Below are 72,089 nucleotides of genomic sequence, written 5' to 3' on the forward strand. Positions count from 1 at the left end.
AGTCGAGAAGATATCACAACACAACTCTAAACTCAAATGAAAGTCATACAAGCTTTATATTACAAGCCAGGGGCCTCAAAAGCTCGAATACAAATGAGTCAGCGAAAGCAACAATATTTGAGTACACACATAAGTTAAACAAGTTTGCCTTAAGAAGGCTAGCACAAAAGCAATGATGATCGAGAAGGCAAGGCCTCCTGCCTGGAAGCCTCCTAACTACTCCTGGTCATCAACGGTCTCCACGTAGTAGTATCCACCCTTCGGGTAGTAGTAGTAGTCGTCGGTGGTGGCATCTGGCTCCTGAGATCTGTCATCTGATCGCAACAATCAGGTATGAGGAAAACGGGGTAGCAAAGAAACCGTGAGTACTCAACCAAAGTACTCGCAAGACTTACATCAGAACTATGCTAAGTATGCATCGGTATCAAAGGAATGGGGCTATATCTTTGGACTAAACCACAAAATGCTAGAATAGAAGGGAAAGCCTAGTCTATCAAAGGCTAGCATCTTGCAGCATTTAGAAGAGTACAGAACAACATTTTATAATTAGCAAGCATGTTGTAGCATTAACGCCCAGAGATCCTTTCTTGACTCCCTGTGAGAAACCAATCCCGGAACTATCATCTCCAATCCACATCTCAGTATCCAGTTCTAGTTGTAAGGGTCGGGATACAACTCCAAGTCATCTTGTTACTGTGGATATGTCTATTTGAATAGATCAATCTTCCCTGCAGGGGTGCATAGACTTACCCAACACACTCGATCAACTCCAGCTAGACACACCATCAGGTCATGACTAGCCTCAGCCGATTAACACACCGCAATCCTACCTAGACTCAATAGAGAGGCCAACACGCCAGTCTACATCCTAAACGCAGGGGTCTTGGGACCATCGCCCTTTGCACTCTTGCATGTTGTGTACGTGGCCGGTGAGCAGACCTAGCCCCCTTATACAAGCGCAGGCTTAACCAATTCAACCTGGTGCACGTCGCTCAGTCATTGACATACGAAGAGCTTTCAGCTGATACGTACAACGCAGAGTGCCCATACTTATTCCTGTGTGATGGTTAGTGCAAAAAGGCCATAGGCCTACTCGGATCACATATCCAAACCGTTAGTGTCTTGGTAGCGCGCGGTAATGAATAGAGACTCACGATGATGTGACCCCGCCGCCCCATCTCGTGGACTTTCAGCAAGGGACTAGAATGCCCGACCGTGCCACATAATTATCTCGTGGGTACCCTCCAGGCCAACTGAAAGTGCTAGTTATTGACTAGAGGGGGGGTGAATAGGCGATTTTTAGGAAAGTCTTCAAAACATGGAAGTTTCGAAGAAAACAATAGAAACAGCCTAATTGATATGCAACGGAAGATAAACTACAACAAGCAAGCCATAATCAAGTATGCAATAGCATTAACGTTTGAAGATTAATAGCAGCTAGGTAGTAGGATCGGGATGGAAGATAGTATGAAGCCAATCAACAATAGTAGTCAAGCAATGAAGTCAATCAGATAAAACAATAAGCAATGACTTCACGAAGACAAACTCAAAGTAAAGGAGGGAAGAGATAGAACCAGTTGCTTGTGGAGGACACATGATTTGTTGGACCAGTTCCAGTTGCTGTGACAACTGTATGTCTGGTTAGGGAGGCTGAGATTTAACTCAGAAGACCGTGTCTTCACCTTATTCCCCTTGAGTTAAGGTCACTTAGTCCTCGCCCAATCACTCTGGTAAGTCTTCAAGGGAGACTTCCAAACCTTCACAGACTTCGTTCACTCGGCAATCCACAATGACTCTTGGATGCTCAGAACGCGATGCCTAACCGGCTGGAGGATACACAGTCCTCAAGTGTAATAAGTCTTCAGGTCACACAGACAGAAAGACTTCAGTGATGCCTAACACTCTTTGGCTCTGGGTGTTTGGGCTTTGTCCTCGCAAGGATTTCTCTCTCTCAAATGCTTCGAGGTGGGTTGCTCTCAAACGACAAAAGCCGTATACAAACTCTGAGCAGCCACCAATTTATGGTGTAGGGGGTGGGCTATTTATAGCCACCAGGCAACCCGACCTGATTTGTCCAAAATGACCCTGGGTCACTAAGGAACTGACACGTGTTCCAACGGTCAGATTTCAAACACACACGGCAACTTTACTTGGGCTACAAGAAAAGCTGACTCATCCAACTCTAGATAAGATTTTCTCTCATTGTCTTCGCTCGAAGACATAGGATTTGGGTTGAGCATCACTTTAGTCACTCTGACTTAGTTCACTTGGACCCCACTTAACAGTACGGTGGTTCCTATGACTCAACAAAGAAGAAAGGAAACGATGAAACCACACAGTCTTCGCGCTCCATTGTCTTCACATAATGTCTTCTCATGTCATAGTCTTTAATATGAATATCTTCTCATACCACCATTGTCTTCAATGTCTTCATACATTTTTAGGGGTCATCCCCAGTAGGTAAACCGAATCAATGAGGGACACTACCTGCGTTATCCTGCAATTCTCACAAACGAATTAGTCCCTCAACCAACTTTGTCGTCAATACTCCAAAACCAACTAGGGGTGGCACTAGATGCACTTACAATCTCCCCCTTTTTGGTGATTGATGACAAACTGGTTGAAGTTTTCAACGGGGATAAAGTATGTGAAATTGTAAGGATAGGAATTGTCTTCATAAGTAGCAAGGGCTCCCCCTGAAGATGTGCATATTAATAACTTGCTTTTGGATTGCAAATGCACATGGCAGGTTGTACTTATGGAGATCCACTTCAACTTATGAAGATAATTCATCATGCATGAAATGATATAACAAGTAGAATGACATGCATAATGAAAAATGGACGTCTGCAGGATGATCTAAGTGCGGAAGTTATCATCGCATCAGAGTAAAGCAAACACGTAGCAGAAGTAGCAAACGACCATCAAGTTTAGGTGTTACAACTCAAAGAACCAAATGTATCAAAATGCAAGAGTTGTAAGCACGCAGCAAAATATAATGCAACCGCCCATATGAACCCGCTTGAAGACTATCAGCTCATACGCTTCTCCCCCTTTTGTCAGTAATGACCAAAAAGGTTTGAAGACATAGAGCATCTACTTGTCTTCTTGATGAGTAGGTGAAGCAACAGGGTTGTTGTCGTTGGGTGGCGGTGTAGAGGAACTTGGTGCAGTGTCGATGCATGCAGTAGTTGGAGGTGGTGAAGTAGCGTCATCTTCATTATCGATCACTCTGGCATTAACTGTTGCCACGGAGGAGGAATATTCAGAGTCTTCAAGAGATGGAGTTCTTCGTAAGACAGCATTCCGTGGAGGAGTGGAGTCAAACTGAAATCTTTCATTGAAGCCATCGTCTTGAAGATCTGCTTCAGCACTAAGTAGGGTCAAACTCTTCCATGATCTCCGGCAAGTTTCATGAGCAACAAAGGCATTCTTGGTGGCAAGGTTGCGAATGTGATTGACATCCACCAAGAGGCTTTGCATCTGTTTCTTGAGCCAAAAAGTGATGTTTATCCTGTTTCTGATGAAGGGCCACAAGAAGTTCTCGGTCATTGAGAACGCGAGAACGCTTGCGAGGCCTTTGGGCAATGGTGCTTTCAGTGGCTTCAGTGGGCGCTCTGTGAGGCAGACGAGTGTTACCAGCAAATGGATAGATTCGTGTTGCTGCTTGAACACCTTCAATGGGTTGAGTGAAGCTTTGGTGCTCGGCATTCTGAAGCCAAAGAGGCTTCTTGGCAGGGTCAGGATATATAGCTTCAACTGACATATCAACCTCAGGTAGAAAAATCACATGATTGCGAGCAGAAGGTTGATAGTTGATAGTAGAGTGTCGCTTTATGAGGCGCATGACCCATGGAGCATAAAACTTCAGACCAAAGAGATCAGAACCAGAGGCAGCCGGTTGTCTGATGAAGAAATCTTGTGCATTGAAACTGATGCCATTGTAAATGTAGAAGACCAAAGTCTTCATAGCTCCTTCAAGCTTTGCCGCTGATGAATGTCCTTTGATAGGCCATAGAGTCTGCCTGATGATATGATATATGGTGCGTGGCAGATACTCAAGGTCTTCAACAAAGAACTCTGTTGGATATTCAGCATCACAGGGCAAAGGCTTCATCATGCTCAGCATCTGGCTCATATTGGGTTCAGGCCTATGAAAGATGCTTTCCAGGGCATTGCGATGATGTTGACAGCCAGGTTCATACAGTTCTCCAGGAGTGGCAAGCCCTGTAAGCTCGATGATGTCCATAGCTTTGGCTTCATGATGAACATTTCCAGTCATCCACTCGAGAACCCATGTCTTGATGTCTCTGTTGTAGCCGCGAATGTGCAGAGTGGCATAGAATTGAAGCAATAGCTCTTCATTCCAATGTTCTTTGTCTGTCACAACGTGGAGCAGACCAGCATCACGAAAGCAATCAAGTGCTTCTTCTAAGCATGGCAGTCCAGCAATGGCTTCAGTGTCAAGGCGCATATGAGGGAAAATGCGCCCTTGATCATATAACATGCATGAGTAATAGCTTCTCTGTTGATAGCTCCAGAACCGATCTGATGCAATTCTTGGCTTCGTGTAGGGGTTCTTCGAGCTGTCAAAGAATGTGTTGTGGCTCTTGAAGCCATTAGCATTGAAGGACCCGGGGGAGTTGGCAGTACCTGGAAACCTTGGCAACCTGGGCTTTGGCTTCTGCACTTGAGGCCTATGCTCAATATGATAGTCAAATTGCGGTCCTGAGGCAGAGGGTGGAGGCACCAAAACGGGCCATCGGACAGTAGTGCGCTGACCATGACTATATGCTTGCTCAATTGTGTGAGGCCTTGGAGGCGGAACAGGAGCAGAGGCAACATCGGAGGCAGGCTGCACGACAGGTGCTTCGGGAGCAGTTGTCATGTTGACTTCAGGTGCAGCATCCTCATTGGCTTCGGGTGCAGCATCCTCATGGACTTCAGGTGCAGCATCCTCATTGACTTCAGGTTCAGTAGCCACATTTGCTTCAGGCACAGTTAGTGTAGGCTCCACATTAGCATCATCCATGACTACATCACTGGCTGTATTGACGTTGGTGGTGGCAGCCTCAACATTTTCAGCCTCCACTTGAGGAGCTGGAGGGTCAGACACAGACACGTTCAGATTATGAACTACTTCTTCTTGAATGGGGGGAGTAGAGACACGTTCTTCTTGACGCTCTTCATCGGATGATGCAGCCGGATTGTCTTCAGCAGCATGTGCTTCAGACTCGGAGACATTCACAGTTGGAGCAGGTTCAGAAAGTACTTGCCGTGCAACAGGTGAACGTTGCACTTCTCCTTCTGGAACGCTCGACAGAGGGACTTCAGGCCTTTGTCCTCTGCGAAGCCTGCGAAGAGCTGGCTTCACTTTAGGAGATGGAGTTGGCTGAGCCTAAAAGTCTTCATCCTCTTCTTGCACGTTGGGGGTAGCTTGTTGTTGTTGTAGGGGAGTACTGGGGAAGTCTTGTTCTTGTGGGCGATCAGCCCATGAATCATCCTGTGCAATTGGCGTCAGAGGACGACCAATGCTGATGAGTTTGTTGTTCGTACGAACTGAGGAAGAACTTCATCATCTTCAACATTGTCATGATGACCAATGTCTTCAGCAGCGGTGGGTTCAGCTGCTGGAATATCTTCAGCTTCAGGAGCCTCTGTGGAAGCAGGCTCATGCACAGTCATGTGAAGTTCTTGGGATGCAGATGCAGGATGAATCACTAAGAGGGGTTCAACAAATAGGGGCTCTGTGGGAGCTCCCCGATTCTTCTTGGTCTTGCGCTTCTTCTTGGAGGGAGCAGCATCAGAGGCTTCGGTATTCTTCCTCTTTCTAGCTTCTGCCTCTGCAGCCCTCGTTTTCTTCTGTTTAGAAGCGGTTGTGGTGACCTTTGGCTTCGAGCCAGTCATGCTACTTGGGAAGATAATACGTGGAGCTTCTTGGCTTGAAGGCGCAGGCTGATCAGCAGGAAACTTCTTCTTTTTCTTTGCAGCCATTCTGGGATCAATGCCAGGACGGCCAAGTGACTTGCGCTTCTCAGCCTCATTGTAGGCAAGCACACACTTATCAGCCAAACTCTTCATGCGCTCACGAGAGCCTTGAGCTTCTTGGCGCTTCTTCTGAAAAGCTTCTTTAAGCTCATGCAGCATGACCTTAAAGTTTCTGACGTCTTGAACACTTAGCTTGGCCACATGCTTCTTGAATTGAGCCTTCTCATAATCAATCTTGTGCTTGAGCTCAACTATTCTCTGAGCGAGAGCCAGCTCAGAAGCAATGGCGCCATTGAAAGAGACGCTGAGGCCAATTGGAAGCTGTAAATCTTCAAAGCTGACATTTGGGGTGTCGAACCACTCATCAATGAAATTGTGGATGATGGCCACATCAAAGAGAGGCAAGTTGTTAAAGATTTCTGCTTCTTCCTTGCTTTTTATCAGCTGCTCAAGAGCATCATCCGCAAGATCTTCATCACTTGATAGATCAATGGGTTCTTCACGCAGAATAGCAGCAGGAGTCAGAGCTTGATCAGCACGCCTGACAAGTTGCTTTTTCTTCTCCGTCCTCTTGGAGATATGGGATTGATCTTCAGACTGCACACTGGCTTCAGGAGGTGCAGTGGCTAATGGCTTCACACGAGAAGCTTTTGGTGGTACGGGTTTAGAAGCCTTTAGCTTCTTTTGCTTCTGTGGTTTTGAAGGAGGAGCTGGGGCTTCATCAGAATCAGCCTCATTGTCAAAATGATCCACTTTGGCACCTTGTACCAAGATGTAGGAGATGAGGCCATCAAGGTTTGCAAAGGGGCCAATTCTATTTTCTTCAGCTTCACGAGTCCCATCCTCACGGGGAGCAGAGGGACCAGGATTGAAGTCCAACCCCCACGACTTCTTGTTTTCCTTTGCCGAAGCCACAGCAAACTGGACGTTGCGCTTGAAGAGATTGTCGTCGCGACACCAGAGTAATGATGATGGGTCGGCTTCTTCAGACTGTGGTCGACGGACCATGCAAGGATAGAATTCTTGCTCAATGGCTTTAGCTCTGTTCTTGGGTTGAAGGCCTCGATAGAGAATATCGCCCCAATGACTCTTGATAGCATTTTTCTCTGCATATTCCTTGGTGACGAACTTGTACTTGAACCATTCTTCAGCCCAATAGCGTCGAATCCATTGGATTCGTGTCTTGCGCTGATGATAAGTCTCTTCAGGGTCTGTCTTGTACAGTTCTCCTAGGTCATCAGGCAGATCTTTGGATGTTCCTCCTCTGCGCTGTCTGCCACCCTTCCTTGCTGATTTTTCTGCAGCCATGAACTTCAAGATGAATGGCTTCAATACGTTCATAGGCTTCAGAGATTTACGCTTGCTGGTCAAGCAGGAACTGGCTTCAGGAGAATTGATATGATGTTGTAAGTATTCTACAAATGAATGCAGACTAGGAGAACCAAGGGATTCTCCCACAGACATGTACCTGTGACAGCATTAGAGATGCGAGGGAAGGAGAAGAGGTCATATGCATTCTCAGAAGATTTTGAAGATAAATCAGTTTGAAGACATTGACGACATTCACTTATATGTGGTGAGTTGGTTCCAGATTTGTACCAATCCGTGAATAAGTACAAGTGAGGAATCAAACTAGATAGGAAATCTAAGTGAATAGACTAGGCATTATGAGATGCAGATAGAATAGATCTAACATTTAGTAGGCAGAAACCACTTTCGGTAAGTAGGATGAATCTATGAAGATCAAAAAGGTGGTAAAAATAGAGTTATAATTACCGCACGAAGAACTACTAGATGGGAAGAATGAGAGACCGAGCAGTTCAGCCCACCGTGCCCTAACTTGGCGACGAAGGACACCTACGGCGACGGCGGAGAGAAAGATGTTCGCGGCCGGCGTGAGGACGGCGTCGGAGAAGTCGCGGCAGCTAAGCGCTTCGTCGCCGGCGTCGTCGAGAGCTAGCGGTGGCGCTAGGGTTTTGATGGAGGTGGAGAGGTGGAAGAAGGATTTCTTTATCGCAGGGGACACATATTTATAAGTAGGTGTGCAGCACAGCGCAATTACGCAGGTGCCCCTGTCTGTTCACATCCGTGGGGTACGTGGCAAGCATGCAACATATTTAGAATTGTCCCACGTTCCCACGCCCGCCAGGTATGTCGGATGTTCGTTCCGGCTTCTCCAGATATCGACAATTAAGATGATTCATTTAAATAGAACTTGATGTTTGTCTCTGTGTCTTCTGCTGACAAGGATGCAGAGAAGACATTCGACAGTTTCAATAGAATGCATATGATTTGGACAGATAGAGTTTGAGATAGTAAGCAGTGAGAGATTAGGGTCCGATCACATTCACTTAGTTCAAAAGATTCAACAGTGAAGACATAGCTATAAGTGAATGTTGTAGAGGACAGAACGCTAGTATATATATATATATATATATATATATATATATATATATATATATATATATATATATATATATATATGCAATCAAATCACTATGGCGAAGAAAAATCACGAAGATAAATTGAAACTGAAGACAAACCAAATGCGAAATCTTTGCACAATAACACCATGAGTGAAACACTTCAAACAGAGAAATTTGGTGGTGGCGTTACCCACCGTATAGGAAGTATTAGACCCAGACACGGCGCACAATTATCCTGGCGCTCCAAAGTCAAATTCCATGTTAATGTATTCACACTCAGAGTGTAAATCTTCATTGATTGAAGATATACATTACTTTGTGTGTTGCACATCTAAGTCATCAACATGCATATGTGTTAGGATGTGTGCCTGATCACAGGACATTCGAGGATTCCAAGATATTTAGCTCACACCGTAACTTGCAAAACCTTTTCTCGTCCAAGGGCTTTGTGAAGATATCTGCCAGTTGCTCTTCAGTGTTGATGTGCATGATATCTATATCTTTCTTCATAACATGATCTCTGAGAAAGTGATGACGTATTTCAATGTGCTTTGTCTTCGAATGCTGGACTGGATTGTTGGCAATCTTGATGGCACTTTCGTTGTCGCAGAAGAGAGGGACTTGCTTCAGATCGATGCCATAGTCCTTGAGAGTTTGCTTCATCCACAGAAGCTGAGCACAACAAGATCCAGCAGCAATGTATTCAGATTCAGCAGTTGAGAGTGACACACAGTTCTGCTTCTTTGAAGACGAACAGACAAGTGATCGACCGAGAAAATGACGTGTGCCTGATGTAGACTTGCGATCCACTTTATCACCAGCATAATCAGCATCCGAGAATCCAACCAGATCAAACCTTGAGCCCTTTGGATACCATAATCCTAGTGTTGGGGTGTAAGCCAAATATCAAAGAATTCGCTTCACAGCTAAGTGATGCGACCCTTTGGTGCCGCTTGGAATCAAGCACACATGCAAACACTAAGCATAATATCTGGCCTAGATGCACATAAATAAAGCAAAGAACCAATCATGGAGCGGTATACCTTTTGATCGAACTCTTTACCATTGTCGTCGGGACCAAGATGGTGCTTGGCTGGCATTGGCGTCGTGTAGCCTTTGCAGTCTTCCATTCCAAACTTCTTCGGACAATCTTTGAGGTATTTTTCTTGAGATATGAAGATGCCATTTCGTTGCTGACGAATTTGAAGACCAAGGAAGAACTTCAGCTCTCCCATCATGGACATTTGATATTGCTCTTGCATCATGTACCCAAACTCATCACTGTACTTCTGGTTGGTGCAGCCGAAGATTATGTCATCCACATATATTTGGCACACAAACAGTTCACCATCATATGTCTTCGTGAAGAGTGTGGGATCGAGAGATCCAGGTTTGAAGCCTTTTCTCTTCAGGAAGTCTTTGATTGTATCATACCAGGCACGAGGAGCTTGTTTGAGGCCATATAGTGCTTTGTTCAGTTTGTACACCATATCAGGATGTTTTGGATCTTCAAAGCCAGGTGGTTGTGCAACATATACTTCTTCTTCAATCTTGCCATTTAGAAATGCACTCTTTACATCCATTTGATATAGCAAGATGTTGTGATGATTAGCATAGACTAGCAGTATGCGAATAGCTTCAAGCCTAGCAACCGGAGCAAATGTTTCATCGAAGTCAATTCCTTCAACTTGAGTATATCCTTGAGCCACAAGACGAGCTTTGTTTCTGACGACTTGACCATGCTCATCTTGCTTGTTTCGATATATCCACTTTGTTCCAATAATGTTATGCTTGCAAGGGTCAGGTCGCTTGACAAGTTCCCAAACATTATTTAGCTTGAACTGTTGAAGTTCTTCTTGCATGGCTTGAATCCATTCAGGTTCCATAAAAGCTTCAGCAACTTTCTTGGGTTCTGATATTGACACAAATGAAAAATGCCCACAAAAATTTGCTAGCTGTGTTGCTCTTGAGCGAGTGAGCGGACCAGGTGCATTGATGTTGTCAATAATCTTCTCTATTTGAACTTCATTTGCAACACGAGGATGAACAGGACAAAGATTCTGCTCTGGCTGATCATTGTCATCATTGGGAGGATTGTCTTCGGTCTGAGCATTGTCTTCAGGTTGATTTGGTGCAGAGATGATAAGTTCCTCTTCAGGTTGTGCTTCAGAGGGCATGATCTCACCAGTTCCCATCAACTTGATAGATTCACAGGAGGGAGCTTCATCCAGTGTACTTGGCAGAATTTCTCTTTGTGAACCATTGGTTTCATCAAATCGCACATCCACTGTTTCAACAATTTTGTAGTGGAACAGGTTGAAGACTCTGTAAGAGTGCGAATCCTTTCCATAGCCAAGCATGAAGCCTTCGTGAGCTTTGGGTTCAAATTTTGACTTGTGATGGGGATCCTTGATCCAACATCTAGCACCAAAGACTCTGAAGTAGCTAACATTTGGCTTCTTGCCAGTGAGGAGCTCATAGGATGTTTTGCCCAGAAGCTTATGGATGTAGACACGGTTGATGATGTGACAAGCTGTATCAATGGCTTCAGGCCAGAACTTTCTTGGTGTCTTGTACTCGTCAAGCATTGTTCGAGCCATCTCGATGAGGGTTCTGTTTTTGCGCTCTACAATACCATTTTGCTGAGGTGTGTATGGAGCAGAAAACTCATGAGTGATTCCCATTGTATCCAGATAAAGATCAAGCCCGATGTTCTTGAATTCAGTGCTGTTATCACTTCTGATGTGCTTGATCTTGACACCATAATTGTTCATTGCTCGATTGGCGAATCATTTGAAGACATCTTGTACTTCAGTCTTGTAGAGAATTATGTGCACCCATGTGTATCTTGAGTAGTCATCAACAATGCCGAAGCCATAGAGACACGCCGTTGTTGTGAGGGTGGAGTAGTGGGTAGGTCCAAATAAGTCCATGTGAAGCAGCTCGAAGGGTTGAGATGTTGTCATGATTGTCTTCGAGGGATGCTTGGCCCTTGTCATCTTTCCAGCTTCGCAGGCACCACATAGATGATCTTTCTTGAACTTGACACCTTCGATGCCTATGACATGCTTCTTTTTGACGAGAGTATGCAAGTTCCTCATGCCAGCGTGCCCCAGCCTTCGATGCCAGAGCCAGCATTCTGAAGCTTTAGCAAGAAGACATACGGCAAGTTTTGGACCTGCTGAAAAATCTACCATGTATAGATCACCTTTCCTATACCCTTCAAAGACTAGAGATTTGTCAGATTCCATTAGTACAAGGCAACGATATTTTCCAAATATCACAATCATGTTTAAGTCACAAAGCATTGAGACAGACATTAAGTTGAATCCAAGCGATTCAACAAGCATCACTTTATCCATGTGTTGATCCCTTGAGATTGCAACTCTACCTAGACCCAATACTCTGACTTTACCAGTGTCAGCAAATGTGATTTTACTCTTGTCGGATGGACGTAAGGTTGAGTCCATGAGAAGACTTTAATCACCAGTCATATGATTAGTGCATCCACTGTCAATAATCCATTCTGAAGATTTTGGTGACATGCCCTACAGTGCAGTTAGGAGGATAGGCTTCACAAGGTATGTTGTGAAGCATAAGCATTTTACACACACATGGATTATCACAGTTTAGATCAAGATTAGCACACAGTATGACAGATAAGAGATTCATATGTGGAATTCATAGTAAGTCATTTTATCATGCGTCCCTTTATGTTTTAGGTCCCCAGCAATTGTATCGGACGCCAATGATTGCTGGCTGGAGACCACATTCTGCAAAAGAGAGTTAGTTCTTCTTCACCACCCACATTTTCAGGGGTGGCTTAGAAGCAATGAGTCTAAGTGCAGCATCTGAGAATTTCGGCTTTGAAGCCCTAGCAAATAGCCTTGCAGGAGATGAATGATACTCATGTGAATAAGCAGAGAAGTTCTTAGTTCTATGAACATATCGATTTGAAGACACACGCTCATATTCATGAGTCTGAGTATGATTTCCCTGCAAAACATTGGCGTTAGGGTGACTCAAGTGAGTCCTGTGTTCGCAAGTAGCCGTTGGACCATATGATGCCTTTGGTCTGGGGTTTGTCTTCTTCACTGGTGGTGTCATGATGACATTCACTTGAAGATTTTCAAGGCAGCTTTTGGGTACCCAGATCTTCTTCATAGGAGGTCCATTCCTGCAGTTAGTACCAATATACCTGGCAAACACTTCACCATTCTGATTTTTGAACAGTTTATAGTTTGCATCAAAGGACTCATCAATAATAATAGGATTAGCACAGGTAAATCCAAATAAAGTGGATGGATCCACTGAAGGTTCCTTTGCAGCAACCCATGTGGTTTTGGGATACTGCTCAGGCTTCCAGTAGGAACCATCAGCATTCATTTTCCTCTTGAACCCAACACCCTCTTTCCTAGGGTTTCGATTCAGAATCTGCTTTTTAAGGACATCACAGAGAGTCTGATGTCCCTTCAAACTTTTGTACATCCCTATTTCAAGCAATGTCTTCAACCTAGCATTTTCATCAACAATACTAGTGGTATCCTCCGCAGAGGGGTTAGTAACCACATCAGTAGTTGAAGACAATGAAACAGCAGTAGCAGTGGAATATTCAGCAACAGATGTAGCGTTATCACGCTCAATGCATTTTAAACATGGTGGTTCAAATTCATCCTGAGTAACGCTGATGTGTTGAGCAAGGAATGAATCTTGCTCCTTCTGAAGATCTTCATAATCCACTCTTATCTTTTCAAGGTCTAGCTTTCTTTGAAGACATTCAGAAGAAAGCTTCACATGATCAGACAATAGAGCATTATGTTGATCTTGAAGGGCGTCAAACTTAGCATGAAGTCTCTGAAGACTATCAGCCAAAGCTTTTGACTGATCCATTTCTTCACCCAACATATCATCAGTCTTACTAAGCATGTCTTGAACCTTTTCCAAGATTCTTTGTTGTTTAGTGGCAAGGGAAGCAAGTTTGACATAGCTGGGGCCAAACTCATCACCTGATTCATCATCACTAGTTTCAGAAAGATAGCATTCAGTTACCTTAGCACCCCCTGCCATGAGGCATGGTGAAGATGAAGACGGTTCAGGTGGAAAGGTCATCTCTTTAAGGGACTCCTTGTAGTCATCAAGCCAAGGATCATGACGATTAAGATGACTATCATAGACCTCAGCAAGTCGGTCCCAGATTAGCTTCGCGTGATTGAGGTGCATGACGTTCCTGAACTGATTTCCGGACAGGCAGGAGCAGATGACATCCTTCGCAGTGAGGTTCAGTAGAGTGTACTTACGAATGTCATCAGCCTCCGCCATCTTGCATAGATCGGTGAGACCAATCTCGGTGACGGTCCACAGTTCGCTGTCCATAGCCATGAGTCGCTTCTTCATCATGGCTTTCCACCGGGGATACTCATGACCGTCAAAGGTGGGGCAAGATACATTCCTCAATCCTGCAGTCGACATAGCTAAACTCCAGGTGGTTAAACCGAATCACACAGAACAAGGGAGTACCTTGCTCTAATACCAATTGAAAGTGCTAGTTATCGACTAGAGGGGGGTGAATAGGCGATTTTTAGGAAAGTCTTCAAAACATGGAAGTTTCGAAGACAAACGATAGAAACAACCTAATTGATATGCAGCGGAAGATAAACTACAACAAGCAAGCCATAATCAAGTATGCAATAGCATTAACGTTTGAAGATTAATAGCAACTAGGTAGTAGGATCGGGATGGAAGATAGTATGAAGCCAATCAACAATAGTAGTCAAGCAATGAAGTCAATCGGATAAAAAAATAAGCAATGACTTCACGAAGACAAACTCAAAGTAAAGGAGGGAAGAGATAGAACCAGTTGTTTGTGGAGGACTCAGGATTTGTTGGACCAGTTCCAGTTGTTGTGACAACTGTACGTCTGGTTAGGGAGGCTGAGATTTAACTCAGAAGACCGTGTCTTCACCTTATTCCCCTTGAGCTAAGGTCACTTAGTCCTCGCCCAATCACTTTGGTAAGTCTTCAAGGGAGACTTCCAAACCTTCACAGACTTCGTTCACTCGGCAATCCACAATGACTCTTGGATGCTCAGAACGCGACGCCTAACCGGCTGGAGGATACACAGTCCTCAAGTGTAATAAGTCTTCAGGTCACACAGACAGAAAGACTTCAGTGATGCCTAACACTCTTTGGCTCTGGGTGTTTGGGCTTTGTCCTTGCAAGGATTTCTCTCTCTCAAATGCTTCGAGGTGGGTTGCTCTCAAACGACAAAAGCCGTATACAAACTCTGAGCAGCCACCAATTTATGGTGTAGGGGGTGGGCTATTTATAGCCACCAGGCAACCCGACCTGATTTGTCCAAAATGACCCTGGGTCACTAAGGAACTGACACGTGTTCCAACAGTCAGATTTCAAACACACACGGCAACTTTACTTGGGCTACAAGCAAAGCTGACTCATTCAACTCTGGATAAGATTTTCTCTCATTGTCTTCGCTCGAAGACATAGGATTTGGGTTGAGCATCACTTCAGTCACTCTGACTTAGTTCACTTGGACCCCACTTAACAGTACGGTGGTTCCTGTGACTCAACAAAGAAGAAAGGAAACGACGAAACCACACAGTCTTCGCGCTCCATTGTCTTCACGTAATGTCTTCTCATGTCATAGTCTTCAATATGAATATCTTCTCATACCACCATTGTCTTCAATGTCTTCATACATTTTTAGGGGTCATCTCCGGTAGGTAAACCGAATCAATGAGGGACACTACCTGCGTTATCCTGCAATTCTCACAAAAGCATTAGTCCCTCAACCAACTTTGTCGTCAATACTCCAAAACCAACTAGGGTTGGCACTAGATGCACTTACACCAATCCGACTACACATCAACTCGCGGGTACACTCACGTGATGGGAAACGTTGCATGGAAAACAAAAAAATTCTACGCACACGCAAGATCTACCCATGGAGATGCATAGCTACAAGAGGGGGAGAACATCTACATACCCTTGTAGATTGCTAAGTGGAAGAGTTTATCAACGTGGTTGATGTAGTCATACTCCTTCACGATCCGTCCTGATCAAGCACCGAACATACGGCACCTCCGCGTTCAGCACACGTTCAACTCAATGACGTCCTCGCATTCTTGATCCAGCCAGAGGGGTGACGTAGTAGAGGAGTTCCGGCAGCACGACGGCGTGGTGACGGTGGTGGTGAAACTATTTTCGCAAGGCTTTGCCAAACACAACGGTTTTAGAGCGGATGATGAACTAGAGGGAGGAGATTAGAACCATACTGGGCTTCTAATTATGAGGATTAGAGGTAGCTAGGGTAGCTCTAATTAGTCAACTCTGACCAACTAGAACTAGATCAACTAGAGGAGGTTCAAAAACTTGTGTTCTAGGGGCTAGCCCTGCTCCTCTATTTATATGTTGAGCCCTCGGGTCGTTACTTGGGGAGAGGGCCTCCCCAAAGTCGGTTTGGAATGCAAGGAAGAGTCCTTGGATTGGAGCACCAGACGCCATGGTCCTTGGTGTCTAGCCCAGACGCCATGGTCCTCGGCGTCTAGCCTAGGGCCAAATGCCAGGGTCCCTGGCATCTGGTCTCGGACCTCCGCAAAGCTTCCTTTTGCACCGACCTAAAGACCCGTGGGCCTTACCTCTTGGCCCAACCATCATCATATATACCTCCGGACCATTCCATAGCTCCTCATCATGTTCGTGATCTTATCCGGGACTCCGAACAACATTCGGTCACCAACATACATAACTCATATAATACTATATTGTCAACGAACGTTAACCGTGCGGACCCTATGGGTTCGAGAATGATGTACACATGACCGAGTCGCTTCTCCGGCCAATAACCCATAGCGGTACCTGGATGCCCATATTGGTTCCTACATATTCTATGAAGATCTTTATCGGTCGAACCTTTATAACAACATATGTAGTTCCCTTTGTCTGTCGGTATGTTAATTGCCCGAGATTCGATCATCCGTATCTCCATACCTAGTTCAATCTTGTTACCGGCAAGTCTCGTTACTTGTTCCGTAATACATCATCTTGTAACTAACTCCTTATTCACTTTGCGTGCAAGCTTCTTGTGATGTTTTATTATCGAGAGGGCCCAGATATAGCTTTCTATCATAGGGAGTGACAAATCCCAATCTCGATCCATGCCAACTCAACAGACACCTTTAGAGATACCTGCACCTTTATGATCACGCAATTATGAAGGGATGTTTGATACACACAAGGCATTCCTCCGAAATCCGGGAGTTGCATGATCTCATGGTCGAAGGAACATGTATTTGACATTAATTAAGAAAGTAGTAGCAATAAACTGAATGATCATATTCTATGCTAACAGATGGGTCTTGTCCATCACATCATTCTCCTAATGACGTGTTCTCTTTCTCAAACAACAACTCATGTCTATGGATAGGAAACCTTAACCATATTTGATCAACGAGCTAGTCAAGTAGAGGCTTACTAGGGACATGGTATTTGTTTATGTATTCACACATGTATTTAAGTTTCCGATCAATACAATTATAGCATGCATATTAAACCTTTATCATGATTAAGGCAAAATAATAATAACCACTTTATTATTGCCTCTAGGGCATATTTCCAACAGTCTCCCACTTGCACTACAGTCAATAATCCAGATTACATAGTAATGAATCTCACACCATGGAGTCTTGGTGTTGATCATGTTTTGCCCGTGGAAGAGGTTTAGTCAAAGGGTCTGCCATATTCAGATCCGTATGTACTTTGAAAATATCTCTGTCTCCAACCTTGACTTGTTCACGAATGGAGCTGAAGTGTCGCTTGATGTGTTTGGTTCTCTTGTGAAACCCTGGGCTTTTTGGCTATGGCAGTTGCTCCAGTCTTGTCACAAAAGATTATCATTGGACCCGATGCACTGGGTATTGCACCTAGATCAGATATGAACTCCTTCATCCAGACTCCTTCATGCGCTGCTTCCAAAGCAGCTATATATTCCGCTTCACATGTAGATCCTGCCACGATGCTCTGCTTAGAACTGCACCAACTGACAGCTCCACCATTCAATATAAATATGTATCTGGTTTGTGACTTAGTGTCATCCGGATATGTGTCGAAGCTAGCATCGACGTAACCCTTTACGACGAGCTCTTCATCACCTCCATAAATGAGAAACATACCCTTGCTCCTTTTCAGGTACTTCAAGATATTCTTGACCAGTGTCCAGTGATCCACTCCTGGATTACTTTGGTACCTCCCTTGCCAAACTTATGTCAAGGCACACATCAGGTACACAACATGGCGTACATTATAGAACCTATGGCTGAGGCATAGGGAATGACTTTCATTCTCTCTCTATCTTCTATCGTGGTCGTACTTTGAGTCTGACTCAATTTCACACCTTACAACACATGCAACAACCATTTCTTTGGCTGGTCCATTTTGAACTTCTTCAGAACTTTGTCAAGGTATGTGCTTTGTGAAAGTCCTATTAAGCGTCTTGATCTATCCCTACAGATCTTGATGCCCAATATGTAAGAAGCTTCACCAAGGTCTTTCATTGAAAAATTCTTATTCAAATATCCTTTTATGATATCCCGAAATTCTATATCATTTCCAATCAACAATATATCATCCACATATAATATTAGAAATGCTACAGAGCTCCCACTCACTTTCTTGTAAATACAAGCTTCACCGTAAGTTTGTATAAAACCAAATGCTTTGATCACCTCATCAAAGCATATATTCCAACTCCGAGATGCTTGCACCAGTCCATAGATGGATCGCTGGAGCTTGTGCACTTTGTTAGCACCCTTAGGATCGACAAAACCTTCTGGTTGCATCATATACAACTCTTCTTTAGGAAAGTCGTTAAGGAATGCAGTTTTGATGTCCATTTGCCAGATTTCATAATCATAAAATGTGGCAACTGCTAACATGATTCTGACAGACTTAAGCATCGCTACGGGTGAGAAAGTCTCATCGTAGTCCACCCCTTGAACTTGTTGAAAACCTTTTGTGACAAGTCGAGCTTTGTAGACAGTGATATTACCATTAGCATTTGTCTTCCTCTTGAACGTCCATTTATTCTCAATGGCTTGCTGATCATTGGGCAAGTCCACCAAAGTCCACACTTTGTTCTCATACATGGATCCATCTCAGGTTTCGTGGCCTCAAGCCATTTGTCGGGATCTGGGCTCATATTAGCTTCTTCATACTTCGTAGGTTCGCCGTTGTTTAACAACATGACTTCCAGGACAGGATTACCATACCACTCTGGTGTGGTACGTGTTCTGGTTGACCTATGAGGTTCGGTAGTAACTTGATCTGAAGTTTCATGATCATCATTTGCTTCCTCTCTGGTTGGTGTAGGCATCAGGGAACGGTTTTCTCTGATGTGCTACTTTCCAATTCAAGAGAAGGTACAACTACCTCATCAAGTTCTACTTTCCTCCCACTCACTTCTTTCGAGAGAAACTCCTTCTCTAGAAATGACCCATTCTTAGCAACAAATATCTTCCCTTCGGATCTGTGGTAGAAGGTATACCAAATAGTTTGTTTCGGGTATCCTATGAAGATGCACTTCTCCGCTTTGGGTTCGAGCTTATCAGGCTGAAGCCTTTTGACATAAGCGTCACATCCCCAAACTTTAAGAAACGATAGCTTAGGTTTCTTGCCAAACCATAGTTCATACGGTGTCATCTCAACAGATTTAGACGGTGCCCTATTAAACATGAATGCAGCTGCGTCTAATGCATAACCCCAAAACGAAAACCTAGGGAAATTTGAGGAAGCTCAAAAAGAAAACTAGTGGGTGTGCATCCAACTTGCTTGCTCACAAAGACCTAGGGAAATTTGAGGAGGCCCATCATTGGAATGTACAAGCCTAGTTCTATAATGAAAAATTCCCCCTAGTATATGAAAGTGATAGAATAGGAGACTCTCTATCATGAAGAACATGGTGCTATTTCGAAGCACAAGTGTGGAAAAGGATAGTAACATTGTCCCTTCTCTATTTCTCTCTTTTTTGGGGGCTCTTTGTCCTCTTTTTTATTTTAAGTCTGGAGACTCATCCCAACTTGTGAGGGAATCATAGCTTCCATCATCCTTTCCTCCCATGCCATAATGCTCTAATAATGATGATCATCACACTTTTATTTACTTACAACTCAAGAATTACAACTCGATACTAGAACAAAGATATGGCTCTATAAGAATGCCTCCTATAGTGTACCGGGATGTGCAATGATCTAGCATAGCAAAGATATCAAAAAAGGGCAAGCCATGAAAACATCATGCTAGCTATCTTACGATCATGCAAAGCAATATGACAATGATGGTGCGTGTCATAATAAACGGAACGATGGAAGTTGCATGGCACTCTATGTCGGAATGCCTATGGAAATGCCATAATAGGTAGGTATGGTGACTGTTTTGAGGAAGGGTATATGGTGGGTTTAATGCACCGGCGAAAGTTGCATGGTACTAGAGAGGCTAGCAATGGTGGAAGGGTGAGAGTGCGTATAATCCATGGACTCAACATTAGTCATAAAGAACTCACATACTTATTGCAAAAATTTATTATCCATCAAAACAAAGTACTAATATGCATGCTCCTAGGGGAGAGGTTGGTAGGAGTCAACCATCGCGCTCTCTTGACCTCCACACAAAAGGATGACAATCAATAATAAATCATGCTCCGACTTCATCGGTTCACCATACATGCATGCTTCGGGAATCACAGACTTTAACACAAGTATTTCTACCAATCCACAATTACTCACTAGCATGACTCTAATATCACCATCTTTATATGTCAAAACAAATGCAAGGAATCAAACTTCTCATATATTCAATGCTCTTTATGAAAGTTTTTATTATATCCCTCTTGGATGCCCATCATATTAGGACCAAATTCATAACCTAAGCAAATTTCCTTACTTTTTTTAGACTCTCAAAATAATATAAGTGAATCATGAGATTTCATCAATTTCTACAAAATAAAACCACCACCGTGCTCTAAAAAGATATAAGTGAAGTACTAGAGCAACTGCCTAGCTCCAAAGATATAAGTGAAGCACATAGATTATTCTGATAAATTCACAATTAATGTGTGTCCCTCTCAAAAGGTGTGTGTAGCAAGGATGATTGTGGAAAACTAACAAGCAAAGACTCTTATAATACAAGATGCTCCAAGCAAAACACATATCATGTGGTGAATAAAAATATAGCCTCAAGTAAATTTACTGATGGATTGAAGACGAAAGAGGGGATGCCATCCGGGGCATCCCCAAGCTTAGCTGCTTGGTTGTCCTTGAATATTACCTTGGGGTGCCTTGGGCATCCCCGAGCTTTGGCTCTTGCCACTCCTTATTCCATAGTCCATCAAATCTTTACCCAAAACTTGAAAACTTCACAACACAAAACTCAACAGAAAACTCGTAAGCTCCATTAGTATAATAAAATAAATCACCACTTTAGCTACTGTTGTGAACTCATTCTAAATTATATTGGTGTAATATCTACTGTATTCCAACTTCTCCATGGTTCATACCCCGTGATACTACCCATAGATTCATCAAAATAAGCAAACAACACATAGAAAACAGAATCTGTTAAAAAATAGAACCATCTATGGTAATCTAGAAATTCCGTATACTTCTGTAACTCCAAAAATTCTGACAATTTAGGAAAATCTAGGAAATTTGTATGAAAATCTTGTGTAAAAAATTCAAAATTTTATCACGCTTCTGTGAATTTTAAAAATTCTGCTACTGGATGCAAAAGTTTCTGTTTTTCAGCAAGATCAAATCAACTATCAGCATAGACCATCCCAGGGGTCTTACTTGGCTCAAACACTAATTAAAACACTAAAACACAATTACTACATAATTAATATTGCGTATTTATTGACAAACAGAAGCAAAAACAAAAAACACAAAGTAAAATTGGGTTGCCTCCTAACAAGCGCTATTGTTTTACGCCCCTAGCTAGGAATAATGCATAGATCTAGGTATTGTCATCTTTGGTATTCAATCCATAAGTAGCCATCATAATAGATTAATATGGTAACTTAAATTTCTTTCTTGGGAAATTTTCCTGGACCTTCCTTAAAGGAAACTGAAATATAATGTTTCCTTCTTTCGTATCAATAGTTGCACCAATCGTTCTAAGGAAAGGTCTACCAAGTATAATAGGGCATGTAGGATTGCAATCTATATCAAGCACAATAAAATCTACGGGCACACAATTCCTATTTGCAACAATAAGAACAACATTAATCCTTCCCATAGGTTTCTTAATAGTGGAATCTGCTAGATGCAAATTCAAAGAACAATCACCAAAATTATGGAAACCTAGCACATCACATAGGGTTTTTGGAATCGTGGAAACGCTAGCACCCAAATCACACAAAGCATTGCACTCATAATCTTTAATTTTAATCTTAATAGTATGTTCCCATTCATCATAAAGCTTTTTAGGGATTGTAACTTCCAACTCAAGTTTTTCTTCAAACAATTTCATCATAGCATCCACGCTATGTTTACTAAAAGCCTTATTTTGATTGTAAGCATGAGGTGAATTTAACATGGATTGCAAGAAGGAAATACAATAAATCAAATAAGAATTATCATAATTAAAGTCCTTCAAAACCAAAAGAGTGCCTTCATCACTACTTAAAGTTTTGACCTCGCCAATCCCACTTTTATCAATTTTTTCATTAATATCTTCACCCTCAAAATTATTGGGACGCCTTCTAGATAAAGTTGACTCATCTCCAGTCCCATATTTATAAAGTTTTATATTAGCAAACAAATATTCAATAGGAGTCACACCAATCACTTTAAGATCTTCATCATTATTATCGCAAAAACTAGAAGAACATGCTTTTTCTAGCCAATCACTCTTAGCACGCATCCTAGCGGTTCTCTCTTTACTTTCATTAATAGAGATTTGAATGGATTTTAGAGATTCATTAATATAAATTTTAGGTGTCATAGATCTAATTTTAAAAGAATCAATCTCATGAGAAATTCTGTCAATGCTCCTAGCCAAATCATCAATCTTAAGCAATTTTTCTTCTACCATAGCATTGAAAATCTATTGAGAATTAATGAAATATTTAATATTATTCTCAAGATCAGTAGGTGTTTTAATATAATTTCCATAAGAATTGTTGTGGGAATTAGCATAATTATTAGAGGAATTACTAGGAAACAGCCTAGGGTTCAAATTACCTCTATATGCGCTATTACCAAAATTGTTCCTACCAACAAAATTCACATCCATAGATTCATTATTATAAATTAGACAAAGGCATATCATTAGGATCAATAGGAGTACTCTTACTATCAATCAATTTCATAAGTTCATCCATTTTTCCACTCAAAGTATTAATTTCTTCAATCGCATGCACCTTTTTACTAGTAGAAGATCTTTCGGTATGCCATTGAGAGTAATTTGCCATAATATTATCTAGTAGTTTAGTAGCCTCTCCTTATGTGATCTCAATAAAAGTACCTCCCATTGTGGAATCTAAAAGATTTCTAGATGCAAAATTGAATCCAGCATAAATAAATTTGTGTGATCATCCAAAAACTTAAATCATGAGTAGGGCAATTTCTTATCATCAATTTCATTCTCTCCCAAAATTGTGCAACATGTTCATGATCAAGTTACTTAAAATTCATTATATCATTCCTAAGGGAGATGATCTTAGTGGGAGGAAAATACTTGGAAATAAAAGCATCTTTACACTTATTGCATGAATCAATACTACTTTTAGACAAGTATGGAAACCAAGTTTTAATAGCTTCAATTTAACAATATCATTATCCACATCATTTTTCTTTTGCATATCACATAACTCAATGAAAGTATTTAGATGGGATGCATCATCTTCATTAGGACTACCAGAAAATTGTTCTTTCATAACAAGATTCAACAAAGCGGCATTAATTTCATAAGATTCCGCACTAGTGGCGGGAGAAATAGGAGTACTAATAAAATCATTATTATTAGTATTGGAAAAGTCACACAACTTGGTATTTTCTTGAGACATCGTGACAAAGCAAGCAATCTAGCGCACAAGCAAACAAAAAGCAAACGGAAAGAAGGCGAATAGAAAGGCGAATATTTTTCTGACTTTCTGAAAATGTTTTAGAAGTGGGGGAGAGGAAAACGAGAGGAAAATGGCAAATAATGTAAATGCAAGTGATGAGAGTATATGATAGGTACATGGTAGGCTTGATGTAGAACCTCCCCAGCTAAGGCGCCAGAATTCTTCCAGCTACTTCTTGAGCTTGAGTTCATTTTTCCCTTGAAGAGGAAAGGGTGATGCAGCAAAGTAGATATAAGTATTTTCCTCGGTTAAGAACCAAGGTATCAATCCAGTAGGAGGCACAAGCAAGTCCCCAATATATGCACCTTCACAAACTAAAAAACACACACAACATGATAGAGGCGAGGGTCCCGATCTTTCGATGAGATGATAACAATCGATTTGGTGGAGCCGACTTTGACGATCCGACTAGAAACGTGCACGATGTTGCACCTTAGCAATCGCTAAACCAATCTCCTGAGGTTTACTGACGATGCTGGAAGCACGATCAGCCTGACCACAAAGGTCTATTCATGCACGCAATTGAAGAACGAGCAATAATATGATAATGCAATCGGAATATTGTGAATATAGATGAAGTATTGATAAAGGCAGGGATTCGAGAGCAGTCTTGGTCTAGTTGTTGGACACAAACAAAGTAGATGAAGTTGCAATTGCTAACTTTTAACTAAAAAAATCCCCAATCTAAACGGTGCCTTAAGGGTTGTATTTATAGGGGGAAAGAGAGGGGATTTCGTCCACCCTTGGCAAGGTGGGACTAAAACACCTCCTAAGTCGTTTCCCCTACAATATGGACCCTAAACATAGCCCATTAAGAGGTATTTCGAAAATAGATGGGCCTAGCCCAAAACTAAGGTGACACAACACCAATAATAAGCTATGGACAAAATTTATGAAATACAGGTTTTATATTTCGTCCATCTTCTTGTACGTCATCATGGTGGTTTCAAAGTGTAGAAATCTCCTTCAGAAAGTCTGTTCTTGTTACCTTCGCTGCGCCTTCATCATAGTGCTTGATCATGCTCCAATGTCCATTCTTCTTGTCCATACTAGGTGCTTCAACTGTAACCAACACAAATATATCTCAGTTAGGTAGCATCACATTCTCATGAACATTAGAAACATTACCAAGAAACGAGAGTACCTGATAGTTTAACTGGCGTGCGCTAGCTCTAGTAATTGGTCCAATAATAGGTATAGTAGTAAGGGTTGTGGGTGTGACTTTGCTAGCCATGTCCTCATCATCCTCCCCTTTTTCAAAACAAAGTCGTCCTCAGTGTTGCTTAATCTGAAATATGGCTAACAAAAGAGACAAGGTGTACATTTTGTATATGTATATGTCATCCATTTTTACTAATCTCAGTTGTGGCACATGTGACACAGTTATACAAGAGCACCCTTCAAAAGTCGTGAAATATAAATCCAATATAATATCACAAGAAGTCAAAGGCATGAAAATATGGCAAATCAGTTTGCACATAAAAGTGAAGCTCTTAATCATAACAAAAGATTGCCAATGCTCATCATTAAACCATCCCAACCTTGATGAACCATCACCAAGATTAGAGGTCATATCAAAATGATTAAACATTGGCACAACTATTTTCAAACGTATTTGATCCTAATCTGATTTATTCCCTGATTCACAAGGTTCTTTCGCATCAATGATTAATTCAATGGGTTCACTCAAAATTGTTTGATCACATGGCAAAGTCAAATCATGAACATAGTCCTCTAAAATAGCTGGCGTAATCAAAGTAGTGGTTAGCTCATCGCATGGTTCAATTAAATTGACAAGGCATTCATCATATTCAGGTGGAGGTGGAAGATCGGTACCTTTGTCATTACCTCTTATGATCAACTCAGATGATTAGGCACACTCGGAGGTGATGTGTCACATGGTGGAGGTGATGTAGTCCTCAAAACAACGGATGTGGTTGTCATAGTATGCCTAGTAGTTGAAGGAATAACCGTATCATCTTGTGGAATGTGCACCTTGCACTTGTTCTCCTTGTGGGAAACATGTTGTTTTATTTCCTGTTCAGCTTTACAAGCAAGATGAAACAAACGATACATAGGATAACACTCTTCATGAATTAGTATCTCCTGAATATCACGGTTTCATCCTCCCAAAATCTATTCATAAAAGCATCTTCAGTTTCCTCTAAAAAGGAGTGCAACAAGGTAGTTTGTAAATCATCATAATATTTTGTTACAGTGTCACTACCTTGTTTTAAATGTTGTAGTTTTTTTAATCATGCCACGAGTATAATAAACATCCACGAATCTATCTCTATGACAAGTTTTAGATCACCCCAACTAGTAGGTACATAGTCAGGGTATAACCGACAATGTTCACTCCATCAAACAGTAGCAAAATCAGTGAATGTACCAACCACGACCTTAACTTTTTGACATTCAGAAAAATTATGGGAAGCAAATGTAGCATTTATTTAGAATTCTCATTCAATATATAAATCAGGTTTAAAACAGCCATTAAAAGGTGGTATGGAAACAAGAACCTGATTCTGCACATTTTGATGTATTTGTACATCTTGGAATGGTGGTTGCATTTTCTGAGCTGAGGTCACGTCTCCAACGATCGATGAAGCCCAACTAACTCTGGAACCTGACATGATTAGTAGAAACAATAAACAAAATCCAAGAATAATGTCCCTATGAACTACTGAGACGTGGTGGTAAAACGCTCGGAGTAGAGCAAAAATTAAAGTCTTAAAGTCTTGCAAGTTTTTACCATGCAGCAGGTGGTGATCGGCAACCAACGGTGTCAAATAACTCCAAAAGTTGGGTAAAGCGATTGCCAGGTGAATGTATGTATGCACGCGTAGAAATATGTGGAGCTCGGTTGGCTGTATATAGGTGGGAAAAAATGCTACAACCACGATAATTAATGCAAGTTGAATAATCACTCAAAGTGATCGAGTGCTGGTCCTAGGATAGACTATACTAGAGACGTGAGCCTAAGACACAGACAAAATTCACGCACTGACTTGAACTGGGATTTCTTTCTTTCACAGAGGACCGGATCAACGGAAAGGGCAAAAAGAAACAACTTTAGAAACTGTGCAATTTTTTTTACCACAGCCAAAGTACCTTTTCTTTTTCTTAGGGAACCACAGCCAAAGCACTAGGACGTACTAGTAGTAGTCTATAGCACATCAAGGCACACTTTTTTTAGTGTCTCCACATGGAGTTGATCGTGACGAACAACTCCCAAATGAACCTCTCAAGTTTTTTTTAATAAAAACTCCACGGATCTGATTCCCAAAGCCACGGATCCAACCTTCCAAACCAACTCACTTGCTTTTTTCTTCTTCCAAACAAGCAAGGAATATCTGAATATCTTTCTGTCCAACAACTCCTCGTTATTTCCTTCCGAACTCTCTCTCTCTCTTCTTACGCACCAAAACTTGCCCTTTTATTCTGGTCGGTTGTTTCCTTTCTCTGGCAGATCCAATCTCTCTAAGGAATTCGTTTTTTGATATCTGTCCTTGTTTTATTCAGTGTTAATAGTAACGCATCAGAAGGCACTTCCCACGAGAGAAAAAAACGAATTTGCCTTATCTGACCAACTCTCTCTGATTTTTTCTTTGATTCTGTCTAAGACACATTTAGATGTGACATATTTATGTCACATCTAAACTAATGTTCACTATGTTTGTGGTTTTTTTTTATCCTTGGTTATTTTATTTCTTGTTGCTGCATTATCTATTTGTGAGAGCTTAGATGTGACAACCTTAAAAAACATCTAGATGTGAATTAGATAAACTGTTTTTCATTTTGCTCTTTCTTGTACGCGCCAATCCGGACCTTCCAAATATGCAAAGTTGCTTTTCTTGTACGTACCCCTTCGATAAAAATTATTTTGGCCGATCAGAACTTGCCAACTGATACTCCCTCCATTCAGAAATACTGGTCATCAAAATGGATAAAAAGGATGTATCATTACCTTTTTATCCATTTGATAATAAATATTTTCGGAAGGAGGAAGTACTTCATGGCACAAATCCAAACAGCAACAAACTCTTGTCAATCACGTGATGCACTAGTGGCCGATAGATTTCTGAATTATTTTTCTTTGCAAACTCTAAACGTGCCCACTACTTCTCTTGGGATACGCACAAGATATCTCAAACTAGAAGAGTCCAATCAAAGGGATCACAACCACTTCGTTTTTTAACTTTCATGTCTCTTGCGTGGAACACTTCTAGACCGAATCTGAACACCTCTTTTTTTCAACTGAGCACGACCTGGCTCTTGTGTTTTTCAACGAAGAATAACGTGTCACAACAAACCAGGATTCTCTTCCTGAAACTTTTGAGCTGCAGTTTTTTATCTCTCTTGCCTTTTTCTTGACGGAAAAACTAACGCCCACACGTATGACATCTTGCACATCACCTACATGCCTCCATCACCACTCATTTTGCCACATATAAACAGATGACATTAGCAGAAATCTTTTTGGTTTTTGATTTAAAAATGTTTTATCTCCTAATTAAAAAATTAAACTAAAAAACTGTTTTCATCATTAAATCCGTCTCGACGAGATCTTCAAAACTAGATCTCATGTTGATATGTTTCGACAAAAAAAAATCTCCAAAAGTTGTCATGATGTTTACACTGTAGTTTACATAGTGCTTAAACTAAAGTTGCCATGTGGCAATTTTAGTTCATAGAGAATGACAATTTTAGGTTTTTTGATGATGGCAATTCCAGTACTTTGACTATGAAATTTATTTTTTCTATGAACCATGGTAATTTTAAGTGTATGTATCATGACAATTTTAGTTTATGGTTCATGACAAGTCTAGTTTCTTAATTCCCCGTTTTATAATATGTGGAAATTTACTTTTAAATGTAGAAAAAAATAGCTGAAACATATCATAGCAACTTCAGTGTAAACATTATGTCAATTCATATGCAATAGACATGGCAACTTTTAACCCAAAAAAAAGTTCATCGAAATATATTGATATGAGATCTAGTTTCAAAGATCTCATCGCGAGGGATTTAATGGTGAAAACGGATCTTGAATCGGATTTTTCATTTAAGAAATAAAATACTTTTAAAACTAGAAATCCAAAAAGATTCCCACATTCATGCATGTGGTGACGTGACGCAATTTGTATGTTATAGGGCGTGTGGGCGAGTTTGGCTCCCACCACACGTGTGGGCGTTAGCGTTGTCCTTTCCTGAAGGAAGAGGTAACGTGCAATAAAGAAACTCCAGTGAGTCTGGTCTATTCCGAATACAATCTATTTTGAAAATCAGAGACGCACACGTTGTACTCGGAATCCCAATCGTGCCATTTTCCCTGCCAAAACTATTTCATTGCTTGTCCTTGTTGTATATTCTATCTCCTTGAAACTCTGATCCCTTTTGTTTAACTTCACCACCGAAAAATGCCAGCAAATAGAACAATTCTGCTTCTCCTCACGCACAGAATTCGAGATGTGATTGATGCGACTAGTGCTCAAAGTGACAATTGATGCAGCGGCGGCGGAGAATATCTGCATGAACACAATGGCAAGCTGATGCAATGGGTGTGGTGTGACGGAGGGGGAAGATGACAAGGCGGATGCGAAGTCGGATGGTGCAAGCAGACCAAACATGACACGGCGTGACTAGAACTCGAAACAGTAAAAGTATAGACACTAAAAACCAGCAACTCGACACATGATGCAACCAAAAGTTCAACAATGCAAATTTAAGTGATAATAGCGAAAGGCTCAGACTGTCTGGGACACGGATGAACTAATCTACAATTTTTTGTGGCTTTTTATTGGACTCTAGGTATGAAAAACAGATGCAATCTAGACTACGAAAAACTAGAAAATCTCATCGAGCAACCAGAAAACTGATACCACTTGATAGAGGTGAGGGTCCTGATCTTCCGATGAGACGATAACTATCGATTTGGTGGAGTCGACTTTGACGATACGACTATAAACGTGCACGATGTTGCGCCTTAGCAATCGCTAAACCAATCTCCTGAGGTTACTGACGATGCTGGAAGCACGGTCAGCTTGACCACGATGGTCTATTCCTGCACACAATCAAAGAACAAGCAAGAATATGATAATGCAATCGGAATATTGCAAATATAGATGAAGTATTGATAAAGGTGGGGATCCGAGAGTGGTCTTGGTTTGGTCGTTGCACACAAAGGAAGTACACGAAGTTGCAATGGCTAACTTTTAACTAAACAAATCCCCAATCTAAATGGTGCCTTAAGGGTTGTATTTATAGGGGAATAGAGAGGGGATTTCGTCCACCCTTGGCAAGGTGGGTCTAAAACTCCTCCTAAGTCATTTTCCCTACAATATGGACTCTAAAAATAGCCAAATGAGAGGTATTTCGAAAATACTTGGGCCTAGCCCAAAACTAAGGTGACACAACACCAATAATAAGCTATGGATGAAATTATGAAAGACATGTTGTATATTTCGTCCATCTTCTTTTATGTCATCATGGTGGCTTCAAAGTGCGGAAATTGCCTTCAGAAAGTCCGTTCTTGTTCCCTTCGCGTGCGCCTTCATCGTAGTGCTTGATCATGCTCCAGTGTCCATTCTTCTTGTCCATGCTAGGTGCTTCAACTGTCACCAACAAAAATATATCTAAGTAAGGCAGCATCACATTCTCATGAACATTAGAAACATTACAAGAAACAAAAGTACCTGATAGTTTAACTGGCGTGTGCGAGCTCTAGTAATTGGTCCAATAGGTATAGTAGCAGGGGTTGTGGGTGTAACTACGCTAGCCATGTCCTCAACACAACGCGAAAAAAGGATTGTCAATCCCTTCACGGTCACTTGCAAGAGTGAGATCTAATAGAGATAGATTTAAAAGATAAGTAAAAAAGCAAAATAATGTAAACACAAATAAATTGCAACAAGGTATTTTTGGATTTTTTGCTCTATAGATCTGAAAATAATATGATGAAAAATAGACTCGGGGGCCATAGGTCTCACTAGAGCCTTCTCTCTTGAAGAAAACATACGATGGGTAAACAAATTACTATTGAGCAATTGATAGAAAAGCGCAAAGTTATGACGATATCTAAGGCAATGATCATGAGTATAGGCATCACGTCTGTGACAAGTAGACCGACTCATGTCTGCATCTACTACTATTACTCCACACATCGACTGACTCATGTCTGCATCTAGAGTATTAAGTTCATAACAATAGAGTAACGCCTTAAGGAAGATGACATGATGTAGAGGGATAAACTCAAGCAATATGATATAAACCCTATCTTTTTATCCTTAATGGTAACAATACCATACGTGCCTCACTACCTCTACTGTCACTGAGTGAGGACACCGCAAGGTTGAACCCATCACAGAACACCTCTCCCATTATAAAAAAAACCAATCTAGTAGGCCAAACCAAATCAATAGATCAGAGAGAAATATGAAGCTATATCAATCATGCATAAAAGAGTTCAAAAAAGACTCAAATAATATTCATAGATAATATGATCATAAATCCACAATTCATCAGATCTTAACAAATGCACTGCAAAAGAAGATTACATCGAATAGATCTCCAAGAACATCGAGGAGAACATTATATTGAAGATCAAAGAGAGAGAAGAAGCCATCTAGCTACTAGCTATGGACCCTTAGGTCCATGGTCAACTACTCACGCATCATTGGAAGGGCAGCAAGCTTGGTGTAGAAGCCCTCCGTGATCGAATCCCCCTCCGTCGGAGTGCCAGAAAAGGACCCAAGATGGGATCTCACGAGAACAGAAGCTTGCGGCGGCAGAAAAGTATTTTTGGTGTGCCCTATGGTATAGGGGGAATATTTGAGAATTTATAGTGTTTCCATTAGGGTTAGAGTAGCCACGAGGGGGGGCACAAGCCCCTTGGCCACCCCGCCCCCTTAGGGGCGCACCCCCAGTGCTTGTGGCCCCCTCGTGGGTCTTCTGGCCTCCTCCCCATGTCTCGTGGATTTCTTGTGGTCCAAGAAAAATCATCGTGAAGTTTTATTCTGTATGGACTCCGTTTGATATTGATTTTCTGTAAAAGTCAAAAACAAGGAGAAACTGGCACTAGGCACTAGGTTAATAGGTTAGTCCCAAAAATAATATAAAATAGCATATTAATGCATATAAAACATCCAAAATATATAGTATAATAGCATGGAACAATAAAAAACTATAGATACGTTGGAGATGTATCAGTGGCACTGTACAAGTTGTAATTACATGGTGAAGAAAGTTCTAAGGAAAGCCTGTCCACTTTGGGGCAGGTGGGGGTCTAAAAGGAGCAGTAAGGCTAGTGCAAGGAGTTTACAAAGTTGAGCACAAAGGCTTATGCGCCTCTTTAACTCTGTGCTGAAGGAGTTGAAAGTCTTTTTTTAACCTATCAAGCCAAGGCCGTGGTGAGGGGTCAATTGATATGAAATATTTATTATTCCTTTCCTTCCATAAGCTCCAAGCACCCACAGTAAATTTCTCCAAGAACATTGGCGAGGGGTGTGCATTTTTCTGGTCCTTGATAGCTTGTAGGTGTCCAGGAAAAGAATCCCAATTTATGGCCAAGACTGTCCAGCATCGGCTGCTGGAAGAACATGTAAATATCATATGCTCCACCATATCTTCAATGTTAAGCCCACAGAGGAGGCAGTTGTGATCATCTCCTATGTTATGGTGTCGCCTTTTGAACATATTCCGAGTGTTGAGCCTATCATTGAAGAACAGCCATCCAAAGACCTTCAACTTCGTTGTGCATTTGGATTTCCCGTTCCACACAAAGAGTTGTTGCGATTAGACCTCCATGAAGAAAAAATGCTAGTACTCTGTGGATTTAAAGATAGTTTTCCCCAAATGTAATGCCACACGTCCAAGGCACTAGTCATAGGTTGGAAGGAGGTGGCGATCGCCCGCATGTGTCGGACCTCTGCATGGGCTTGAGGGGATAGAGGAAGATGAAAGGCCTCCCAAAGTGATGTGATCCCCAAGAAAATCTTTGACTGAGACATCCTCGTTTGAAGTATAGGAGAAGCACGTGGGTGTGATTCCTGGAGGATCTCATTTGACCATAAATCTTTCCAAAAAAGTGTCGTGATGCCAGAGACGATATTGACATGCGAGATTCCTCTGAAATTAGGTGAGACCTTGAGCACGTCACACCACCAAAATGAGCCAATAGGATTAGTAGCATGCAGGATTTCTGGCTATAGTATGTGTCCCAATGCAAGTGAGTTGCACCCAAGTTCCATTTCTTTCCCTTGCCCTTTTTCTTGAAACGGATGGTCTTGTTAACCATCAACACTTGATGCTCTTTCTAGATTTCTACCTCCGATGATTTCAGCATCGCGAAGAGCTCGGGAATTGTTTTCGTCATCCCTTGCATATTATATTTCATCACGAAGCCTTTGTAGCTTGGTGGCAGTGACTGAAGAACTTTGTCAATAACACTCTCAACTGGAAGATCAATTCCCAGCTGAGTCAAGTGGTTGTGGTACCCAGACATTCTGATTATGTGTTCACTGACAGAATTCTTCTCCTCCATCTTACAACTAAAGAACTTGTTGGAGACTTCATATCTCTCAACCCGGGCATTAGCTTGAAATATCAACTTCAGCTCTTGGAACATCTCATATGCTCTGTGGCGTTCAAAACGCTTTTGAAGTCCCGGTTCCAAGCTGTAAAGCATGGCACACTGAACTATCATGTAGTCATCAGATCAAGCCTGCAAGATGTTCATAACATCTGCATCAGCTCCTGCAACAGGTCTGTCACCTAGCGGTGCATCAAGGACATAATTCTTCTGTGCAGCAAATAGGATAATCATCAAGTTATGGACCTAGTCCGGGTAGTTGCTACCATCATCTTTTAACTTAGCTTTCTCTAGGAACGTATTAAAACTCAAGTGAACGGTAGCATGGGCCATTGATCTACAACATAGATTTGCAAAGACTATTAGGACTAAGTTCATGATAAATTTTAGTTCAAATAATCAAATTACTAATGAACTCCCACTTAAATCAACATCCCTCAAGTTGTCTAAGTGATACATGATCCAAATCAACTAACCCATGTCCGATCATCACGTGAGATGGGGTAGTCTTCAATGGTGAACATCTCCATGTTGATCATATCTACTATATGACTCACGTTCGACCTTTCGCTCTCTAGTGTTCCGAGATCATGTTTGTACATGCTAGGCTCGTCAAGGTTAACCCAAGTATTCTGCATGTGCAAAACTGGCTTACACCTGTTGTATGTGAATGTAGAATCTATCACACCCGATCATCACGAGGTGCTTCAACATGACGAACTTTCGCAATGGTGCATACTCGGGGAGAACACTTGTATCTTGAAATCAAGTGAAGGGATCATCTTACAATGCTACCGTCGTTCTAAGCAAAATAAGATGCATAAATGATAAACATCACATGCATTCAAAATATGTGACATGATATGGCCATCATCATCTTATGCTTTTGATCTTCATCTCCAAAGCAACTGCATGATCTCCATCGTCACCGGCGCGACACCTTGATCTCCATCGTTGCGTCAGGGTCATCTCACCAACTATTGCTTCTACAACTATTGCTAACGCATAGCGATAAAGTAAAGCAATTACATGGCGCTTAGTGATTGACACGCAGGTCTTACAATAATTAAAGACAACCCTAAGGCTCCTGCCGGTTGTCGTACTCATCGACATGCAAGTCGTGAACTTCTTATAAAACATGATCATCTCATACATCAACATATATCATATCACGTCTTGACCATATCACATCACAACATGCCCTACAAAAAAAGTTAGACGTCTTCTACTTTGTCGTTGCAAGTTTTACTTAGCTGTTACGGGCAACTAGCATGAACCGTTCTTACCTATGCAAAACCACAATGGTGATTATCAAGTTTCTATTTAACCTTCTGCAAGGACCACCGTAATCAAATTAGATGCATATAAAGTGGGAGAAACAAACACCCGCCAGCCACCTTTATGCAAAAAAAGTTGCACATTAATCGGTGGAACCGGTCTCATGTACGTGGACATGTAAGGTTGGTCCAAGCTGCTTCATCCCACAATACCGTCGAATCAATAAGTAAAAAAACAAGGTAACTATTAATAAAAGTGGGCAAAAATGGTATTGCAATGCTTGAAAACAAGGCCTAGGGTTTATACTTTCACTAGTGCAAAGTCTCTCAACAATGATAACATAATTAAATCATATGGCAGTCCCTCAACGTGTGACAAAGAGTCACTCCAAAGTTCCTATTGCGGAGACAATAAGGTAAAATTGCTTGTAGGGTACGAAACCACCTCAAAGTTATTCTTTCTAATTAATCTTTTGAGCTATTCCTATAAGTGTCACAAACATCACTAGAGTTCGTACTAAAATAACACCATATGATACACAACAATCAACCCTAATGTCACCTAGATACTCCAATGTCACCACAAGTATCTGTGGGTCAATTATATGATATGCATCAAACAACTTAAGATTCATAATATTCAATCCAAGTATTCAACACAAAGAACCTCAAAGAGTGCCCTAAGATTTCTACCGGAGAAACAAGGACGAAAATGTGCATCAACCCCTACGCATATATTACCCCAATGTCACCTTGGGAATCCATGAGTTGAGTGCCAAAACATACATCAAGTGAATCAATAGAACACCCCATTGTCACCACGGGTATCCCATGCAAGACATACATCAAGTGTTCTGATAAGTCTCCAACATATCTATAATTTTTTATTGTTCCATGTTGTTATATTATCATTCTTAGATGTTTTACAATCCTTTTTACAATCATTTTATATCATTTTTGGTACTAACCTATTGACATAGTGCCAAGTGCCAGTTGTTGTTTTCTGCTTGTTTTTTACATCGCATGAAATCAATACCAAACGAAGTCCAAACGCAGTGAAACTTTTTGTGGATTTTTTCTGGACCAAAAGACACAAGATGGGCTGAAGAAGTACCAGAGGGGTGCCTCGAGGGGGGCAGAAGCCACCAGGGCGCGCCTGGAGGCCCAGACGCGCCCAGGTAGGTTATGCCCACCTTGGTGGCCTCCTGCACCGCCTCTTTGCTCTATAAATACCCCAATATTCTAGAAACCCTAGGGGAGTCGACGAAAATCAATTTCATCCGCCACAATTTCCAGAACCACCAGATCCAATCCAGACACCATCATAGAGGGGTTCATCATGTCCATTGGTGCCTCTCTAATGATGCGTGAGTAGTTCATTGTAGACCTACGGGTCCGTAGTTAGTAGCTAGATGGCTTCCTCTCTCTAATTTGATTCTCAATACAATGGTCTCTTGGAGATCCATATGATGTAACTCTTTTTACGGGGTGTTTGTTGGGATCCGATGAACTTTGAGTTTATGATCAGATCTATGTTTTTATCCATGAAAGTTATTTGAGTCTTCTTTGATCTCTTATATGCATGAGTGCTTATAGCCTCGTATTTCTTCTCCGGTATTTGGGTTTTGTTTGGCCAACTTTATCTATTTATCTTGCAATGGGAAGAGGTGCTTTGTGATGGGTTCGATCTTACGGTGCTTGATCCCAGTGACAGAAGGGGAAACGACATGTATGTATCGTTGCTATTAAGGATAACAAGATGGGGTCTATTTCTACATAAATAGATCCTTTCTACATCATGTCATCGTTCTTATTGCATTACTCAGTTTTTCCATGAACTTAATACACTAGATGCATGCTGGATAGCAGTCGATATGTGGAGTAATAGTAGCAGATGCAAGCAGGAGTCGGTCCACTAATTTTGGACGTGATGCATTTATAATGATCATTTCCTGGATATTGTCATGCATATTTTAAGTTCTATCAATTGCCCAACAGCAATTTGTTTACCCACTGTTTGCTATTTTTCTCGTGATAGTGAAACCTTCGGGCCCGGGTCTCTTCTTTAATATATTTGCCTTCACGATCTATTTTTATTTTCTTTTATTTTCAGATGTATTAAACCAAAAATACAAAAATACCTTTCTGCAATTTTTAGTAATTTATTTTATCTCACGTTCCCGCGAGATCTATTTATCCAATCTACTACAATTTTACCTGTCTTTTTACCCGTGAGGGATTGACAACCCCTCTCTTACATCGGGTTGCAAGTATTTGTTCTTTGTGTGCAGAAGCTGCTTACGTGGTGTTGCATGGTTCTCCTACTGGTTCGATAACCTTGGTCTTATCACTGAGGGAAATACCTACCATTACTGTGCTGCATCATCCCTTCCTCTTTGGGGAAATACCGACGTAGTTCAAGCAAACATCAAAAGGAATTTCTAGTGCCGTTGTCGGGAAGACATCATAAACATCCACCAGGTTCCTAATGACAAATGTCATCTCCTTGCAATTTACATTATTTGCCAGTTGCCTCTCATTTCCTCTCCCCCACTTCACAAAATATTGCCGTTTTATTCGCCCTCTTTTTCATTCGCCGTTTTCTCGTCAGATCTGTTTTCGAGTGCAATCTTATTGTGTAGTCACCATGACTCAAGAGAACACCAAGTTGTGTGATTTCTCAAATACCAACAACAATGATTTTATTACCACTCCGATTGCTAATCCCGCCACTAATGCGGAGTCTTGTGATATTAATAGTGCTTTGCTGAATCTTGTTACAAAAGATCAATTTTCCAGTACTCCTAATGAGGATGTCGCGTCCCATCTTAACACATTCGTGGAATTATGCGATATGCAAAAGAAAACAGATGTGGACAATGATGTTGTGAATTTGAAATTATTTCCGTTTTCTTTGCGAGATCGCGCAAATTTTTTGGTTTATTCTTTGCCTCGCAATAGTATCGCTTCTTGGAATAAGTGCAAGGATGCTTTTATTACTAAGTATTTTCCGCCCGTAAAAATCATTTCCCTTAGAACCCAGATCATGAATTTCAAGCAACTTGAACATGAGCATGTTGCACAATCTTGGGAAAGGGTGAAATTGATGCTAAGGAATTGCCGAACTCATGGGTTAAATCTTTGGATGATCATACAAAAAATTTATGCGGGGTTGAATTTTGTTTCTCGTGATCTTTTAGATTCCACCGCGGGGGGTACTTTTATGGAAATTACTTTGGGTGAAGCTACTAAATTGCTAGACAATATTATGGCAAATTACTCACAATGGCATACCGGAAGAGCTCCTACTAGTAAAAAAGTCAATTCAGTAGAAGAAATAAATTCTTTGAGTGAAAAAGTTGATGCTCTTATGAAGTTGGTTGCTAATAAAAGTGCTCCTATTGATTTTAATGATGTTCCTTTGTCTACTTTGATTGAGAAAAATAGTGATGCCATAGATGTGAATTTTATCTTGCGAAACAATTTCAATAACAATGCTTATAGAGGTAATTTTAATCCTAGGTCTTTTCCTAGTAATTCCTCTAATAATTATGGTAATTCCTATGGTGATCCTTCTTATAATAATAATAATAATAATAGGAATACCTATGATCTTGTGAATAATATTAAATAATTTATCAATACTCAAAAGGTTTTCAATGCTACGATAGAAGAAAAACTGAATAAAGTTGATGATATGTCTAGAAGTATTGATAGAATTTCTCATGATGTAGAAACTCTCAAGATGAAAAAATGTGTGCCTAAGGTTGAAGAATCAATTAAAGCTCTTTATGTTTCTATGGAAGAAAGTAAGAAAAGAACCGCTATGCTTAGAGCTAAAAGAGAATTTTTAGAAAAAGCGTTTTCTAGTGATTTCTTTCATTAAAGTGATGAAGATCTTAAAATGATTGGTGTTTCTTCTATTGATTCTTTGTTTAGTGAAATTAAGATTGATGAAAAATGGACTGGAGAAGAGTCAACTTTAGCTACAAGGCTTCCCGATAATTCGGAGGGTGAAAATCTTGTTAATTTTTTTTATAAAAGTGGGTTTGAAGAGGTCAAAACTTTAACTAGTGATGTGCCCGCTATTTTGGATTATGAAGACTTTAATTATGATAGTTGCTCTTTGGTTGATTGTATTTATTTGTTGCAATCCATGATAAATTCACCCCATGCTTATGAACAAAATAAAGCTTTTACTAAACATATTGTTGATGCTATGATGAAAGCTTCTGAAGAAAAGTTGGAATTAGAAGTTTCAATTCCTAGAAAATTACATGATGAATGAGAACCTACCATCAAAGCCAAAATTAAAAATTATGAGTGTTTTGCTTTATATGACTTGGGTGCTAGTGTTTCTACAATTCCAAAATCTTTATGTGATGTGCCTGGTCTTACAAATATTGAAGAATGCTCTTTAAATTTGCACTTGGCTGATTCTACTATTAAAAAGCCTATGGGTAGAATTAATGATGTTCTTATTCTTGTAAATAGGAATTACTTGCCCATAGATTTGATTGTTTTTGATATTGATTGCAATCCGTCTTGTCCTATTGTACTTGGTAGATTGTTTTTACGTACTATTGGTGCCGTGATTGACATGAAAGAAGGCAATATTAAATTTCAATTTCAACTAAGGAAGGATATGGAACACTTCCCTAGAACAAGAATTAGGCCACCATATGAATCAATCATGAGGGCATCGTATGGATCTAGAACTAAAAATGACAACACTTAGATCCTTTGCATTATGCCTTGCTAGGGGCGTAAAACGATAGCGCTCGTTGGGAGGCAACCCAACTTGTATCTTTTTGCTTTTTGGTTGTCTTGCTGTTTTCAATAAAATACCCAATTATGCCTCTGATTAGATGTGTTTTTTGGTTCAAATTAGTGTTTGTGCCAAGTAGTGCCTTTTGGATGATTTGGGTGAGAGTTGATTTGATCTTGCTGAAAAACAGAAGCTTCCGCGCTCACGAAAATAATTCCCATTTTTAAGAGAAGAGTGCTTTTGAGTTGATTATTTTGTAGAAGATTAATATACAAATTGTCCATGTTGTCCTAATATTTTAGAATTTTTGGAGTTACAGAAGTATTCGAAGTTTCAAGGTTGCTACAAATTGTTCTGTTTTTGACAGATTCTGTTTTCTTTGTGTTGTGTGCTTGTTTTGATGATTCTATGGTTCCTTTGAAGAGTTTTTGCCATAGAAAAGTTCGAATACAGTAGATATAATGCAAAAATAAAATATGAATGGATTTGCAACAGTACTTATAGTAGTGGTTTGCTTTCTTATACTAACGGATCTCACGAAGGTTTTGTTGAGTTTTGTGTGATTGAAGTTTTCAAGTTTTAAGGATTAGAAAAAGGCTAAGCTTGGGGATGCCCGAGGCACCCCAAGATAGTATTCAAGAAGTAGCAAGCAACTAAGATTGGGGATGCCCCAGAGTGGCATCCCCTCTTTCTTCTAACAACCATCGGTATTTTACTTGGAGCTATATTTTTATTCGTCACATATTATGAGTTTTGCTTGGACTGTCTTGTATGATATGAGTCTTTGCTTATTTTGCTTTGTGTTTTAAGTCTTGAATTCTTGCTGGACACACTGATACGTCTCCAACGTATCTATAATTTATGAAGTATTCATGCCATGCTTATAATATTTCCACATGATTTTGGTATGATTTGATTAGAACTAACGCAGACTGACGCTGTTTTCAGCAGAACTACAGTGGTGTTGTTTTTGTGCAGAAATAAAAGTTGTCGGAATGCGCTGAAAATAAACAGAGATTTTTTTGGGAAAATATAAAAAAATACTGGAACAAAAATCTACCGGAGGGGGGTCCCGTGGGCTCCACGAGGGTGGGGGCGCGTCCACGCCCCTAGGTCGCGCCCTTGTGCCTCGTGGACTCCCCGTGGGGGCCCCCTGACTTGTTCTCGATGCCAATCTCTCCTATAAATACCCAACCCTCCAGAACATAACCTAGATCAGAAGTTCCGCCGCCGCAAGCCTCTGTAGCCACGAGAAATCAATCTAGGCCCTCTCTGGCACCCTGCCGGAGGGGACCATCATCACCGGAGGCCATGGAGGAGGATCCCGGAGGGGCCATCATCGCCATGAAGGCCATGGACCAGAGGGGGAACCTCTCCCCATCCAGGGGGGAGGCCATGGAGGAGGAAGCACAAGGGGGATGTAACGACCCGAATCTGATAAGATTCAATGTCTCTGTGCTCACCGTGCTAGTCCCTGGATCGATTCGCTAGCACACACAGTACATATGAATATCAAATAACAAGTGCATCATTTACTATAACGTATGATCCAAAATTTATAAAGTATTACAAACTGAATAGCACATGGCTAACTTATTCAATAATAACAGCGAAAATGTAGCATAATAGACGATGAGTCCCGTCAATGCCCACTGGTAAAAATGTTGAGTGAAGACTCGCGACCCTACTGTATCTCAATGATCATCTGAAAATCCTCCAACATGATAAGTTGCAGCCACAAGGGTCAATACATTGAATGTATTGGCCAATCACACAATAAGATATAGCAAACCTACATCCACAAGTAAAGTATGACAAACAAAACACTCAAGTTAATTTGGAGAAGAAAGTCTTCACCTACCTCCACTACCTGAACTCACAACCACCCCTAATTCATTCACCCAAGATAACCCCAAAGATTCTAAGTAAACATGACAAGAACTTCAGAAGTATCTCAAATGCGCTCTATCAGTGGCGCATTCTCTAGGAACAATAGAGCGCTCTGCCAAGGACGCATTCACCTGATTTAAGTTCCGAAAACTAAACCTCGCCTCAAGTGCGCTCTGTCAATGGCGCATTCTCTAGGGACAATAGAGCGCTCTGCCAGTGATGCATTCACGTGGTTAATAATCCCGAGCCTACGGCTATAAACACTCACCACTTTCATGGATCACTCAACACATCCCACGTCTACCATGGCAAGTTGATCACACCATCACATAATACAATCAATATCAGAATATGACAACAGAGAACATACAGGTCAAACCAAGCACATGTCATAGAATAAAAATCACACATGCATACTAGAATATAGGATAAGCAAAATCAAAAGTGCAAACTTGCCTTGAACGGTGTTGAAGTACTCTAACGATTAATTCTGATCCGCTTCACACTCCGGACAATCTATACGATAACGAAGGCACCAATAAATAAACCGCATTCACATAACACCACATTAAAGTCAACAGCAAGGAATTCAAATAAAACTTAAATAACAGAACATATCAGTAGGTATATATTATCTACATGCTAGTAGGATCACAATGCAAAAAGAATCAACTAATTTGGATCAACGGTTTAAAAGATATGGCCTCCGGAAGATAAATTCTAAATTTGAGCAAATTCAAATTTAAACAGTTCAAAAATGTGAAATCTTGGTTCTACGATATTCTCCTGGTCACTATGAGTACACAGGAAAAAGAATCAATGAATTTGGAGTTACGGATCTCAAGATATACCTAAATGAACATTTGATATGGAATCTGTCAAAAGAATATTGTGTCAAAAATAGATCTTTTCGAAGAACTGCTGCGGCTGTGGATGTGCCACGTGGCGCATTACTATTGCCGTTGATGTGTTCGCTGTGGAGGTTAAACGATGGACGGCCGCAACTTAACAGATAACGATCCGGAAATAAAAAAACACAGATGATCTAATCCCGACCGTTTAAAGAACATCGGACGGCAGGGAACGTGCTCACCTGAGAACAGAGCTGGGCGTCGTCGGAGTTGGAGAAGGACGGCGCCGGCGGCTCGGTGGTGATACGGGCGACGGCTACAAAGGGCCTCCGGCTACACAGATATGACCTACGAGTGGAGAGCGCGACGGAGATGAAGTGGGTGACCTCCGACACAATTGGAGCTTGCTCCGGTGGCGACAGTGACCGGCTGGAGCGGTGACGGCGGAGTTGAGCTTCGGGTCGAGGTCAGTACGGTCGTTTAGATGCGTCCCTGCACGAACTAGGAGTCAGGGAGAAGGAGGAGACCAACTAGAAGTTGATAGAGCATGAGGAGGGGCTGTGAACCCACGGCAGCGACGAACTTGACCGGCGACAGGAGCTCTTGCAGCTAACTCCGGCCAGATCGGGACGAGGTCTTAGGGCACGGGAGGCGACGATTTTGGTGAAAACCGAATGAGAAGAACGAGGGGATTATTTATATGGAGTCAGGACAAGGCGAGGGGCAGCAGATCGATCGATTCGATTCGACGTGGGTTCGGCTCCTACAGAAGTTCAGAAGAACACGGCTGAGAAACAAAAGAAAATAGAAGAAGAAGAGGCGTGCGGGGTGAGTTGCGGTCTAAGTTGCTAGAATGGGCCGGCCTGCTAACCACAGCACGCTGCACTGCACGCTTGGGCGAAAATACAAACTGGGTTGCGCCCTAAGGCCCGGATGAACAGTAATATCTGCGAACATATATTACAGAAATAATCTATAATGCTAACAGAATAAATTATAGAATCTATAAATACTAAAATTGCACATGTAAATAAATACAAATTCACTAAAAAAACATATTGTAAATATATATATATATTAATATATAGAATATAGTGAATATATAATATATATATATATCATATATAATATGCAATACAAGCATATAAGAGCATTATATAACAACTATAAAATAATTTTGTGTTTCTACAAAGCCAAAATAATTTAGGTAGACACCTAGAATATATTCTTAGCGATTTCCAAATATAATTAATAGGGGAGAAGTCATATTATCTCCACTCCAAATATATTGCCTTGTTTGGAAAATGCTTTGAATATTCAGAAAATTCAAATATGCATAGAAATCATGATGACAAAGAATGATCCTATTAACATTCCAAATTTGAAAATTTGGATGTTACAAATCTACCCCCCTTCAAATGAATCTCGTCCTCGAGATTCGAGTTGGCTAGCAAAGGTTAAAGGTGCCTACTTGATATAATCCATACTCCAAAGTTCAAGGCTTACTCATTGCATATTTCAAAATCTCCCTTGACACGACTAAATATGATGCATCAATGCTGAAAGAACGGTCACAATACTTGATCTTAATTAAGAGTCTTACCAAAGACTGATGCATTATATGGTCTTCCTACCCTCGTGTGATTCACATGTCCACTTTCAAAGTGATCAATCTCATTCTCTTCAGAATTCCCATTGTCAAAATTCATTTTCCTTAGCTCAGGAAAATTTGTTGAATAGTGCCCTGGGTTCCTGCATCTGTAACAAAGTAACTGGCTTAGATCCTTCGTTGTGGGCGTTGAAAGGTCGTGGTCGTCGTTGCCATTCCTCTGACCATTGTGGTTGTGTCCATTGTTGTTGTGATGATTATGCCCATCATGGTTATGACCATTATAAATGTCCACTCTAGAATCATAGTACTTAGAAGATGCTGACGAATTATGGTGCTTCCATTGTCCTCCAGAGTTGAGCTCTGTGTCGCTTGCCTTTCTCTTGCGGTTCTCCACCTGTTGAAACTTTCCTTCAAGTACAATAGCCTTATCAATAAGCTCCTGACAGTTATTGAATGTCGCCACTGTCAACTGAATACTCAACTCATCATCCAGACCTTCAAGAAATTTCTCATGTCTAGCTGCATCAGTGTTAACATCATTAGGGGCATAGCGTGCAAGATTATTGAATTCCTCCACATATGCATTCACAGTGCGACCTCCCCGACACAAGTTGCGGAACTCCTTCTTCTTCAGACTCATGGCACCAGCAGACACATGTGCGGCGTGAAAACCTGCCTGAAACTGCTCCCAAGTGATAGTAGCAATAGGATAAGTGACCAAGTAATTGTCCCACCATGCTGCGGCTGGTTCTTCTAACAAATGCGAGGCAAACCTCACTCTCTCTGCATCAGTGCAACCAACTGTCTCCAAATTCCTATTAACTGAGCGAAGCCAATCATCAGCCACAATAGGTTCACGGGTGCTAGAAAACCTCTAAGGATTCAACCTCAAGAAATGAGTAAGTGCATCAACTAGGGGTGGTCGTGGATTATTGTTGTTGTTGTTGTTATTGTTGTTGTTCTGGTTTTGAACAAGTAACTAGATCAACTGAGTCTGTCCCTGAAGCAGCTGCTGCATGTATGGTGGTATGTCATTGTTGTTGTTGTCTCCTGAACCACTGCCTCTAGAGTTACGCCTCGGTGGCATCTGATGGGTGAGCAGGGGTGAGATATAGACAGAAATAGGTCTAAGGGGAAAACACTACCCATATGCTCATGCTAGCAACTAATACTCCAACAACAATAAAAGCAAACACTAAATTCACACAAGTCACCAAAACTACCCTAAATTAATCACATCAAAAGAGCACATATGATCAATCAAAGCACCCAATTGCATAATACAAACAATCCATGAAATATGAGAACACGGAAAGCAATGACCAACCAAACACATGACATATCACACAACACAAGCAAAACCTACACGTAAGATCATATCCACAAGAGATATGATCTCATCATACTACCGCAAATCGTTTATTGAACACAACTTAGGAATGGTGGTCTGCCAACTAAAGTCCTTAAATAACACTAATATATAATTCCAGGGGTCATCTATATTTGAAAAGTAAATATATGAGTACAAGAGTATAAACTAACAAGTAGACAACAAGTTGTAAAGTAATTTTTTCACTCCTATGGCTTTTCTAATCCATTTTCTAGGGTCACGACCTACAATCAACACACTGCTCTAGTACCATCTGTAATGACCCGAATCTGATAAGATTCGATGTCTCTGTGCTCACTGTGCTAGTCCCTGGATCGATTCGCTAGCACACATAGTACATATGAATATCAAATAACAAGTGCATCATTTACTATAACGTATGATCCAGAATTTATAAAGTATTACAAACTGAATAGCACATGGCTAACTTATTCAATAATAACAGCGAAAATGTAGCATAATAGACGATGAGTCCCATCAATGCTCACTGGTGAAAATGTTGAGTGAAGACTCGCGACCCTACTGTATCTCAATGATCATCTGAAAATCCTCCAACATGATAAGTTGCAGCCACAAGGGTCAATACATTGAATGTATTGGCAAATCACACAATAAGATATAGCAAACCTACATCCACAAGTAAAGTATGACAAACAAAACACTCAAGTTAATTTGGAGAAGAAAGTCTTCACCTACCTCCACTACCTGAACTCACAACCGCCCCTAATTCATTCGCCCAAGATAACCCCAAAGATTCTAAGTAAACATGACAAGAACTTCAGAAGTATCTCAAGTGCGCTCTATCAGTGGTGCATTCTCTAGGAACAATAGAGCGCTCTGCCAAGGACGCATTCACCTGATTTAAGTTCTGAAAACTAAACCTCGCCTCAAGTGCGCTCTGTCAATGGCGCATTCTCTAGGGACAATAGAGCGCTCTGCCAGTGATGCATTCACCTGGTTAATAATCCCGAGCCTACGGCTATAAACACTCACCACTTTCATGGATCACTCAACACATCCCACGTCTATCATGGCAAGTTGATCACACCATCACATAATACAATCAATATCAGAATATGACAACAGAGAACATACAGATAAAACCAAGCACATCTCATAGCATAAAAATCACACATGCATACTAGAATATAGGATAAGCAAAATCAAAAGTGCAAACTTGCCTTGAACGGTGTTGAAGTACTCTAACGATTAATTTTGATCCGCTTCACACTCCGGACAATCTATACGATAACAAAGGCATCGATAAATAAACCGCATTCACATAACACCACATTAAAGTCAACAGCAAGGAATTCAAATAAAACTTAAATAACAGAACATATCAGTAGGTATATATTATCTACATGCTAGTAGGATCACAATGCAAATAGAATCAACTAATTTGGATCAACGGTTTAAAAGATATGGCCTCCGGAAGATAAATTCTAAATTTGAGCAAATTCAAATTTAAACAGTTCAAAAATGTGAAATATGGGTTCTACAATATTCTCCTGGTCACTAAGAGTACACAGGAAAAAGAATCAATGAATTTGGAGTTACGGATCTCAAGATATACCTAAATGAACATTTGACATGGAATCTGTCAAAAGAATATTGTGTCAAAAATAGATCTTTTCGAAGAACTGCTGCGGCTGTCGATGTTCCACGTGGCGCATTACTATTGCTGGTGATGTGTTCGCTGTGGAGGTTAAACGATGGACGGCCCCAACTTAACAAATAACGGTTAGGAAATAAAAAGAAACACAGATGATCTAATCCTGGCCGTTTAAAGAAGATCGGACGGCAGGGAGATGTGCTCACCTGAGAACAGAGCTGGGCGTCGTCGGAGTTGGAGAAGGACGGCGCCGGCGGCTCGGTGGTGATATGGGCGACGGCTACAGAGGGCCTACGGCTACGCAGATATGACCTACGAGTGGAGAGCGCGACGGAGATGAAGTGGGTGACCTCCGACACAATTGGAGCTTGCTCCGGTGGCGACAGTGACAGGCTGGAGCGGTGAAGGCGGAGTTGAGCTTCGGGTCGAGGTCAGTACGGTCGTTTAGATGCGTACTTGCACGAACTAGGAGTCAGGGAGAAGGAGGAGACCAACCAGAAGTTGATAGAGCATGAGGAGGGGCTGTGAACCCACGGCAGCGACGAACTTGACCGGCGACAGGAGCTCTTGCAGCGAACTCCGGCCAGATCGGGACGAGGTCTTAGGGCACGGGAGGTGACGATTTTGGCGAAAACCGGATAAGAAGAACGAGGGGATTATTTATATGGAGTCAGGACAAGGCGAGGGGCAGCAGATCGATCGATTCGATTCGACCTGGGTTCGGCTCCTACAGAAGTTCAGAAGAACACGGCTGAGGAACAAAAAAAACAGAAGAAGAAGAGGCGTGCGGGGTGAGCTGCGGTCTGAGTTGCTGGAATGGGCCGGCCTGCTAACCACAGCATGCTGCACTGCACGCGTGGGCGAAAATACAAACTGGGTTGCGCCCTAAGGCCCGGATGAACAGTAATATCTACGAAGATATACTGTACAGGAAATATATCGCTAAAACTAAAACTCCAGAATAAATTCTAAAATACTATAAACACACAGTAAAATATTATATCTATGCTAGAAAATAGTGAACATTTTTAAGACACAAATTCACTTTAAACATATATATATATATATATATATATATATATATATATATATATATATATATATATATATATATATATATATATATATATATATAGACACACACACACACACACACACATTATGCAATACAAGCATATAAAGAGCATTATATAACAACTATAAAATAATTTTGTGTTTCTACAAAGCCAAAATAATTTATGTAGACTCCAGAATATATTCTTAGGATTTTCCAAATATAATGAATAGGGGAGAAGTCATATTATCTCCACTCCAAATATATTGCCTTGTTGGAAAATGCTTTGAATATTCAGAAAATTCTAATATGCATAGAAATAATGATAAAAAGAATGATCCTATTAACATACCAAATTTGAAAATTTGGGATGTTACAGGGGAGAACCTCTCTTCCTTTCTCTCGGTGGCGCCGGAGTGCCATCGGGAGGGGAATCATCACCGCGGTGATTGTCTTCATCAACATCACCATCCTCATCTCTTTTACGCGGTCCACTCTCCCGCACCCCGCTATAATCCCTACTTGAAGATGGTGCTTTATGCCACATATTATGATCCAATGGTGTGTTGTCATCGTATGATGTTTTGAGTAGATATCCTTTGTCTTTGGGTTGATTGATGATCTAGATTGGTATGAGTTGTATGTTTTATTTTGGTGTTGTCCTATGGTGCCCTCCGTGTCGCGCAAGCATGAGGGATTCCCGCTGTAGTGTGTTGCAATATGTCCATGGTTTACTTATTGTCTATGTTGCTTGAGTGACAGAAGCATAAACACGGATAAGTGGGTCACGACGTATGGGAATAAAGTGGACTTGATATGTTAATGCTATGGTTGGGTTTTACCTTAATGATCTTTAGTAGTTGTGGATGCTTGCTAGAGTTCCAATTATAAGTGCATATAATCCAAGAAGAGAAAGTATGTTAGCTTATGCCTCTCCCTCATATGAAATTGCAATGGTGATTACTGGTCTTGTTAACAATTGCCTAGGATAATTCTGCACACCGACCCATCATTATTCCACACTTGCTATTTATAATATTTAGTAATATATTATAACTTTATGATGACAACACCTATTTTTATTTTAGCTCTCCGATATCATACAAAGTTATCCTCTTCATACCCACAACGTAGTTTTATTTCTTGTTTCTAGTTGGAAGCAAACGTTCGGTGTACGTAGAGTCGTATCAGTGGCAGATAGGACTTGAGAGACTATTGATCTTGCCTTTAGCTCCTTATGGGTTCGACACTCCATACCTATCACTTCCATCTTTGGGAATTGCTACGATGATTCCCTGCACTTGGGGATTATCAAGCTCTTTTTTGACGCCGTCGCCGGGGAGCAATAGCATGGGGTTGATATTCTCGTGTATGCTTGTTTGCTTTCTTCACTAAGTAGTTTTTGTTTCCCCTTTTAGTTTTGCTTAGTTGTGGGTGAAACATACAAAAAAATCAAAAAAATTAAAATACAAATAGATGCACTTGCCTCACATGCCTAAAATGTTTTTCAAAAAGAGAAGTGATTGGAAATTTATGCATTGAAGAAGTGAGGGTTGACCTTGAGCACTTGTGTTCATACTCATGGAAACAATGTAAAAAAATTCATGGAAGTTTCTCCGTAAATAATTATCCCCTTGTATATATCCATTGTATTATAAAAAATAATTTGCCAAGCTTTGGTTTTAGGATGATTAGATTGCTTGTTTACTATGTGCAGTACAAAAACAGAAACTTTAGCCGTAGCGCGTGAATTTACATTTTTTACTGGAAAGTCAAATGGGTCTGAAACTTTTTGTACATCACTTCTGTACAAACTTTTTAAATTGTCTTATTTTATTTAGAAATTTTGGAGTTACAGAAGTTTACTAAATTTCTAGATTACTACAGACTGTCCTGTTTTTGACAGATTCTGTTTTCTATATGTTGTTCGCTTATTTTGATGAATTCATGGGTAGTATCGGGGGGTATGAACTATGGTGAAGTTGGAATACAGTATATAAAGTGCTAATATTAAATTGAAATGAGTTTGCAACAGTACCTAAAGGTAGTGATTTTCTTTATTATACTAACGGATCTTACAAAGTGTTTGTTAAAGTTTTGTGTGGATGAAGTGTCCGAAGAACGAGGAGTTAGCGATGTGAGAAGAATAAAGAGAGGCAAGAGTTCAAGCTTGGGGTGCCCAAGGCACCCCAAGTAAATATTTCAAGGATACTCAAGCATCTAACTTGGGTATGCCCCGGTTGGCATCCCATCTTTCTTCTTCAACAATTATTGGTATACCTCGGTTTTTGTTTTGTTCGAATAATTTGTGTCCTTTGTGTTTCTATTTTTTTAGGAACCATGCTAGTATGAGACAACCCTTCAATGATATTATAGAATGCCTTTTGTTCTTCACTTAAATCTTTTTGAGTATGGTTTTATAGAATGCTTCATGTGCTTCACTTATATATTTTGAGATTGGATATTGGTTATTCTATATTAATTGTAGAATGCTCCATGAACTTCACTTATATCTTTTGGAGTATGAATAATACTATCATCTAAAGTGGGTTTGGAAGAGTGTCAACTTTAGGAATTAGTGATCCCAATATTTTGGAGGGTGTTGAATCTTAGTGTGATATTTATGGAAGTGGATTTGGAAGTGTCAACTTTAGTTAGTAATTATTCAACTATTTCGGAAGAGGTGCCAATTGATTATGAGAAGGAAGTTGTTATCTATGTTGATAATTGTGATGACATGTATGCTACAAAAAAAAAATTTAACCATGAAACTTGTCATCATAATTTTAATTTTCAATTGGGTTATACCTCACATGATAGTTATTTTGTTGAGTTTGCTCCCACTATTCCGAATGAGAATTTTTTTTCTTATGTGGAGAGTAGAAAAATTTCTGTGCTTGTAGATCATGAAAAGAATGCTTTATGTGATGGTTATATTGTTGAACTCATTAATGAGGCTATTGAAAATTATTATGAGGGAGGAATACATGCTTGTAGGAGTTGCAATAGTATCAAGTTTCCTCTCTATGTGCTTAAGGTTTTGAAGTTATACTTGTTTTGCCTTCCTATGCTAGTTGATTCTTGTTCCTATAAATTGTGTGCTCGAAAAATCCCTAGGCATAGGAAGTGGTTAGGTTTAAATGTGCTAGTCATATTATTCATGATGCTCTCTTTATGTTTCAATTCTTATCTTCTATGTGAGCATCATTAAGTAATCATGCCTAGTTAAAAGGCATTAAGGAAAAGCGCTTGTTGGGAAACAACCCAATATTTACCCTGTGACGCCCGGATAATTAAGCTACAGTAATCCTTTGCTAATGATGCCATGTCATCACGATTACTGTTGTTCGACCCGCATTGATTCAAAACCAGTTCAAATTCAAATTCAAATTAAAGCCAAAATTTTAAAGTTTTCATAATGTCAAAACTAAAATGATAATCCTATGGCAAATATTCCATAAACACTTATGGTGGTGAACCAACATATTTATAAAGTACTTAGATGCCTTAAAATAATTAAAACAGGGACTAAAACAATTAATTAAATGTTTTTTGAATAATAATAATAATTGCAAAGTATTTTAATTAAATACTAAAACTAAATGTGGCAGGCATAAATGACTAATGTTGAATTAGGGGCTAGTATTATATTCTGTAAACCTAAAAATAAAAGAAACTAAAAGGATAACAGAAAACTATAAAATGAAAAAGAAAACAAAACAAAACAGAAATAAAACAAAGGCCCCCTTCTCTTGAGCCACCTATCCCATCTACCTAGCAGGCCTGCACAGTCGAGCCCAGCTCACCCTCATCTCCCTTCTCTGTTCACACAGCGGGATCGTGGCAATGATTCACCGGCGCCATGGCCACCGATGGCGCCGTGGCAGCCACCCCGCGCCTCCATGTCGTTTCCCCCGACGGACAAGAGCATCCCCAAACCCTAACCCTGGTTGATCCCTCCTCATTCTCCCCTCCGCCTAGCCCCTCGTCCAGATCCCCTTCCCCTCATCTCCCGACGCATCATCGCCGCCGCCACTCGCCATTGACGCGACCACCATGTCCTTCGCGCGATTCACCATGCACGTCCGCCTAGCCACGGACCGCCTCATCCATTGGTGCAATCCGTTGGAGACGGGGAGCACTGCAGAGCCGGAACGCCGTCGTCGTCCTCCTCGGACCACCGCGGCTCCGCCACCCCGATCTGTCCTCTGCTGCTCCTAACCTCTCGACGAGCCTCCTTGTGCCTTCACTGTGAGCTCCTCCCTCGGGTCCCCTATTTTCCCTTCGATTTGGATGCCGTAGGCCGCCATCACCGTCGTGTCCCCCGCATACGTGTATGCGTACGTGCAATAGCTGCTCCTGTTGCTGCGATGCCGCTGTTGATGCGCTGCTGCCGCTCGCCTCTTGCAGCCGCCCACACCCTCGTTCGCCTACGCCCCTGACGCCCAGCGCGCCCCTTGGCCAATAGCCGCCCGCGCCTGCTACCACTTTGCCGCCGTCCGCGCATGCTGGCGCTCGCCGTAGCTTCGGTCGCCACTCGCTAGCTGCGGCTCCTTGCTTGCTGCTTGCCTCTGCTACTTTTCTACCGTTGACGCTGCTCGTCCCGCCGTTGCTCTGCTTGCTGCTTAGCTGCTGCTCTGCTGCCAACTGCTGTTGCTCTGCCTTGCTGCTGCGCTGCTGCTTGCAGCTGGCCATGGCAAAGGCCATGGCCGTGGTGTGTGTGTGGGCAGCGTGTGAGTGTGTTGTGTGTGTGGTCACCGGCCGGCCGGCTCTTTCTAAATGAGGTCGGGGCCTTTAGTTAGCTAATTAGCACTCCTATACTAGTTAGACTAATTAGTGGTTACATATATTGCAAATGACATGTGGCCTCCACTTGTAGTTGAAAGATAAATAAGTTCTAAAATATCTAAGCCTGTGGCAGGTGGACCCTCTCCTCTGAATATCCACTTAAAAGGAAAATGCTAAAATATGTGTGAATGACACCTGGGTCCCACTGGTCCAATTGACCAGTCAAATTGCTGACTAGGATAACCTACTCAATGACATGCGGGTCCCCTGGGCCCTTTGACTAATCAACGGTCTCAGTTGACTGCTGACTAGGCAGTCAACTAGACCCCACCTGTTAGCCACTAAAGCCACTGCTGTGTACACTTCTTTGTGTACACTTGGCAATTAAATATTAATTTATTTTCGAATTAAATAATTCCAGAATATTGCTAAAACTTTGAAAAATCATAGAAAATAATCCATAACTCGGTTGAAAATGTTTTATACATGAAAGTTGCTCAGAACAACGAGGTGAATCCAGATACACGGTCCATTCGTCCGCCACGCGTTCCTTGCATAACGAACATGCAACTTTTTTCCTCCGGTTCATTTGTCTGACAGACGTCCGGAACCGGGAAAACTTTCCTGGATGTTTCCCCCTTCCCCGGTATCGCGTAGCACTGCGTTAGAACGCCCCTAGCGCTACTTTTTGTCTTGTCATGCATTGTATTGCTCTTGTATTCTTTGTATTTACTATTTCTTCCCCCTCTTCTCTCCGGTAGACCCGAGACCACTGCTGATCCCCCTGTGATCGACTACGTCACCGACGACCCTTCTTCCCTTTCAGCGGAGCTTCCAGGCAAAGCCCCCTCTTTTGATCATCCCGATATCGCCCATTCCATACTCTCATGCTTGCATTAGATTTTGCTACTATTTTTGATTGCTCCTATTCTGATGCATACCCTGCTTTTGTACCTGCTGTTGTACCTTACCTGTTTATCCTAAACTGCTTAGTATAGGTTGGCTAGTGATCCATCACTCACCCCCACCTTGTCCTTGTTGCCCCTTCTTCATCATCGACGACTCGATCAACGTGATCGACGACCGGAGCTCGACACCTCACATCACATCACGCCCCTTTTTGCTGCTCGACTCTGCAGAGTTACCATTGAGTGTCGAGGGTGGAACCTCATACATCACTCTTGATGAGATCTCTGTAGTGTAGCTATTCGGTCGTGGTCAATGAGGGTGATTTCCTCTTTCACCATTCCCGTTACGGCTCTGTCGTGCAACACCTCAAGTGTGAACCTCAAGGGTCGATCCTCTTACGTTCACCTTGATGATTACATCAAGTGGAATCCACCGGGGTTGATTCCTCGGGTTTTCCCCTTGATGTCTGGACACACTGTTACCTTGACTTTAACGGAGACCGTTGTGAAATCCGGGCGGGCCCGGAGAGCACCCGTGCAATGTGACAGTGGCGGCTGGCTGTTTAGCGGTATCACCCGGGAGGGGGTGATAGCTCCGGACTTGTCCCGACAGCCGTCACTTCTTTTTAATAATGCACTAACAGGTTTGGGTATTTGTTCTGAGCTGGCCTTTGGCCTTTACGCACTAACCACCATGCGAGAATAGTTATGGGCCTCGACGTCGCAGTATCAGCCGAAGCTTTGTCATATGTCCAGTTCAGCATTGTGGCACGGTCGGATCGTGCTGGCCATTCAAGGCAGTGCTGGTATCCACCCTGCACACAACGACCCGGAGTGCTGCGGGCGATGGGCCCAAAGACCCCGGAGTGCTTAGGATGTAGACCGGCGGGGATCTCTCAACCGAGCCTAGGTAGGGCTGCGACGTGTTGATCTTACGAGACCGGGCATTGACCCCAGAAAGGTGTGTCCGGCCAGAGTGATCGAGCGTGTTGGGTAACGTGGTGCACCCCTGCAGGGAAGTTATATATTCGAATACCGTGTCCACGGTAATGGACGTTCAGACTTATATCCTGATCTTATACAACTACAAATGGATACTTGAGATATGTGGCTTCGGGATTGCTTTCTCGCAGGGAGTCGAGGAAGGATCTCTGGGCGTTAATGCTACAACATGCTTGTTAATTATAAGCTGCTATTCTTTACTCTTCTACATGCTGCAAGATGCTTGGAGCTGCTTGAATATGCTAGTCTTCAATAGGCTAGGCCTTCCCCTCTATTCTGGCATCCTACAGTTCAGTCCACGGATACAACCCTTCCATTTGATACCAATGCATACTTAGTATAGATTTGATGCTTGCGAGTACTTTGGATGAGTACTCACGGTTGCTTTGCTCCCCTTTTCCCCTTCTTCCTTCTTTCTGGTTGTTGCAACCAGATGGTGGATCCCAGGAGCCAGATGATGCCACCCCCGCCGACTACTACTACTACACCGAGGGTGCCTACTACTACGTGGAGCCTGTCGATGACCACGAGTATATAGGAGGTCCCAGGCAGGAGGCCTTGCCTCTTCGATCGTTGATGTTTGTGCTAGCCTTCTTAAGGAAAAACTTGTCTAACTTATGTCTGTACTAAGATATTGTTGCTTCCGCTGACTCTTGTGTATCGATCTATGTATTCAATCCCTCGAGGCCCCTGGCTTGTAATATAAAGCTTGTATTACTTTATTTATGTCTAGAGTTATGTTGTGATATCTTCCAATGAGTCCCTAATCTTGATCGTACACATTTGCGTGTATGATTGAATCGGGGGCGTCACATACCCTTACTTTTTTTGTGTGCTCACATGATTAAGCTACTGTAGTAATCATGTTTTCTAGCTTTTCAATAAAGTGCCAAGTAAGGCCTTTAGGAAGACTTGGGTGAAAGTTAATGTGATCTTGCTGTAAAAAGCAGAAACTTTGCAATCACGAGATTAGCTGTCATTTTTTTTACAGAAGAGTGCTTTTGAGTTGATTATTTTTGCAGAAGATTAATAGACAAATTCCTCACGTCCACCAATTTATTTCATAATTTTTGGAGTAGCAGAAGTATGGTTTCTGTTCAGATCATTACAGATTGTTCTGTTTCTGACAGATTCTGTTTTCAATGCATAGTTTGCTTGTTTTCTAGTTTCTATGGCTTATATTTCTCAATATAAATTGTAGAAATGATATGGTACAGTAGGCATTGTGTGAGAACAATTATGAATCTTGTCTTTGACAGTATCAAAGTGAATGGTTTACTCTTTATCATATTAACCCATCTCACGAAGTTCCGTTAAGTTTTGTGTGATTGAAGTTTTCAAGTTTTGGGTGAGATATCGATATGAGGAGCATAAGGAGTGGAAAGCCCTAAGCTTGGGTATGCCCAAGGCACCCCAAGGTAATATTCAAGGAAGACTCAAGCGCCTAAGCTTGGGGATGCCCCGGAAGGCATCCCCTCTTTCGTCTTCAAAACTATCAGTACACCTTACTCGGAGCTATATTTTTATTCGTCACATGATATGTGTTTTGCTTGGAGTGTATTTTTATTTTACTTTCTATTTGAAGAAAATCATTGGATCTGAAATCTTTAATAAGAGAGAGTCCTCCCATGGCTAGTTAATTATTTGACTACTCAGTGTTCTTCACTATGTCTTTTTGGAGTAGTTTGTCGTTTACTCGCGTGCTTCACATATATCCTATGAGTAAATGGTTGAATGAATTGAATATCATAAATCCGAATTTATATATGTTTCATATTCTTGTACCATGGGGAGTAATGACTTCACACATAATAGGTATAGGTGGTAAATTTATTGAAAGTTAGCAAACACAGAATTGGTCACTTGAACAATTCATGAAAGAATATTAAAGGAAGAGATATTTCACATATAAATATAGTATCTTGGACATCTTTTGTAATTGTGAGCACTCATTAAAATATGACATGCTAAAAGATTGATGTTGGACAAGGAAGACAACTTAATGGGTTATGTTTTCCTATATCCGAAACGTTATATTGTATTGGATCATCCAACATGTTGAGCTTGCCTTTCCCTCTCATGCTAACCAAATTCTTTGCACCAAGTAGAGATACTACTTGTGCTTCCAAACATCCCTTAAATCAGTTTTGCCATGAGAGTCCATCATACTTACCTATGCATTGAGTAAGATCCTTCAAGTAAGTTGTCATCGTGCATGCAATAAAAATTTCTCCTTAAATATGTATGATCTATTAGTGCGAAGAAAATAAGCTTTATACGAACTTGTGATAGGGAAGAAATAAAAGCGATGGATTGCATAATAAAGGTCTTTATCACAAGCGGCAATATAAAGCGACGTTCTTTTGCATTAAGATTTTGTGCATCCAACCATAAAAGCGCATGACAACCTCTGCTTCCCTCTGCGAAGGGCCTATCTTTTACTTTTATCTTCTACCCTTATACAAGAGTCATGGTGATCATCACCTTTCCTTTTTACACTTTTTACTTTGGCAAGCACTTTGTGTTGGAGCGATCCGGATATATATATATCCACTTGGTTTTCATAAATTGTTATTTTTGACATTACCCGTGAGGTAAAAGGTTGGGAGGCGAAACTATAAGCCCCTATGTTTCTTTGTGTCCGATTAAAACTTTGAACCCATAAATATCACATGAGTGTTAGCAATTGTGAAATATTAAATGATAGTTGAGTATGTGGAGTTTGCTGAATCAAAGCTCTTACATAGACCCTTCCCAAAAATAAGATGAATTGCAATTGTTTGATGACTAAGAGCATGGTTTGTTAGTTTTCAAGAAAGTTTACGATCTATACTTTAACATGTGAATAGCTTGTTACTTGATCATGAGAAGTTTTATGAGTTGAGCTACTATTATGATATATAATGATGCTAGAAAAAGTGATTGAAACTACCATGGATCAAACTTAAGCACTTGCTAGCATTCACACTTCATAAATTATTTCTTTTCTCATTTACCTACCCGAGGACGAGCAGGAATTAAGCTTGGGTATGCTGATACGTCTCCAACATATCTATAGTTTATGAAGTATTCATGCCATGTTTATAATATTTCCACATGATTTTGGTATGATTTGATTAGAACTAACCCGGACTGACGCTGTTTTTAGCAGAACTAATGTGGTGTTGTTTTTGTGCAGAAATAAAAGTTCTCGGGATGCGCTGAAAATCAACGGATATTTTTTTGGGAAAATATAAAAAATACTGGAACAAAAATCTACCGGAGGGGAGTCCCATGGGCTCCACGAGGGAGGGGGCGCCCACCCCCCTACGGCACGCCCTTGTGCCTCGTGGACTCCCCGTGGGGCCCCCTGACTTGTTCTCAACGCCAATCTCTCCTATAAATATCCAAACCTCCATAACATAACCTAGATCGGAAGTTCCGCTGCCGCAAGCCTCTGTTGCCACAAGAAATCAATCTAGGCCGTCTCTGGCACCCTGCCGGAGAGGGCCATCATCACCGGAGGCCATGGAGGAAGATCCCGGAGGGGCCATCATCACCATGAAGGCCAAGGACCATAGGGGGAACCTCTCCCCATCCATGGGGAGGCCATGGAGGAGGAATCACAAGGGGGAGAACCTCTCCTCCTCTCTCTCGATGGTGCCGGAGTGCCATCGGGAGGGGAATCGTCGCCGCGGTGATCGTCTTCATCAACATCACCATCCTCATCTCTTTTACGCTGTCCACTCTCAAGCACCCCGCTGTAATCCCTACTCGAACATGGTGCTTTATGCCACATATTATGATCCAATGGTGTGTTGCCATCCTATGATGTTTTGAGTAGATATCCTTTGTCTTTGGGTTGATTGATGATCTAGATTGGTATGAGTTGTATGTTTTATTTTGGTGCTGTCCTATGGTGCCCTTCATGTCGCGCAAGCGTGAGGGATTCCCGCTGTAGGGTGTTGCAATATGTCCATGGTTTACTTATTGTATGCGTTGCTTGAGTGACAGAAGCATAAACATGGATAAGTGGGTCACGGCGTATGGGAATAAAGGGGACTTGATATGTTAATGCTATGGTTGGGTTTTACCTTAATGATCTTTAGTAGTTGCAGATACTTGATAGAGTTCCAATCATAAGTTCATATGATCCAAGAAGAGAAAGTATGTTAGCTTATGCCTCTCCCTCATATGAAATTGCAATAGTTATTACCGGTCTTGTTAACAATTGCCTAGGATAATTCCGCACACCGACCCATCATTATTCCACACTCGCTATTTATAATATTTAGTAATATATTCTAACTTTATGATAACAACACCTACTTTTACATTTTAGCTCTCCGATATTATACAAAGTTATCCTCTTCATACCCACAACGTAGTTTTATTTCTCATTTCTAGTTGGAAGCAAACTTTTGGTGTACGTAGAGTCGTATCAGTGGTAGATAGGACTTGAGAGAATATTAATCTTTCCTTTAGCTCCTTGTGGGTTCGACACTCCATACTTATCACCTCCACCTTTGGGAATTGCTACGATGATTCCCTGCACTTGGGGATTATCACACACCTTTTTAAGAGAGCCAAAAATTATGCTATGCTTGCTCCTATGCTTGACTTAAATTTTTAGAGCCATGGAATTGCTCTAGTGCTTAACTTATATCTTTTTGAGCATGGTGTGCTTTGTTATTTTTCAAGAAATGCTCTCATGCTTCACTTAGATTTATTTACGAGTTAGTAAAAAATTTAAGAAATTCTCTCTTGCTTCACTTAGATTTTTTTGAGAGAAAGAAATATTATGCTCATGTTCTTCACTTAAATTTGTTTGAGCTTATTAAAAGCAACATATGAAACTAGTCCCAAAGTGATAGATATCCAAGGAGGATATAATAAAAAAATTCATGAAGATCATTGGACAAAATAAACTTGGTTCTTTGTAATGGTTTTGAGATATGATGATATGATATGTGTGTCATGTTGATGAGTAATTATGCTTTAGTAAGAATATTGGTGTTAAGGTTTGTGATTCCCTATGCAAGTACGAAAGCCAATAGTTATGCAATGAAATTACATCATAATTGTGGTGCATTATTCAATGTTAGTTATGCTTAATGCTCGCTTACGAGATTTTTCATTTCTTGGTTGGGCGCTTCTCAATCTTTTGCTAGCCTTCATTTGCACTAAGTATGATCACTACCTGTGCATCCAAAACCCTTTAAACCAATTTTGCCATATGATTCCACTATACCTACCTATATGCGGTATTTCCATGCTGTTCTAAGCAATTTTGTATGTGCCATCTCTAATTTTAAAAATAAATTTCTCTTTTGTGTGCTCGTACTGCTCGCGAGGCGGTGAGGGGTGGCCGATATTTCCCATGCTAGATGTGTTATTCTCACAACAAGTGTTTATTCACTTGTCATTGCACAAGAGTACAACAAAGGTATTACGGATACCCAGTCCCGGAATGAAAAATGAATTTACTTTATGTTGTCAAATAATAAATTCCTTGGCAAGTGTTGGTATGGAGGGCACCCGTGGATACGGTTATCCATGGAAAGTGAAAGTATGGTGGAAAAAGGAATAAACTTTATTTTCTGTTTGGGAACCGCCTATGATGTATCTAGCATGGAAAGTGTTAGGATTTCTAAGTCGTTTTCGTTGGTGGGAAAAGTATGCCTCCCAAAATGTTTTTATCTCTCAATTTCTGCTTTGAGCTCTGGCACCTCTACACAAATCCCTACTTCCCTCCGCGAAGGGCCGTTATTTTACTTTATGCAATCTCCATCTTCTCTTATAAAGCACCAACTAAGAGGCACTATGATCGTACTTGAGCATTGGGTATAGCTAGTATTCGAGTGTGTTTCATGAATGCATCAATGATTGAGCATAATGGGCTAGGGATAACTTGCTTTAGCATTGATATTTTGGAAGACATGGTCGCTTGTTGTTATGCTTGAGTATTAAAGTCTTCATAACAAAACTAGATTATTGCTTTGAACCATATAAAATTCCAAATGTCCATCCTACAAAGAAAATAATAAGTGATGAACATGTTAGGCAGCATTCCACATCAAAAATTCTGTTTTTATCATTTACCTACTCGAGGACGAGAAAGAATTAAGCTTGGGGATGCTGATAGGTCTCCAATGTATCTATAATTTTTCATTGTTACATGCTGTCATATTATCATTCTTGGATGTTTTACAATCATTTTATATCATTTTTTGGTACTAACCTATTGACATAGTGCCAAGTGCCAGTTGCTGTTTTCTGCTTGTTTTTTACATCGGGGGAAATCAATACCAAACGGAGTCCAAATGTAGCGAAACTTTTTGTGGATTTTTTCTGGACCAGAAGACACAAGATGGGCCGAAGAAGTACCAGAGGGGTGCCCCGAGGGGCGCACAACCCACCAGGGCGCGCCTGGGCCTCCAGGCGCGCCCATGTGGGTTATTCTCACATCCGTGGCCTCCCGCACCGCCGCTTTGCTCTATAAATACCCCAATATTCCAGAAATCTTAGGGGAGTCGAAGAAAATCAATTCCAACCGCCACAAGTTCCATAACCACCAGAGCCAATCTAGACACCATCATGGAAGGGTTCATCATGTCCATTGGTGCCTCTCCGATGATGCATGAGTAGTTCATTGTAGACCTACGGGTCCGTAGTTAGTAGCTAGATGGCTTCCTCTCTCTCGTTTGATTCTCAATACAGTGGTATTTTGGAGATCCATATGATGTAACTCTTTTTGCGGTGTGTTTGTTGGGATCCAATGAACTTTGAGTTTATGATCATATCTATGTTTTTATCCATGAAAGTTATTTGAGTCTTCTTCGATCTCTTATATGCATGATTGCTTATAGCCTCGTATTTCTTCTCCGATATTTGGGTTTTGTTTGGCCAACTTGATCTATTTATCTTGCAATGGGAAGAGGTGCTTTGTGATGGGTTCGATCTTACGGTGCTTGATCCCAGTGACAGAAGGGGAAACGACATGTATGTATCATTGTTAAGGGTAACAAGATGGGGTCTATTTCTACATAAATAGATCTTGTCTACATCATGTCATTGTTCTTATTGCATTACTCCGTTTTTCCATGAACTTAATACACTAGATGCATGCTGGGTAGCGCTCGATGTGTGGAGTAATAGTAGTAGATGCAGGCAGGAGTCGATCTACTTATCTTGGACATGATGCCTATATAATGATCATTTCCTGGATATCGTCATGAGTATTTGAAGTTCTATCAATTGCCCAACAGTAATTTGTTTACCCACCGTTTGCTATTTTTCTCGAGGGAAGCCACTAGTGAAACCTACGACCCCCGGGTCTCTTCTTTAATATATTTGCCTTCGCGATCTATTTTTATTTGCTTTTATTTTCAGATCTATTAAACCAAAATACAAATATAACTTGCTGCAATTTTTAGTAATTTATTTTATCTCACATTCCCGTGAGATCTATTTATCCAATCTACTACAATTTTACCCATCTTTTTACCGTGAGGGATTGACAACGCCTCTCTTACATCGGGTTGCAAGTATTTGTTCTTTGTGTGCAGGAGCTGCTTACGTGGTGTCGCATGGTTCTCCTACTGGTTTGATAACCTTGTTCTCATCACTAAAGGAAATACCTACCGTTGTTATGCGCATCATCCCTTCCTCTTTGGGGAAATACCGACGTAGTTCAAGCAAACATCATGTTCTCAAATCCATATAAGTATTCAGTCCGATAATAGTGAAATCTCAAAGATAAAACTCAATTCATCGCAAGAAGACTGAGAGGGAGAAACACCATATGATCCAACTATAGTAACAAAGCTCATGGTACATCAAGATCGTGCCAAATCAAGAACACGACAAAGAGAGAGAGAGAGAGAGAGAGAGAGAGAGATCAAACACATAGCTACTGATACATACCCTCAACCGCGAGGGTGAACTACTCCCACCTCATCATGGAGATCGCCGGGATGATGAATATGGCCTATGGTGACAATTTCGCCCTCCGACAGGGTGCCGGAATAGGGTCCCGATTGGTTTTTCATGGCTACAGAGGCTTGCGGTGGCAGAACTTCTGATCTAGGGTTCTTTTCGGGGGTTTTGGTATATATAGGAATTTTTGGCATAGGTTTCAGATCAAGGGGGTGCCTGAGGGGCCCACGAGCCTTAGGAGCGCGCCCTGGGGGGTGGGTGCATCCTGGCGGCTTGTGGCCACCCCGTCCACTTCCTGGCCCAACTCCGGTGCTTCAGGGGTCTCTTTTGGTCCATAAAAAATCACCGTAAATTTCCAGCCCATTCCGAGAACTTTTATTTCTGCACAAAAAACGACACCATAGTAGTTTTGCTGAACACAGCGTCCGTCCGGGTTAGTGCTAATAAAATCATACCAAAACCATATAAAATTGTTGTAAACATGGCATGAATACTTCATAAATTATATATACGTTGGAGACATATCAGCATCCCCAAGCTTAATTCCTGCTCGTCCTCGAGTAGGTAATGATAAAAGAAGTAATTTATGAAGTGTGAATGCTAGCATAGTGCATAAGTTTTATCAATGATAATTCCAAACACTTTTTCTAACATAAATATATATCATAAACAGTAGCTCATCTCATAATACTTCTCATGATAAAGTAGCAAGATATTCACATGTTAAAGTATAGACCATAAACTTTCTTGAAAAATACCAAACTACGTTCTCAGTCATCAAACAATTGCAATTCATTTATTTCAGGAACGGTCTATGTAAGAGATTTGATTTAATAAATTCCACATACTCAACTATAATATAGTCTTAAATGGTTGCTGACACTTAAAGCATATTTTTTAGAACTAATAGCATCCATGGAACACAGAGAAATATAGGGGCTTAATGTTTCACCTCCCAACTTATTTATCATATAGATAATTATCAACAATAATAATTCATGATCAAATATATTTGAATGGCCATATATGCTTGAATCTTTCCCCACCACATGATACTTGCCAACTAGAGAATAATTGAGGTTGAAATGAGAAGGAATACTACTGACTCTTGCATAAAAGTAAAACATAGGCCCTTCGCAGAGGGAAGGAGGGATTTGTAGAGGTGCCTCAGCTTGAAGCTTTTAAAACAGAGATGAATATAATTTTGAGAGGTATGCTTTCATTGTCAATGTAACGACCAAGAGTTTCCAATATCTTCCATGCTAGACACGTTATAGGCGGTTCCCAAATAGAAAGGCAAAGTTTTTACTCCCCCTCAATCAGCAATCACAAGCCATGGTTAGCCGAATTCACAGGTTCCCTACATACCAACAATGATCCGAGAGAGTTTTGTTTCATTATTATATTTTGATTTTGATCATAGGACTGGGCATCCCAATTACCAACCACTTTCTCGTGAATGACAAGCGAATAAACACACATCGTGAGAATAACCCACCTAGCATGAAATATATTGGCCGCCCCTATCACTTCATGAGCGATTTGGGCATACAAAATAGATTATTATTTGAAGATTTAGAGTTTAGCACATGCAAATTTACTTGGAACGTCAGGTAAATACCGCATATAGGTAGGTATGGTGGACACTTATGGAATAACTTTGGGTTTAAGTAAGTGGATGCATAAGAAGTATTCCCTCTTAGTATAGGTGAAGGCTAGCAAAAGATCCTAAGCAAGCACCACATGCTGGAGGATCCATAACAATATAACTTCTATACAAATATACCCAAACATAACTCATTATGTTGTATTCCTTGTCCAACTTCAACTAATTTTCTCAAGTTTGAAAATAATTAATGGGGCTTACAATCATAGAAGATGCCCAAGATAGTATATTTATATGTGAAATATCTCTTCCTTCAATATTCTTTCATAAATTGTTCAAGTGACCAATACTATGTTTGCTAACTTTCAATAAATTTTACCACCTATACTTCTTATAAGTGAAGTCATTACTGTCCATGGGATAAGTATGTGAAACATATATAATTTCATATTTGTGATATCAATTCATTCAAACATTTACTCATAGGATATAAGTGAAGCACGAGAGTAAATGACAAACTACTCCAAAAAGATATAAGTGGAGATCAATGAGTAGTCAAATAATTAAGCACCTATGTGAAGGCTCTCTCTCATCTAAGATTTTTAAATCTGAAGTATTTTATTCAAGCAGCACACAAAAAATGACATTCCAAGGATAACACATATCATGTGAAGAAGAAAAAACTTAGGTTCAACCAAAATTGACCAATCATTGTTGAAGAAGAAAGGTAGGATGCCAACCGGGGCATCCCCAAGCTTAGATGCTTAAGACTTCTTGAAATATTAACTGTGGATGCCTTGGCCATCCCCAAGCTTGAGCTCTTGTGCATCCTTAATTCCTCTCATATCACGGTTTCTGTAATTCTTAAAAAAATCATCCACACAAAACTCAACGAGAACTCATGAGATACGTTAATATAAATCCATGCAAAACCTTACCATTCTCTACTGTAGAAAATCACTAAAATTATAATTTGACATTGCATACTAAATGTCTGTACATATTTAATACTCTCATCCTCGAATAGAATCATTAAACAAGAAAACATGTGCAAACAATGCAATCATAACATGTGCAAACAGAACAGTCTCTAAAGGATAAGGAAGAACCATACTTATTTAGATCAATTTTTTTTGAAAATTTACCACATTTTAGAGCATTTATCATTGCATGTTGTGTCAAAATTTCAATCTTTTATCACATTCTGAATTTTCTATGGATTTTTTGCAATAGCGAAAAAACTTTCTATTTTGAAACACCAACTCATATACTTGGAAATTGTGCATGGTGAAGGCTATCCTTGGCACTTTTAAGGCTATCCTTGACACATTTATTGAAAAAATATACAAAACCTTATTCTAAATAACAGCAAGCAAATCTAAACAAAATAAAATGATGCCCCAAGCAAAACACATATCATGTGACGAATAAAAATATAGCTCCAAATAAGGTTACCAATAATGTTAGAGACGAAAGAGGGGATGCCTTCCGGGGCATCCCCAAGCTTAGTTGCTTGAATCTTCCTTGAATATTACCTTGGGGTGTCTTGGACATCCCCAAGCTTAGGATCTTGTCACTCGTTATTCTCCTCATATCGATATCTCACCCAAAACTTGAAAACTTCAATCACACAAAACTTAACGGAACTTCATGAGATGTGTTAATATGATAAAAAGCAAATCATTCAATTTGTTACTGTCAAGACAAGATTCATAATAGTTCTCGCACAATTCCTACTGTAGCTTACTATTCCCAAAATTTATATTGACCAATATAAACTATAGAAACAATAAACCAAGCAAACTATGCATTGAAAACACAATCTGTCAATAACAGAACAGTCTGTAGTAATCTGAATATTTACCATACTTCTACTACTCCAAAATTCTGACAATTTAGGACAACGTAGAGAATTTGTATATCAATCATCTATAACAAATTGAGATCAAAATCACATTCCAGTGAACTTGGAAAATTCCTAAACTGAGCGCAAAAGTTTCTGTTTTTGCACAGAATCAAATCAACTATCATCCACACTATCCCAAGGGCTTTACTTGGCACTTTATTGAAACAAAAGCTATAAAACATGATTACTACAGTAGCTTAATCATGTGAACACACAAAAATAGTAGGGTATAAATTCGGTTTTCTCCCAACAAGCGCTTTTCTTTAATTCCTTTTTAGCTAGGCATGATTTCAATGATGCTCACATAAAAGATAAGAACTAAAACATAATGGGAGCATCATGAAGCATATGAATAGTACATTTAAGTATAACCCACTTCCTATGCATAGGGATTTTGTGAGCTAACAATTTATGGGAAAAGAATCAACTAGCATAGGAAGGCAAAACAAGCATAACTTCAAGATTTTCAACACATAGAGAGAAAAGTTGTATTATTGCAATATGTAAAAGCATATGTTCCTCTCTCATAATAATTTTAGTGGCATCATGAATGAATTCAACAATATAAATATCACATAAAGCATTCTTTTCATGATCCAGAACCATAGAAATTTTATTGCTCTCCACTTAAGCAATTTTCTTCTCATTCATAATAGTGGGAGCAAACTCAGTAATATAACTATCATGTGATACTTGATTGAAATGATCCAATTGAACATTAAAATAATGATGACAAGTTTTATGGTTATCATTATTCTTTATAGCATACATGTCATCACAATAATCATCATATATAGCAACTTTGTTCTCATAGTCAATTGAAACCTCTTCCAAAATAGTGGATTCGTCACTAAATAAAGTCATGACCTCTCCAAATCCACTTCCATTATTATTACAATAAGATTCAACACCCTCCAAAATAGTGGGATCATTAACTATAGTTGACACTCTTCAAAACCCACTTTCATTAATATAATCATCATAAATAGGAGGCATGCTTTCATCATAATAAATTTTCTCATCAAAACATGGGGGGCTAAAAAGATCATATTCATCAAACATAGCACCCCCAAGCTTGTAGCTTTCCATGTCATTAGCATCATAGTTATTCAAAGAATTCATACTAACAACATTGCAATCATGCTAATCATTCAAAGCTTTTATGCCAAACATTCTATTGACTTCTTCTTCTATCAATTGAACACAATTTTCCTTTCCATCATTTTCAAGAAAGACATTATAAAGATGTATTATATGAGGCAACCAAAATTCCATTTTTTGTAGTTTTATTTTACAAACAAAACTAGTGATAAAATAAAAAACTAGAAGATGCGATTGCAGGATCTAAAGATATACCTTCAAGCACTCACCTCCCCGGAAAAAGCGCCAGAAAAGAGCTTGATGTCTACTACGCAACCTTCTTCTTGTAGACTCATGTTGGGCCTCCAAGCGCAGAGTTTTGTAGGGCAACAACAAATTTCTCTCAAGTGGATGACCTAAGGTTTATCAATCCGTGGGAGGCGTAGAATGAATATGGTCTCTCTCAGACAACCTTGCAACTGAATCACAAAGAGTCTCTTGTGTCCCTAGCACACCCAATACAATGGTAATTTGTATAGATGCACTAATTCGGCGAAGAGATGGTGATACAAGTGTAATATGGATAGTAGAAATATATTTTTATAATCTGAATAAATAAAAACAGCAAGGTAACTAGTAACAAAAGTGGGCAAAAACGGTATTGCCATGCTTGAAAACAACGCCTAGGGTTCATACTTCCACTAGTGCAAAGTCTCCCAACAATGATAACATGATTAAATCATTTGGCAGTCCCTCAACGTGTGACAAAGATTCACTCCAAAGTTCCTATCGCAGAGAACATAAGATGAAATTGCTTGTAGGGTACGAAGCCACCTCAAAGTTATTCTTTTTTACCAATCTTTTGAGCTATTCCTATAAGTGTCAGAAACAGCCCTAGAGTTTGTACTAAAATAACACCATATGATACACATCAATCAACCCTAATGTCACCTAGATACTCTAATGTCACCACAAGTATCTGTGGGTCAATTATATGCTATGCATCAAACAACTTCAGATTCATAATATTCAATCCAACACAAAGAACCTCAAAGAGTGCCCCAAGATTTCTACCGGAGAAACAAGGACGAAAACGTGCATCAACCCCTATGCATAGATTACACCAATGTCACCTTAGGAATCTGCGAGTTGAGTGCCAAAACATACATCAAGTGAATCAATAGAACACCCATTGTCACCACGGGTATGTAATGTCTACTACGCAACTTTATTCTTGTAGACTCGTGTTGGGCCTCCAAGCGCAGAGTTTTGTAGGACAGTAGCAAATTTCCCTCAAGTGGATCACCTAAGGTTTATCAATCTGTGGGAGGCATAGGATGAAGATGGTCTCTCTTAAACAACCCTGCAACCAAATACAAGAAATCTCTTGTGTCCCCAACACACCCAATACAATGGCAAATTGTATAGGTGCACTAGTTCGGCAAAAATATGGTGATAAAAGTGTAATATGGATGGTAGAAATATATTTTTATAATCTGAATAAATAAAAACAGCAAGGTAGTGAACGATAAAAATGAGCACAAACAGTATTGCAATGCTTGAAATGAGGCCTAGGGTCCGTACTTTCGCTAGTGCAATCTCTCAACAATGCTAATCTAATTGGATCATATAACCATCCGTCAAAGTGCGATGAAGAATCACTCCAAGGTTCTTATCAAGCGGAGAACATAAGAAGAAATTGTTTGTAGCTATTCTTTCTGATTGATCTATCCAAGAGTTCGTACTAAAATAACACCAAGTTATTCTTTCCGATCGATCTATCAAGAGTTCGTACTAAAATAACACTAAGTTATTCTTCCGATCAATCTATCAAGAGTTCGTACTAAAATAACACCAAAGCAAATTCAGATGCGTAATACTCAATCCAACTCAAAGAACCTCAAACAGTGCCCCAAGATTTCTACCGGAGAAACAAACGACGAGATCGTGCATCAACCACTATGCATAGATTACCCCAATGTCACCTCGGGAATCTGCGAGTAGAGTGCCAAAACATATCTCAAGTGAATCAATATAATACCCCATTGTCACCACGGGTATTCATATGCAAGACATATATCAAGTGCTCTCAAATCCATAAAAGTATTCAATCTGATAAAATAGAATCTCAAAGGGAAAAATCTATTCATCACAACAAGATAGAGAGGGAGGAACACCATATGATCCAACCATATTAACAAAGCTCGCGATACATCAAGATCGTGCCATCTCAAGAATGAGAGAGAGAGAGAGATTAAACACATATCTACTGGTACAAACCCTCAGCCCCGAGGGCGGACTACTCCCTCCTCATCATGGAGACCATAGGGATGATGAAGATGGCCTCTGGTGATGATCTCCCGCTCCGGCAGGGTGCCGAAATAGGGTCCAGATTGATTTTCATGGATATAGAGGCTTGCGATGGCGGAACTTTGGATCTATCGATTCCTCTAGGGATTTTGGAATATTTGGCAATTTATAGGGTAAAGAGGCGGTGCAGGAGGCCACCGACGTGGGCACAACCCACCTGAGCGCGCCTGGGCCCCTATGCGCGCCCTGTGAGTTGTGCTCCCCTCGGAGCTCCCCTCTGGTACTTCTTTGGCCCACCTGTTGTCTTCTGGTCTAAAAAAATCTCCAAAAAGTTTCACTGCGCTTGGACTCCGTTTGGTATTGATTTTTTGCGATGTAAAAAAGAAGCAAAAAACAGCAAGTGGCACTAGGCACTATGTCAATAGGTTAGTCCCAAAAAATGATATAAAGTTGCTATAAAATGATTGTAGAACATCCAAGAATGATAATATAACAGCATGAAGACTTCATAAATTATAGATACGCTGTAGACGTATCAACATCCCCAAGCTTAATTCCTACTCGTCCTCGAGTAGGTAAATGATGAAAGAAATAATTTATGAAGTGTGAATGCTAGCAAAGTGCATGTAACACCCCAATTTTCAATTTGGATGTTATACATAGATCATCATATGCCTATCATATTTATTCTTGCATTTTGGTTGAGATCCTAGAAATCTTAAGCAACTCAAGGACCCACGGAGAGAGTTGGAGGTTTCACAAAATTCATATTTGAATTTATTTCATATTTGAAGAAAAGGATCAATTTGATTTTATTATTTTTATCTCCAATTATTTCCAATATTAGAAAACGAGAAAAGATAATATGACCTCTTCAAATTCAGAGAAATATTGGATAAAGAATTTTAAAATCAAAATATGAATTTTCTGGTAATTTATTTGCTATTTTATTTGAATTAGAAAAATGTGCATTTTTGAAAATTGCATTTTAGGCCATAAAAATGTTCACATTGTTCTAAATATTTTATTCAGACAACGGAAATTGTTTTTGGCATTTTCAGAATTACTTTTATATTTTATTAGGAATTTTATCTTCGGGCGAAATTATTTATTAAAGAAAACTCTTCGGACCGAACTGGGCCGAAGCCGAGCCGACCCGTTCACACCAACCGCCCCCGCGCCGCGCCGCCGTGCCGCCGGCGGATTCCGCCTGGAGTCCGGCTCGGACTCCACCACCGCCTGCCCCTCTCGCAAGCAAGCCCCCCCGAAGCTTTATAAGCCGCCGCCCTCCCCCCGGAGCCCCAAGCCGCCGCCGGCGTCGCCTTCTGCCACCACAACGCCGCCGTCGCCGCCCTTAGCCGCCGCCGCCCCGCACCGGCACCACCGCCTCGCCGTTCGCCGCCGACGCCGCCACTCACCGCCGGCCGGTCCGTTCGGTTAATCAGTAAAAACCGATACCCCACCCGTTTTTTTTTGTTTTTGCGGTTTTTGTTTTAGAACGGTTTTTCGTCGGTTTAGTTTATTTAGTGAACGTTCGTCCGTTAGTTTGTTTTAACGAACGATATTCGCCGGTTAGGTTTAGACAGCGAACATTCGTTCGTTAGTCTTTTCTTTTTATTTTATTTTCGACCAGGGACTTATCCGCGATTATTTTTATCGTGATTTAGCCTCTGATCTTTAAACTAGTATAACTTTTTACTCGTTTACCCAAATTAGATGAAACTAGCGCCAAAATCTTCGCCTCGAAGCCCTCTTTCCAGTTAATTAACTTCAACATGATTTCGGTACTGTAAAATTTGACTTTAGTCCAGATTAGTAAACGATCTTCTTTCGTTCGTATTTTGAGTTTCGTTGCTCCGTTTGAGTTGAACCTTTTTGCGAATCATAGCTAATCACATCTACCTACTATTAAGATCTAATTCACATGATTATAATGCTATTAGGTTTTGACTCTTGTTAGTTTAAGCCATTTGCTTGTTTCGTGTTTGATTTGAATCTTTTCTTGGTTTTTCTCGTGTTTCGATTGAGTGATTGCTTATGTATGCTATTGTTTGTCTATGCTAGATTATCCGGAGTGCGATGCTTGTTACTACGAGTCTCTAGAGTTTGCAGATCATCAGCAAGGCAAGTTACACTTTGATCATACTCTTTTATACCCAGTTTTTACTATGCATTTGTTCTGCCCCACAAATATTTGCATTGGTAGGATTGGGAACTTGTGGTTTTGGTTGTAGTGCTTGAGGTAGGAACCTAATACCTTTTGATCACCCCGGGAGTATACATTATGCTTATTATTTCTTAGCCATGCTCGTAGACGGGGATTGGATCATGATTCACACATGGAAGTTTGAGAGTTATTTTAATCATGGATAACATTAAGGTGGCAACTTAAATACATGTATGGGTGGATTGGTTGAGGCACCTGGAGTACCCAGTGTTGTCTGTTTTGGAATTATGGAGTACCCGTGTGATTATCCTATGGAATGCCACCCAGGCTCAAAGGGATCATAAGATTATTCATGCTAGAAACTTCCGTCTGCAGCCACAAGCCATTATGGGCTCTGGCATAGTTGAGTATGTTGCGTGAGCTCTTGAAGAGGTAGACTAGCAGATGTAGAGGGATGTAGGTGGTACTATCTACTCGGAGTAGAGAGTTAATGCTTCAGAAAGGCTATGTCTCAATCATGGATGCGGTCGAGTCTTGTGGAGAAAAGTGCACATACCTCTAAAGAGTGTACAAACTAATCATGGTTAGCCGTGTCCCCGGTTATGGACATCTTGAGTATCTAGTACTTGAATCTATTGATGTGATCTCATCACGTTACTTTAATTAATTATGATGTTGGGTTAATGATGATACTTTTAATTGGGTTTTGAGTTGGGGTTACCTTCTCAAATAATGGGCAACATGGGAGTAGTTAAATAAATTTATTCCTTTGTTGTAGGGAAACACTAGGTTTATGCAAAACCATGATA

The 72,089-nt window shown here is 40.6% G+C and overlaps 2 long non-coding RNA genes across 2 annotated transcripts; both read right to left on the reverse strand.

The window, feature by feature from the left end:
- Positions 1-40,741: 40,741 nt before the first annotated feature.
- LOC123041216 (uncharacterized) lies at positions 40,742-42,818 on the reverse strand. The gene is made up of 3 exons (XR_006418423.1): positions 42,496-42,818; positions 42,168-42,417; positions 40,742-41,590 (listed from the first exon to the last, which is right to left on the reverse strand). It is a non-coding gene; the product is annotated as an uncharacterized lncRNA (long non-coding RNA).
- A 2,560-nt stretch (positions 42,819-45,378) lies between these two features.
- LOC123041217 (uncharacterized) lies at positions 45,379-47,163 on the reverse strand. Its single transcript, XR_006418424.1, has 4 exons — positions 47,038-47,163; positions 46,749-46,960; positions 46,504-46,626; positions 45,379-46,168 (listed from the first exon to the last, which is right to left on the reverse strand). It is a non-coding gene; the product is annotated as an uncharacterized lncRNA (long non-coding RNA).
- Between the last annotated feature and the right edge of the window lie 24,926 nt (positions 47,164-72,089).

The sequence above is a fragment of the Triticum aestivum genome, chromosome 2B (genome assembly GCF_018294505.1).
Source record: "Triticum aestivum cultivar Chinese Spring chromosome 2B, IWGSC CS RefSeq v2.1, whole genome shotgun sequence".
In the NCBI taxonomy this organism is placed as follows: domain Eukaryota; kingdom Viridiplantae; phylum Streptophyta; class Magnoliopsida; order Poales; family Poaceae; genus Triticum; species Triticum aestivum.